At 50.5% G+C, this 70,097-nt stretch overlaps 1 protein-coding gene across 1 annotated transcript; it reads left to right on the top strand.

The window, feature by feature from the left end:
* Window positions 1-14,602: 14,602 nt before the first annotated feature.
* Window positions 14,603-66,234, top strand: Foxk1 (forkhead box K1). The gene is made up of 9 exons (XM_090329830.1): window positions 14,603-15,225; window positions 47,069-47,254; window positions 57,808-57,964; window positions 58,300-58,446; window positions 59,430-59,623; window positions 60,514-60,680; window positions 60,815-61,099; window positions 62,790-63,014; window positions 63,475-66,234. The coding sequence occupies exons 1-9, from the start codon at window positions 14,603-14,605 to the stop codon at window positions 63,756-63,758; spliced, it is 2,268 nt and encodes a 755-aa protein (XP_090185956.1). The 3' UTR covers window positions 63,759-66,234.
* The last annotated feature ends 3,863 nt before the right edge of the window (window positions 66,235-70,097 follow it).

Below are 70,097 nucleotides of genomic sequence, written 5' to 3'. Positions count from 1 at the left end.
TTCAATTAAGAACCCAAAATCCAGCAGTGGAGCTATAGCTAAAGTGGTAGTGTACCAACTTAGAGCAAAAAAGCAAGCAAGAGTGTGAGGCATACACACACACACACACAGATCAGATGAAGGGAGAAACAACAGTTTATTGTAAAGACATTGTCCTTGGTCTACTGAATGCAGGAGTAGAAATTTAAGAATGACTGGGCATGGCTGGGATGGAGCACTGGTCTTGTAAATCCCAAATGGAGCTGGTATAGATAGGAGGGAGGATGGGCCACATGGAGCAAAAGTGTATCCTTTAAAGAGATTGTCCCCCATGGAAGAGTGGCACTGATTGTATTGCCAGTCCTGGGGCTTGAACTCAAAACATATGTGCTTTCCCTTGAGTTTTTGTGCTCAAGGCTAGCACTCTACCAACTTGAGCCACAGCTCCGCTTCCAGTGAGGTGTGTGTGTATGTATGTTAGTTATGGGGCTTGAACTCTGGGCCGGGGCTCTGTCCCTGAGTATTTCAGCTCTAGGCTACCGCCCTCCTCCTTGAGCCACAGCTTCCATTTCCGGTTTTCTAGTGGTTAATTGGAGATAAGAATCTTATAGACTTTAGTGCCCCGACTGGCTTTGAACCTCGATCCTCAGATCTGAACCACCGGAGTAGCTAAGATTACAGGTGTGAGCCACCACGCCCAGTCCAGTGAGGTTTTTTGTTTGTTTTTTGTTTTGTTTTGTTTTGTTATGTTTATTTTTGCTAGTCCTGGGGCTTGAACTCAGGGTCTGGGCACTGAGTTCCTTGGGCTTTCCCAAGGCTAGTGCTGTATCACTTAAGCCACAGCACCACTACCAGCTTTTTCTGAGTATGTAAAACCAAAGAATTGAACTCAGGGCTTCATGCATGCTAGGCAAGCACTCTACCACTAGGCTGTACTCTCCCAGCCCCTGTTTTTTTTTTTTTTTTTGTTTTGTTTTGTCTTGTTTTATCATTAATTACAAATAAGAGTCTCACACACTTTCCTACCCAGGCTGGCTTTCAACTGCAATCCTCAGATCTCAGGCTTCTAAGTGGTTCGGAGTACAGGAGTGAGTCACTGACATCAGGTGTAGGTTCATAGTTTGATGGCTTTATTAGGAGGTGCTAGAAGTTAGGAGGGGAGGCCTACTTGGAAGGAGTTTGCTGGAGGTGTGTCTTGGGAAGATATACCTTATTCGGTGCCCTTTCTGTGTCTCCCTCCTTCTGCTTCCTAGCTGCCAGGAGGTAAGCAGGCTCCCCCCTCCTGCCTGCTCTTCTCTTACCTCAGGCTCAGAGCAATGGAGCCAGCTGACCTAACCATGTGCCAAAATAAATCCTTCCTCTTTTTTTCTTTTTGTCCATTTCCAGAGCTGGAACTCAGGGCCTCAGCATTGTCCTTGGGCTCTTTCCTCAAGACTAGCGCTCTACCACTTGAGCCACAGCACCATTTCCGGCTTTTTCTGTGTATGTAGTACTGAGAAATCGAACCCAGGTCTTTGTGCATGTGAGGTGAGCCCTCTACCACTAGGCCAAACTCCGGGCCCCCTTCCTCCCTTAAGTTGGGTCAGATATCTGGTAACAAAAGTAAGAAGTTGAATGAGGTGCCATCTTTTGCATGACTCCTAGGAGATCAGGGGGTTTGGATAACATCTTTCCCACAGGCTTGGAGACTAGTTGTGTATACTGTTTTGTCCAGTGACTAGAAATAAAAGATCCCACTGTACTGGTTCCAAAGTGAGGCATTGTGAAGCCTAACACATTTCTGTTAAGGAACGAAGAGTCTCATTGGGGAAACTTACTCCCTACCAGTCACCTGCAGCCATGCCTAATAGAGTCTGGAGTTAACTGGAGATAAGAGTCTCCCAGTCTTTAGTGCCCAGGCTGGCTTTGAACGTTGATCCTCAGATCTTAGCCTCCTGAGTAGCTAAGATTACAGGCGTGAGTCACCCTGCCCAGAAGAGTGGACCTGCTTTACTCATTGTAGTGACTAATCTTTCCCAGAGACACCCTCCTAAAATACTTCTGGAATCAAGATAATACAGAAGATTAGTATGTCTCTTCTGTCTATTTTTCTGATTTTCAGCTGTGAACATAGATTGTGGTCTTAACTGGTGGAAGTGGGGTTTTGAAAAATGAAGTTGAAGATAAATTGGAACATCTCTCTAATACTCTGTCTCTCCCATATGCTCCCTCTTTTTAATGATCAACATTTGTGGTCCGTTGATGTTCCTTTAGTTCAGCTGTTGCTTAGTAACACTTGTCTTTAACGAGGCCTTTATCTTGCTGGTACACTTAAATCTGCATCTCAGAGCAATCTGGTGTGAAATGATTTCTGGCCAGAGCAATAATGAAACTATCTAACTTACTGAATTACTACATGAGATGTGGGTATTGCTGCCAACTTCCCAAAACATTACATTTAACAAATGGACCAGAAAGAACAACAGCTTAAGGATCCCAGGTTCCTGGCTGTTATCGCTAAACTCACCCAGGAAAATCCTCTGTCCACCCTTCTCTCACATACTGCTTGGCCCAAGACTTAGCACATCACCCTATCATAGCAAATGACTGCCAGTTCTGGAAGCTCATGCCTATAATCTTGACTACTTAGGAGGCTGAGATCTGAGGATCATGGATGGAAGCTGGCCTGGTCACCAAGGGGACCATGGTGATTATGGGTAATTTCCATTTTTCTGTTTCTATGCCAGCATGCTTCTTTCCAAATGGGAGACCAATGGTCAACCTTATGGCTTTTTTGTTTTTTGGGTTTTTTGGTTTTGTTTTGTTTTTGCTAGTCCTGGGGACTGAACTCAGGGTCTGAGCACTGTCCTTGGGCTTTCTCAAGGCTCATGCTCTACCACTTGAGCCACAGCACCACTTCTGGCTTTTCTATATATGTGGCACTGAGGAATACAAGCTGGGTGTTGTGCATGTTAGACAACTCTGCTACCACTAAGCCAAACTCCCAGCCCAGGCTTATGTTTATTTTTTAATTTTATTAACACTGATTTTTTAAATCCTATTTCAGATGTCAAGTTTAACAAGTATTCAAGAATGGAATTTCTATATGCAATCACTAGCCAAGCTTATGGTTTTGAGAGAACTTTGGGAATCCTGTATGCTGTATCTGCTCTTTATTTTGTATGTTGATGCTTTGCTTTTTGTACTTAGTGTTTTTCTCAGACAGTAATTATTCTATCCTAATTTCCTTTGGTACCTGGAATTTCTGTGATTGACAGGATAGGAAAATGTTTTCAAGGAGCCTAAGTCCTGGTGGCTCACTCCTGTAATCACAGCTACTTGAGCGTCTGAGAATGGGAAGACTGAAGTTCAAGGCCAACCCAAGGTAGGAAACTGTGAGATTCCATCTCCACAAAGAGATTACAGATTCACTTGGTTGGAAGTGGTGATGTGGCTTAAGTAGTAGAATGCCAGCCTTGAGTGAGTGGGAAAAGCTAAGTGAGAGTGTTAGGTCTTTTTTTTTTTTTTTTTTTTTTTGCCAGTCCTGGGCCTTGAACTCAGGGCCTGAACACTGTCCTTGGGTTTTCTCAAGGCTCTACCACTGGAGCCACAGCACCACTTCCAGCTTTTTTCTACATATGTGGTGCCAAGGAATCTAACCCGGGTCTTTGTGCATGCTAGGCAAGCACTCTTACCATTAGGCCAAACTCCCATCCCAAGCTTTAGGTCTTGAGTCATGCCCCAGTTCACACACACACACACACACAGTGGGTTGATCCCATGAATGAAAAGAGCCTATAAGTTGGTGGATCTAGGCTCAAGTGTACTTGTGTGAGAAGTAAGACACTACCCTAAAATTAGCCAGGGCTGGTGGCATGACCCAACAGTATGGTGCCAGTCTAGCAAGCATGAAGCCCTATAAGTTCCAATCCTAAGTACTCTGCCCCCAAATAAAATGCTTACCATGGAAGGTTTAAACCCCATAATTCCAGGATCATTTCAGCAGCTAGTTAAACAGCATCTCATCTGTTCACAATTACCCCAGAGCCAGATGTGTTTAGTGTTATGAAGGGTACCAGGAAGCAGGCAGCTCAGATTCCATTTCTTCCTCTAGGGCATGTATGTCTTCCCTGTCCCCAGAAATTGCTCATGCTTTTCTTTTGGGCTTCTCCTCAAATCAGGGAAAATTTCCGTATTCATTAATTAATTCATTCATTTATTATACTGGTAGTAGGACTTGAACTCGGGCCTAGATGCTGTCCCTTAGCTTTGTCACTCAAGGCTGGTCTCCTTTTCTCTATGTAATTTCTTTCTTTCTTTCTTTTTTCCTACTTCATTGCTCTGAGGATCTCTTGTTGAATTGCTACATTTGGGTGCCTTTGGTTTTCATGGAAACTTTGATTATAAGTGACTATAATTTGATTATGATTTTAGTTGAATTATATGATATAAATTGATCACATTTGGCCTTTAATTTTTTTTTGCCAGTCCTGGGCTTGAGCTCAGGGCCTGAGCACTGTCCTTGGACTTTCTCAAGGCTAGAGCTCTACCACTTGAGCCTCAGCACCACTTCCAGCTTTTTTCTATGTATGTGGTACCAAGGAATCGAACCTGGGTCTTCATGCACGCTAGGCAAGCACTTTAACCACTAGGCCAAACTCCCAGCCCTTGGCATTTAATTTTTTATTTTACATTTTTGAGGCAGAGTATCTGAAATGTACCCCAGACTGGCTCTGAACTCATGATCCTACTATCTCAGCCTCCCGAGTTGAGATGACAGGGGTGTGTTACCATACCTGGATTTACTTGACCATTTTTGGACAAACAACTGCATCTCATTTAACCTATATATTGGGAATTTGGGGGTATTTTAGGTGGGAGGGCAGTACTGAGATTTGAATTCTGAGCGTTGTCCTTACTAGGCATGCACTCTATGCTTGAGCCATATCTCCCAGTCTTTTTGATTTTGGCTTATTTTTCAGATAGGATCTTGCATTTTGCCTAGGCTAGCTAGCTTCATACAAAGATCCTCCTGGAGCCACGTGGCTAGAGGATAAAGAGGCTAAAGATGTAAGAAGTCAGATGCTGGTGGCTCACACCTGTAATCCTAGCTAATCAGGGTTGAGGACAGTGGTTCAAAGCCAGCCTTGACAGGAAAGTTCCATGAGATTCTTATCTCCAATGAACCACCAGAAAAGTGGAAATGATGTTGTGGCTCAAAGTGGTAGAGTGCTAGCGTGCTAGCCTAGAGTAGAAAAACCCCAGGGATAGTCACCAGGCCCCAAGTTCAAGCAAAAAAGAAAGAAACAAAAAAAATCCCCCAGTATTACAGATGTGTATCACTATTCCCAGCCCCATAGATTGGGATGCTGCTTACATGCTGGATTCCACACTTGACCATCATTTAATCTGGAGATTTGCGCCAAGTGAGGAAACTGTGGCACATGAAGAGATTAAGTAATTTGCTCCGGGTCATGTGGTTAGTGTCAGCTGAGCAGTTAGAATTTGAGGGCTCTGGCTTGGAACAGAGCAGTTCTACTGACTCAAGAGTGACTCAAGGGTCACTCTGACTCTTCAGAGTGATACCTTGTTTCAAACATTTGTTATTCTCTTTATAGGTTACAAAGTATTTCCTAGAAAAGGCATTATGTAGGAAGTGGGCTGTAACTCAAAGTGGTAGTGATCTAGCCTTGAGCACAAAAGCTCAGAAACAGCTTCAGGACTCAGAGTTCAAGCCCCACCACCTACAGTGTGTGTGTGTGTGTGTGTGTGTGTGTGTGTGTGTGTGTGTGTGTGTGTGTGTGTGTGTGTGTGTGTGTGTGTGTGTGTGTGTTGGGTCTTGAACTCACGGCCTGGATGTTACGTCCATTAGTTTTTTTTGCTCAAGGCTGATATTCCACCACGTCAGCCACAACACTTCACTTCTGGCTTTTTGGGGATTCATTGGAAGTAAGAGCTTCACGTACTTCCTGCCCAAGCTGGTTTTTAGCGGAGACCCTCAGATCTCAGTCTCCTGCATAGTTGGGATTAACAGGTGTGAGTCACCAGCCCTTGCCACCACGTGAGGCCCCACCATCAACCCTTCTTCTTACCCTGGGCTAGCTTCTGAGTAAGGCCTGGAGATGATTCTGGAGCCCATTAAGGAGGCCACCACACTGCTCTACAGTGAAGAATGGCCTCCACACTCTCAAACGGTGTGGGATGGGAATTTGCAGGCTGAGAGCCCAGAGCCAAGCCCCATCTCGGAACCACGCCCACCGGCCTGAGCCACGCCCACCACCTCAGAGCCTCATCTCCAGCTGTTTTTTGTTTTGTTTTAAATTGTATTGTATTCCAAGACATGTGAAAGGGTATCAATGTATGTGAATTAATCTGGCAAATATCATGTAACCCTTTTATTAATTACAATAAAAAATTAAAATAAATAAATAAATACATTGTATTGTATTGCCGGGGTAATGTATAGAGGGGTTACAGTTACATTGTAGTTGCTTTCTTAGACTTGGAATCTGTGGTCTGGCTTTTTATTTTATGTCATCACATCCCAAAGAATCTTCCGCCATCTGCTGCTGAAGTCCACTTTGTGCTCCAGCCTGTGATACTCCTCCCATATCTGTGGCCATAGCCATAAGAAGTAGACTAGATGTGACTCATGCCTGTAATCCCAGCTCCTCGGGAGGCTGATATACCCTGTGGATCACAGTGTGAAGCCAGCCTGGGGAGATAATCACAGAAACTGATCTCCAAGAAGTAGAAAGCTGGAAATGGAGGTGTGGCTCAAGTGGCAGAATGCCAGCTGTGAGCAAAAGAGCCAAGTGAGAGTGTGAAGCACTGAGTTCAAATACTGGGCAGCGCGCGAGCACGTGCACACGCACACACACACACACACACACAGACTAGTCTGTGAGGGCTCATTGCAATAGCCTTACTCATAAAGCCAAGAAACTGGAAACAAGCCACACATCCATCAAATTAGTGGGGTGATTGTCTTTTTACAAGTACGGTATATTTATCCAATAAAGTACTAACAGCAATATAAAAGGATGGATTGCTGATAAAACATAAATGAACCCCAGCACCTTGGGCTTAAGAGACTAATAGACACAAATGGTCAATGTGTTGTTTGATTTTGTGAATGAGGAATCATAAGAAAAGGAAAACTGGACAGAAGAAAGCCAATCAGGGCTTTCAGGGTGTGAGGGGTGACTGAAAAAGGGTAGAAGGAACTTTTGTGTGCTGACAGATATTTTTTTTTTTTTTTGCTAGTCCAGGAGCTTGAACTCAGGGCCCAGGCAGTAGCTTTAGCTCAAGGCTAGTGCTCTAGCATTTGAGCCATAGTGCCATGTCCAGCTTTTTCTGTGTATGTGGTGCCAAGAAATCGAACCCAGGACTTCCTCCATGCTAGGCAAGAACTCTACCACTAGGCCACACTCCTGGCCCTGATGAAGATATTTAAAAGTTGGATTATGAGGCAAAAATCAAGAGGATTGTGTTTGAGGCCAGTCCAAAAGAAAAAATGTTACAGGGATCTTGCCAGGCAAGTAGCCACTGGTGCCTGGCAAAGTTACTTTAAAAAACATAAATTTGGCTGCGAGCGTAGCCTAGTGTTAGAGTGCTGGCTTAGAATGCATGAAGCACTGAGTTCAGTTCCTCAGTACCACTAGCACAGAAAAAGCCATAAGTGACACTGTGGCTCAAGTGGCAGAGCACTAGCCTTGAGCAAAAAGAAGCTCAGGGACAGGGCCCAGGGCTGGCAACAACAACAACACAAATTTAGGGCTGGGAGTTTGGTGCAGTGGTAGAGTGCTTGCCTAGGATGCATGACGGTCCAGGTTCAATTCCTTGGTACCACATACATAGAAAAAACCCAAAGTGGTGCTGTGATTCAAGTGGTAGAGCTCTAGCCTTAAGAAAGCCCAAGGACAGTGATCAGGCCCTGCGTTCAAGCACCAGGACTGGCAAAAACAAACACCCTCCCCCACACAAATGTAGAGGTTCACATTGAATTCTACAAAATAATATGTCTGAGATTTTTTTTTCAAAATAACATGAGACAAAGGCAGAATGAAGGCAGCAGTGGTACTCACTGGACATCAAGTTGAAAATGAACTATACAACTTATGGGTGGGATGGGAGGGAAAAACTTGAAGAGCTAGGGAAGGGAGAACATTGTTCAAAAAGAAATGTATTTATTATCTGATTTATGTAACTGTAACTCCTCTGCACATCACCTTTATAGTTGTATGTTGTTTGGTGTGGGTCATGGGGCTTGAACTCTGGGCCTGGGCACTGTCCCTGAGCTCTTCAGCTCAAGACTACCACTTGAAACATAGCACCACTTCTGGTTTTTTGGTTGTTAATTAGAAGTAAGAGTCTCATGGATTTTAGTGCCTGGGCTGGCTTTGAACCTGCATTCTCAGACCTCAGCCTCCTGAGTAGCTAGGATTACAGACTTGAGCCGCTGGTGCCTGGCACCTTTATAGTAACAATAAAAATTAAATAAAAATAAATAAAAGACAAAAATAATATCAGTGGCCTTGGGTAAGTCAATTTCAAACAAAATTAATCTTATGAAGCTGAGTGATGAGCTATGTGTCTACTTTCATTAGTGTATCATTTTTGTGTGTTTTCAATATTCCCATAATTCAGAGTTAAAAAGAATGAACTTTGGGTAGGGAATTTGGCCTACATGTAGAGTGCTTGCCTAGCTTGCACGAAGACATGGGCTTGATTCCTCACTACCACATATACAGAAAAAGCCAGAAGTGGTGCTGTGGCTCAACTGGTGGAGCTTTAGCCTTGAGAAAGCCCAAGGACAGTGCTCAGGCCCTTAGTTTAAGTCCCAGGACCAGCAAAACAATGAGAAATAAACAACAACAAAACCCAACATACAAACAACAGATGGCCCAGCTCTGCACAGGTCACTGATGAAATGTAGGTAGACAAAGGCCATGACCAGGTATTGTTCTTACCTGCCTCTGCCTCTGCCTCTGCCCAGCTTTTGCTGAGAGCAAGTGGAGTGGCAGTGTGCTCCAGAAGTACTTACAGGGTGCCCGATGGGCTGGCAGGGTACAGAACCTCCACTAAAGTCAAGTAGTGTCTCTCCTCTGGGAAGTCTGATGTAAGAAATGGAAAGGTTGGAGTGGATTCCCTCCAGAGACACATCCCCAGGGGTCAACCTTGGGATTTTGTTACTAAAATCTCCTTGGTCACCCTGGGTTCTTCTACCCTTTCCAGAACCTAGATCTGACTCTGATTGTACAAAGCTCCCTAACATTGTTTAAGCTGCTTCAAAACCAATGAATCTTGTGGACATCAACTATTGGGTGTGGTTTCTTTCCTATTCTCCACTTTGCTTAGGTTGATGCGGCATTAACCCCTAGTCTAGCCTGGCACTGGTGGCTCACATGTATAATCCTAGCTACTCAGGAGGCTGAGATTTGAGGATCACAGTTCAAAGCCAGTCTGGGTAGGAGAGTCCTTAAGACATTTTTTTTTTCTTTTTTGCCAGTCCTGGGGCTTGAACTCAGAGGTTAGGCATTGTCCTTGAACTTTCTCAAGTCTAGCACTCAATCACTTGAGCCACAACACTTTTTCTGGGTTTTTCTTTGTTATGTGGTACTAAGGAATTGAACCAAGGGCTTCACGCATGGTAGGCAAGCACTCTAGCATTAGGCTGAACTCCCAGTCTATAAGGTTTGTATGTTCAATTAACCACCAGAAAACTGGAAGTGGTGCTGTGGCTCAAAATGGTAGTGTTAGCCTTGAGAAAAAAGATAAATAAATAAAAGCTGGACAGTGTCCAGGCCTGAGTTCAAACCCCATAACTAACAAAAAGCAAAACAAAACACCTCAGTCCAACGGAACCAGGTGCTGTGGCTCCCATTTATAATCCTAGCTACTCAGGAGAAGACTGAGATCTGACCAACCTGGAGAGGAAATTTCTATGAGATTCTTATATCCAATTAACCAGCAAAAAGCTAGAAATGGAGAAGTTCAAGTGGTAGAACGCCAACCTTGAACAAGAGTTCAACAATAGCGCCCAGGCCCTGACTTCAAGTCCCAGTAGCGCCACTTTTTTTTCCTCTGAAGTCATGCATCACATAGCAACAATACTATCTCTTGGTAAGTCTCAACCTGAATATATTCTGTCAAGAGTATTTCCCTGCCATGCTTTGGTTGGAACACATTTCTGTGGTCTGTAACTCAGATGTATCTCTTCTTGAATTGGTGCTTAAAATCATGTACGAGTTCTAAATCACAGGGCATCTGTAAAAGCAAAGCATTTGCCTGTTGGAAGCAAACTGAGAACAAGTCCTTCCTTCCTTCCTTCCTTCTTTCCTTCCTTCCTTCCTTCTTTCCTTCCTTCCTTCTTTGTTGGTTATGGGGCTTAAACTAAGGGCCTAAATGCTGTTCTTTGTGCTTAAGGCTAGTGCTCTATTACTTGAGCTACAGTGCCACTTCTGATTTTTGTTTGTCTGTTTGCTTGAGTAGTTAATTGGAGGGTAGCATAGAAAGCCAGGTGCTGGTGGCTCATGTCTGTAATCCTAGCTGCTGAGGAGGCTGAAATCTGAAGTTCAAAGCCAGCTGGGGCACAAAAAGGCCATGAGACTCTTATCTCCAATTAACCACTGGAAAACCAGAAATGGTGCTGTGGTAGAGCACTAGCCTTGAGCTGCAGAGTTCAGGGACAACATGCAAGCCCAGAGTTCAAGTCCTACTACCAACCCCCCTCCTCCCCCCAAAAAATTGTCACAGGGAGTTTTCTGTGTGGGCTGGTTTTGAATTGCAATCCTCAGGTCTCAGCCCCTGAGTAGCTAGGATGACAGGCGTGAGCCACCAGTACCTGCTTCTTTCTCAGATCTTTAGCCTCTGGTCTCTACTGTGCTTCCATGGGTTTATTGTGCCTCACACAGGTGTACATATACACACAGACACAATTTTGGTTTGTCCCTTTTGTACTGATATACAAATGCATATAGTTCTTCTGCCCACTCCCCTCAGAACTGGGGTTTGAACTCATGGCTTCGTGCTTGCTGGGTGCTTTTGCTGTAGCTGTTTGTCAGGTACCATGTAGAGCTTCTATCCTGGGGGGGGGCTTGGTCCGTGATTGCCCTACCTTCACTCCATGCAGCTGGGATTACAGCAATACCACAGCAAGCTCAGCTGGAAGGCAAAGTTCTCCCCTGGAATGATTGACGTGCTCACCACTGTGTGATATGAAATCCTGGGGACTCATCACAGGCAGAAGTGATATTCAAGATACAAGAAGGACTCGAGAATGATCTAAGGCAGCAGGATGTGCCACTCAGCTGACAGGAACAGGAAGAGGTCAAGGAACAGATGGAAGAATGACTGGTGTTCCCTATCATACACCAAATACTTACAGAGCTCTGTGCCCTCTAAGATATGATCTCTCTCTCTCCCTCCCTCTCCCCCCTCCCTCCCTCTCTCTACCTCCCTTTACTTTGTGAGACAATATATCCTTCAGGGAGAGGTGAAACACTTTCTAATATTTTGACGGTCGTGGGACTTGAACTCTGGGCCTGGGCACTGTCCCTGAGCTCTTCAGTTCAAGACTGCCTCCCTACTCCTTGAGTAACAGCACCACTTTCTGGTTTTTTTTTTGCTTTTGGCTTTTGTGTGTGTTAGTGCCATTATTGGGTCTTGAACTCAGAGCCTCACAGCTTTCCCTTGGCTTTTTCATGCAATGCTGTCATTCTTTTACTGAACCACCACTCTAAGTCTGGCTTTTTGGTGGTTAGTTGAAGATAGAGACTCACAGATTGTCCTGCCCAGGCTGTTTTATATTTTTTTTAATTTTTGGTTGTGGGACTTGAACTCTGGGCCTGGGTGCTGTCCCTGAGCTTTTCAGCTCAAGGCTACTGCCCTACCCTTGAGCTTCAGCACCACTTCCATTTTTCTGGTGATTAATTGCAATTAGTTGCAATGGCTTTTCATTGTTCTTTTTCTTACCCACTCTATAGCAGCTGTCAACATATGTAATGTCTTAATAAGGAGAAAGCAATTGCAAACACTAAGCTTGTCAAGGCCATATGAGCTGACCCTGGAAGCTATAGGTATTTTTCTATAGTATGATTTTCTTTTTCAGTTGTGGGGCTTGAACTCAGAGACTGGGCACTGTCCTTAGACACTTTTTGCTCAAGGCTAGCACTCAGCCACTTGAGCCACAGGGCCACTTCCAGCTTTTTCTGTGTATGTGGTACCGAGGAATGGAAGCCAGGGCTTTGTACATGTGAGGTGAGCACTTTACCACTAGGCTACACTCCTGGCCTATTATAGTAGGATTTTGTCACTTGAAGGCTTAAATTCAGGGCATGGCACTGTCCTTTAGCTCTTTTGTTCAAGGCTAGTGCTCTACCACTTTGGGACACAGCTCCATATCTGTTTCTTTGATGGATTCTTAGAGATAAGAGTCTCATGGGCTTTCTTGCCCTGGCTGGCTTTGAACCTCAGATCTCAGCCTCCTGAGTAGCTAGGATTACAGGCATGAGTCACTGGTACCTGACATTTTTTTTTTTTTGCCAGTCCTGGGCTTGAGCTCAGGGCCTGAGCACTGTCCTTGGACTTTCTCAAGGCTAGAGCTCTACCACTTGAGCCTCAGCACCACTTCTGGCTTTTTTCTATGTATGTGGTACCGAGGAATCGGACCCAGGTCTTCATGCATGCTAGGCAAGCAAATTAACCACTAGGCCAAACTCCCGGCCCCAGGTATCTGACTTTTAATTAGGAATTATTTTTTGGTACTGGGGTTTCAGTGTTCTACCACCTGGGTCATATCCTAATCCCCCCACCCCATTTTTTTTTTCTTTCTGCTGTCACCTCCAGGCAGGTTCTTGTTTTTCTTGCTTGGACTAATTTAGCACTTCAGTCCTCCTACCTCTGCCTCCCCAGGAACTGGAATTACAGGAATGTATCACCATGCCTGGCTAGTGATGAAAATTTCTTGAATCCTCTGGCTTCTCTCCATCTTCCTCCATAATCCTGTCTTGCATGCGCTAACAGCTTCCTAACTAGACTTCTGGTCATTCCGACCTGTCTCCTGGCTGGGAACCATGGCACCAGTGCCACTAGATTCAGATATGTGGATCTGTGTGTTCTACCCACGGCCCCAATCCCTTCCCCAGCTTCCCTTTGCCCCAGGGCTCAGACCTAAATCTATATTAGGACTCATCAGCCTCTCTCTCCTCCTTAGCCTCGCCAAGCCTCAGCTGAATTTGAACTCAGGGCCTCATGATTGTTAGGCAGGTGCTCTCACCCCTTGAGTCACAGCCCTAGTCCTTGATTTGGGACCATTGCTTCATACACAGTGGTCTTGTGTCCATACCTCCAGGGGATTGCTTCTCAAGCTCCTATTTACCCTGTTGGCATTGTATATTCAATAAAAGATTGCTCAGAACAATGCTTATTTCTGCTCAGAAGCAGGGAAGTTCTTGCCTTCAAGAGGCCAAATCTCCTTTCTATACCCCGAGTCACCCCATGGTCTACCTGAGCGTTAGGGACTTCACCACTGTTGTAACTGTTCATTTATTAGTATGTGTCTTTGAGTGATGTCATTATCTCTGACTGGGAATAGCTTACTTTCTCTCTTGGTGATGGCTGGGGTGTGGCTCAAGTGGTAGAGCACTATGCCTAGTAAGTAGAAGGCCCCAAGTTCAAACCCTAGTTAACCACAAAAGAAAAGTATCAAAGGGGTAGGGGGGTTATCCCCACAATAAAAAAGAAAACTATCATCAAATGAGAGGTATTTTATTATTTGTTCATTTACTTATTTTTTGGCTGAGATAGCAATGTAGGACCAGGAGACTGAAATATCCCCCCCCCCCCCTAAGTATCTCATATGATCAGAGGCACGGAGGACACTGAAATCTTAAGGGGATTAAAAAAATTGATAAACAAATTTGCCCATCTGAATTTTTAGCTCTGACCTTGGGTGTGTGTGGGTGGGGGGGAGACCAGCAGTCCTGCACCCAGTAAATTCATTCACTTCGTTAAAGGAAAGGAATAGAAAGGGTTAGAGATGGGGCTCCAGGGGCTCGCGCCTGTCATCCTAGCTCCTCGGGAGGGTGAGATGTGAGGATCAGCGTTCAAAGCCAGACCAGGCAGGGAGGTCCATGAGAGTCGACTCTCCAGTTAAGAAAGAAAAATTTAAAAAAAGCTGAAAATGGTGCTGTGGCTCCGGTGGTAGAGCACCTGCCTGGAGGGGAAAAAACTCAGGGACAGTGCCCGGAGCCCCGAGTTCAAGTCCCGGACATGCACCCCCTCAAAGGAAGGATGGGGATGGGGCTCCAGGCATCCTTAGGCGGGAGCACCAGTGGGGTCCTAAAGCAAGGCTCACTTCTAGGGAGGTGGGCGGGAGCGCGTCACCAGGTCTTTCGCTCCAGTCGGCAACTCGCCGGGAGGCCGGGTGTGCGCCGGGAGGGCCGCGGGAGGAGGAGGCGGCCGCGCCGACCCCGTCCCCCGCTCCGGGCCGTTCCGCGGCTCCGGCGCCGGCTCCGCTCCGGCCGCGATCCGCTCCGGGTTTCCGCGCGCCCCGCGCCGCCCCGCCCCGCGCCGCCTCGCCGCCGCCGCCGCCGCCGCCGCCGCCGGAGCCGCCGCCGGAGCCGCTCGGAGCTGCGCGAACATGGCCGAAGTCGGCGAGGACAGCGGCGCCCGCGCCCTGCTGGCGCTGCGCTCGGCGCCCTGCAGCCCCGTGCTGTGCGCCGCGGCGGCCGCCGCCGCCTTCCCCGCCGCCGCGCCGCCGCCGCCGCCGCCGCCGCCCGGGCCCGCCGCGTCCCCGCCGCCGCCGCCCGCCCAGCCCCCGCCCGGGCCTCCGCCGCCGCTGCCGCCCGGCGCGGCCCCCGGCGCGGCCCCGGCCCCCGGCGCGGCCCCCGGCGCGGCCCCGGCCCCGGCCCCCGCCCCGGCCCCCGCTCCGGCCCCGGCTCCGGCTCCCGGCGCGGGCGCGGCGCCGGCGCTGGTGGCCGCGGCCGCCGCCTCGGTGCGGCAGAGCCCCGGGCCGGCGCTGGCGCGCCTCGAGGGCCGCGAGTTCGAGTTCCTCATGCGGCAGCCCAGCGTCACCATCGGCCGCAACTCGTCGCAGGGCTCGGTGGACCTGAGCATGGGGCTGTCGAGCTTCATCTCGCGGCGCCACCTGCAGCTCAGCTTCCAGGAGCCGCACTTCTACCTGCGCTGCCTCGGCAAGAACGGCGTCTTCGTGGACGGGGCCTTCCAGCGGCGCGGCGCGCCCGCCCTGCAGCTGCCCCCGCAGTGAGTGTCCGGGTCACCCCAGCCCCTCTGGGGCCTGAACCCTGGGGTCACCCCAGGCCCTGGCGGCCTGACCCTCCGGGCCGCCCCGGGCCCCTGCTGGCCTGAAACCCTGGGGTCACCTCTTATCCTGATCCCTCCAGTTTGGACTCTCAGGGTTACTTGTGACCCCCCCCCCTCCAGCCGGAACTCCCCCGAGTCACTCCTACCGCAACTGCACTGAGCCTGACCCTTCTTCCTACTCACCTTCCATCTCTCCCAGCCCAGACCCGAGAGTCCGCCTCATGCCCCATGCCACTCCTTCTGGACCCCGGAGTCATTCCTGTATGACTCTAGATGGCTCAAGTGTCTTCCCTCCCCTTACCCATATACCTGGTGGCTTGAACCAAGAGGTACACTCCTGAAGGGTGTACCTGACTCTGCCCCCACCCTGGACCCCCAGGTTTGGACCTGGTGGTCATCCCCACCAGCCTGGACCAGTGGGCCACTCCACCCCCGTGTCCCATCTAGGGGTTGCTATGGAGGGTACAAGCAGGCCCCATAGTAGTCCAGCCTTAGGGGCACATCTGAAGATTTACAGCAGGGAGGGGTCAGGACAGGAAGTGCCCTGCCTTAATGTCCCCGCAGGATGCCTGCCTGGGGCATTACCTCTTGGGTACAGATCTGCTCCACAGCTCCATTAGAGCCCCAGGCCTGTGTCCAAAGAGTCTCCAGCATCTCTACCCTAGTCCTCCCCTGCCTCTCCCGTCCTCCTTACCACCCCTAGAGGTCCCAACCTCAGGGTTTGTAGGCCAAGAGAAAGCCTGTTTAATTACTCACTTCCTCTGTGGCACTTTCTTTTTCTACTCAGTAATTGCTGGTAACCCTTACTAGTATTTGTGTTTCTCAAGTGCCTTCACGTTTAAGAGTGTCTGACTGTCTCATTACCTGCTTTTATGAGCACCTGGAGTCCAGGGAGTTTCTGCTCCCAGGCCTCAAGCTCCTTTCTGTAAATGTCCCCAGTTCCTAAGGTCTGGGTAGGGTTGTTATGTGCACTTCTTTGAATAAAATTCAACCCCAACAGTGACTCATCCTAGTAGGGTGTGAGAAGGAAGGTGTACTTCTGTTTTGCCAAACCTGAAAAGCGGGCACTTGTAAAGTCAGGACTCAGTAGTTGTCTGTGCCCAGGTTGTTTTTTTGTCTTCCATAAGCTCTACAATCTTTCCCACACTCCCTTGCCTTTTGTGTTGGATGAATTCCTGGGCTGATGTCTTTCAGGAAGAAAATGACAGGTGAACACTCTCCTGGGCTTCCCCGGACTCCCACAGCCTGTCTCTGCTCCTTCATATAATGAACATTTGAGATGTGCTCCATTGCACACTCATGTTCAGGGGCTCCATCCCACCACCCCACCCCAGCTTACTGGATCTTGAATGAAGCATCTATGCCCCCCCCCCAGGTTTTTTTCCCCTCAGGATGCTTAGCATCTGAATAGGGCAACGCCCAGCATGGTAGGTAGAAAATGTTAGTGGTATGCAGAGCGTCTGGCAGTTGGCATGGTTTCCTGGAGCTTTGGGGGGCATTGGTTTAGCTGGCAGAGAGGCATTTGCTTGCCCCTGAGTTGGTGCTTTTGATGTGTGCAGATGTCTTTGCCTTCCCTCATTGTCTGAACTTAACAGGGCTATGCTTTGGAGTGTCAGCCCTGTCACCAGAGATGTCACCTGTGGAGGACATAAGCTGTATGCCTAAGCAAACCAGCAGGAGGTGTGGCATCTGCCCTCCTGGGGACAAAAAGGAGTAGTTCTAGTTGTTTTGCTTTCTTTGCTTTGGAAAGCTAACTTACGCATTTACATATACAGAACCTAGTGTAAACTTCTCTTTTAGCCTGTGTCATTGAAAACAGTCAAGCCATTTCATTGAATGCAGAGCTAGGAAGTTAGATGAGTACACATTTGTCACTCTGAAATGAGAAATTCATTATTGACTTTATAGATAATAGCAGTATTGTGTGTCTGTTCTCAGGCTTCAGTATCCAGTTTGTTGTTTTGTTTTGTTTGGCTCTGTTTCCTTTTGAGACAAGGTCTTGCTCCTTACTCAGGACAAGCTGGCATCAAACACTTGCTATGGAGTCCACATTATTCTTTGAACTCATTATCTGTCTGCTTTGTCTCTTCAGCATCGGGATTATAAGTGAACATCACTAAGCCTGGCTGACACCTAGTTTTAATGTTTGGAGTTACAGATTCCTTTACTGTAAGCTGCCAGCTCTCATGTTGTGTAGGGATTTTGTTGACTATGTTTGGGTTTAGTCAGCTGCAGGCCTGGTTTTGCTCACATGGATTCCCAAAGCAGTCCTATCCCCTCAGCCACCTTCTTCCTTGTCATAAGGATGGTGACAGCCATGTGGATATTTGCACATATCTCTCTCTCTGTGTGGCTTCCATTCTACCTGCCTCTGTCACTATTATCCTATATTTTCAATTTGGTTGTTTTATTTATTTATTTTTGGTGATGGTACTGGAATTTAAATTGAGGGCCTTGTACTTGCTGGCCAGGTACTCTACTACTTGAGTCATGCCCACAGTCCTGGCTAGTTTTTCAGGGGGTCCCACAGTTATGTTCAGGCTGGCTTGGGCCACCTTCTTCCTATTTGGTGCTTTCTGTATAGTTACCACACCCAGCTTTTTTATTGGTTACAATTTGATCTCCTGAACTTTTTGCCCAGGTTGGGCAAAAAGTAGTCCTTGTAATCTCTGCCTCCTGAGTAGCTAGTATCATTACCTGCTAGGGTCACTGGCTGTTAGAATTCCCCGGTGGCTTCCTTGTTCAGCTCAGATCTTCAGTATTTTTTATGACTCTTGAAACAGCTTGGAGCTGATGTTGTTGCTGTTAGTGTTGCTGTTGGTATTGGTGCTGTTGGTCATGGAGCTTGAACTCAGGTCTGGGCACATCCCTGAGCTCTTTTGCTCAAGGCTAGCTCTGTACCACTTTGAGCCACAGTACCACTGAAAACCACAGTTTTCTGGTGGTTCACTGGAGTTAAGAGTTTGCAGACTTTCCTTCCCAGGCTGGCTTTGAACTATGATCCTCAGATCTCAGCTTCCTGGGTAGGTAGGGTCACAGGTGTGGGTGACTAGCACCTGGTAGAGCTGATCTTAAACTGCCATGTGTGACCCAGTGGCCCACAATCACCTGGACCTGAATGCACTTGGTCTTTTCTGATCTAGAAGCTAAGCAGGGTTGAGCGTGGTTAGTACTTGCATAGGAGAATCACTGAGAACTGCCAGGTGGCTGGAGGGAGTGTGCGTAGGTAAACCTGGCAAACTCAGGTACTGTAGTACCACATTTCTTGTGGACTTCAGGCACTTGACTAGGGCAGACTCTGTGCCAGGCTGGCCATAGGTGACTGTGACAGTGTTTTGTTTGTTGAATTGGCAGATTCACACATAAACATGCTTGTGCTTCTGTAGAAGAAACACATGTTTGAAATGTTGCTTGATTTCTCAGGATGTAGCTGCCTTTGGCTTGTGCACACGTGCATGTGTGTATGTATATAGATCTTCAAACCATTTAATTCAGAAGATGAATGGAACATGATTGGCCAATTTTAAAGGGCTTTCTTAGCTCCTTTTTTGGTCTTCCTCCTTATCGTATCTTTTGTTGTTGAGATACTAGAGATTTGAACCCAGGACCCCACATACTGATCAAGCATCCTACTGTCTGAGCCATGCACCCCTGCCCCATTCTTCCTCCTCTGCAGCCTGTCCCAGCACCCTTGTAGGAAGGCTGGGTTCTTCCAGAAACAGCCAACTTTCCTGGCCATAGCTTCAGGGACTAAGAGTAACTAAGTCTTTTAAGTCTTTTCTTTTCTACTTCTAGTCTGTTTTCAGTGAGCACAGATTTTTTTTTTTTTTTTTTTTCCAGCCCTAGGGCTTGAAATCAAGGTCTGGGCTCTGTGCCTGACCCTCTTTGTGCTCAAGGCTAGCATTCTACTACTTGAGCCACAGTACCACTTCTGGCCTTCTGGCCTTTTCTGTTTATGTGGCACTGAGGAATTGAACCCAGAGCTTCATGCTAGGCAAGCATTCTACCACTAAGCCATTAAGCCACATTTCCAGCTCCAGAAAATTCTTTTTTTGGGGGGGTGGTCCTGGAGGGCCTGGGCACCATCCTTGAGCTTTCTCAAGTTAAGTGCTCTACCACTTGAGTCACAGCACCACTTTTGGCTTTTTCTGTGTATGTGGTACCCAAGAATCGGACCCAGAGTGCTAGGCAAGCACTCTACCAGTAGGCCTCACTCCCAACCCCCAGATATTTCTTTTAAACATTTCAAAATAGAAACAGTAACAAAATCCCAGGTCAAAAAAAAATGACATATTCCCTTTGCCCAGCAACTTAGTTGCTGTCACAGCTGTCCCATCATCAGCCAGGCTTGTTCCTAATCTGTTTTGGCCTTGACTACAAAAAGCAAAATGAATCCTGGGTGTCATATCAGGCTCTGAAAGATAAGGGTCCTTAAAAAGCCTCACCCCCAGTGTCCTTATCACCCGGCAGACTGGTCCCCAGCACTGCACTCAGGCTCCCTTGTAGTCTGTGACTTCTCTATCTCATGGTATTTATTTGGATCAGGATCCAAGGAAGAGCCCTGCACAGCTGCTTCATGTGCTCCTTGTGTCTCTTAATCTGAGTTTATTTATTAAAGGAGCAGGGTCACTTGTCCTGTTCCCCTGTCACTTACAGATTGCATTCCCTTGGCAGTGATTAGCATGTCCCTCTCCCCTCCTTGCTGTAAATGGGCTGTTGGTCCCAGAGATTTGATCAAAGTCCAGGGTGAGTTTCTCCCCCAGAACTGCTCAGGGTGCGTGTGTGTGCGTGCATGTGTGTGCGTGCGTGTGTGTGCGTGCGTGTGTGTGTGTATGTATCTGAAGTATCTGCTTTAATGTTTCCCTTTTTGTATCATGAGGGGCTTGCCTGGAGACCCACTCTTTCTGCTGGTCATTTTTGTGGCTTGCTTGCTGCTGCTGCTGCTTTGGTGTCAGGGATTTACCAGTGGAAAGTGACTGGATGAATGACTAGTCTGTCACCATTCACCAGTGTGGGAAGTGGAAAGGTAAGGAGTTGTTACTAAGGAATGATTGGTAGACATGCAGATGTAACATAGTTTCTCATGATGTTTCCATTTGGTCAGAGTTGCGAGATGGTTATACAGGAACCAGTAACTAGCCACTGCTCAGTTAGACATCATTTTGAAATTAATGGGAAAGTGCCCTGGTCTTAAAAAAGACAGCGAGTTGGTCTGAGTGCCCACTGTGGACCTCCATCTTCTCCTGGCATCCTCAACACCACTTTCCCAGTCTTGAGGGGCACTGGTCAGGCATAGAGGTCTGTGGAGCCCTGTTTTGCACTTGGCATGGAGGTAGGTGTCTGGTAGGGCTTTTTCCGAGGGAACTAGGGTTTGTCTGTTCCTAACTCCCCCATAGGGAGGGAACCCAGGCTGAGCCAGAGGTGGGCAGAACTGTAATGGGGAGGGCTCCAGGATGGGTGGGTTTGTTGTAGCTGGGGTGGCTGTAGAAGCCACCTGAGAGAGGGGAGAAGGGAAAGAGGATGGCCTTGGGCCTAGGCTCTGGTGGCCTTGGGGTTGTGGAAGACTCCAGCAAGAAAGTCCTGTGGGGCTTTATTTGTGAGGAGGGCTGATCAGAGAATGTAGCCTTGAGGATCCAGGCTGGGAGCACTGAAGTAGGCTGCCTGAGGCATGGAGGGAGGCTGGGGACAGGAAATCGAGCCTGGTCTCGAAGCTGTTTCTTGCTAGCTGGCTCTTACATGGATTAGCTGTGTTTGTTTAGTCGCTGGGGTCCAGTTCAGGTTACCTTGTGGAGTCAAGGAGCTGCTGCATCAAATTAGCTGCATATAGATGCACCCACTCCACATCAGGAGATGCTCTGAAAGTTTGTTTTGTTTTTTGTTTTTGTTTTTTTGTCTCTTGTGGGGCTTGAACTCTGGGCCTGGATGCTGTTCTTGAGTTAGGTCTTCAGCTCAAGGCTACTGCCCTACCTCTAGGCCTGGGCAGTGTCCCTGAGTTCTTCAGCTCAAGACTACTGACCTACCCTTGAGCCGCAGCACCATTTCTGGTTTTCTAGTGGTTGATTAGAGACATTTCAGTGCCTGGGCTGGCTTTGAACTGCAATCCTCAGATCTCAGCCTCCTAAGTAGCTTGGATTACAGGCGTGAGCCATCGTGCCCTGCTCTGAAACAGTTTTTATAGAATTTCCAGACAGCCTGTGTGTGGAAATGAATCCCTGCTACCAGTGAGGGGGCCTTCGTTACAGGCTTGAGGGAGTGAGTTTGTGGGGTTTGTATTTCATACTTGTGAAAAGACAAAGCTATGTTTAAAAGTATGTACCTAAATGAAACATGCATCTGATTTGCACACAGGGTAATTTACTGCTGGTGGTTTTGCGTCTTGTGAAGGTCAGGGGAAAACCTTGCTAAATTAATGACAGGTCAGATTGCTCTGTGCCTTACTTGCATGATCGCCTCACCTTGCAGCACTTGGTGAGAGCCAGGCTTTTGTGAAGCCCTTTTACTTTCGCTTCCTGGAAAGGACCCCAGTGTGGACTCGCTGTAGCCCTGCAGCTGCTTTCCCTGTGAGTGGCTTCTCCCAGGCTCCAGGTTTCCTGTACAGCAGTGCTGCCTAATTGAGAAGGAGGAATGCACGTGGGAGCAGTCTGTGGGTCTATAAAGGGAAACCCAGAAGGCATGCTGTGTGTTGCTAGGAGTCTGGGGCTGGGCCAGGCAAGCACAAGCACTGGCCTGGAGTGGCTGTTTCTAGACTGTTGTTGACAGTTCCTGCCTCTCTGCTTCCCTTGAACACAATGAAGAAGCTTGATGCAGGCTTTATTTATGTAGATCAGTTCCTAGTGCTTGCCCCGTGTACCTGGCTCTTCTAGGAGTGGCTTCTCCTAGGTAGCCAAGGCTGGTCCTTAGTTGAACATTTCATGTGTGTCAGGAAGGGTGGAAACGGTCTTTTGTTTCTTCTGTCTTCCCCAGGACCATGAAGCTGAGCCCAGGTATGCTCCTGGTTCTTCAGTATCCTGGGGGTCTGCCTCATGTGCTAAACTTTCTTCTCTGACACCTAGCTGTCAAAGGGGGGCAAAATTGCTCCGGACTTATTTTTTTTTTTTTCGCTGTCCTGGGGCTTGTACTCAGCCTGGGCTCCTGATGCCCAATGCTAGCCTAGCACTCTCCCGCTTGAGCCATAGCACACTTTGGGATTTTTGTTCATTTGTTTTTTCTGTGCTTAATTGGAGAGAAGAGTCTCACAGACTTTCTAGCTCAGGCTGGCTTTGAACGTGATCCTCAGTTCTCATCAGCCTCTCCTGAGTAGTAGGATTATACGCATGAGCCATTGGCACCCAACTTCTGGACTTTTTTGGCTTTTTGTTGTTGTTGTTGTGTTGCTTGGGGTTTTTTTTTTTGTTGTGTGTGTGTGTGTGTGTGTGTGTGTGTGTCATGGGTCTTGAACTGGGCCTGGGCGCCATCCCTGAGCTCTTTAGCTCAAGACTACCGCCCTAACCTTGAGCTAAGCCCCACTTCCCGTTTTCTAGAGGTTAATTGGAGATAATAGTCTCAGCTCCTTTTGTACCCAGGCTGGCTTTGAACCTTGATCCTCAAATCTCAGCCTCCTGAGTAGCTAGGATTCCAGGCGTGAGCCACCACACCCAGCCTTGGTGGGATTTTTAACTTCATTGTTTGGTAGTAGAGGTTTGGAATCAGGATCCTGTGCAATCTAGGCAGGTGCTTTACTGCTTGAACCATTCCCTCTTTTGCATTGGTTATTTTCTAGGTAGGGTCTTGATTTATTTCTACTCAAGCTGGCCTGGACTGTGATCCTCCCTTTGTGCTTCTACCTCACAGTCATAGCAATTCTCAGATATTTTGGTCTCTGTATCTTGATCCCCTTCCAGTGGACCCCAACGCATTTTGTTTATGTTGTGTACTATGTTTATCACAGAAGTTAAAAATTGAGAAGTTACTCTCAAAATGTAAGCAATAATAAACCTACTTCAAAAGTAACTTATCTGGTAAAAATACCCTAGACTTGGCTGGTGTGGAAGCACAGCTAGACTCCCAGATACTCAGGAGATGGGGCAGGAAGGTTGTGGTTTGAGGCCAGCCAGGGCTGCACAGGAAGATCCTGTCCAGAAGGAAAACAAACAAGCCCCCTATATTTTCTAAAACAAAATAAAAATTAGAGTAAGGTTTTGTATTGTAATTCTCAGTGTCTCCTGACAGCTAGAATTACAAGAGTGAGCCACTGCACCAGACTAGATTTAGCATTAGCATGTATTCACACCTTGGTTCTTCCAGATTGTCATTTCCCACAAGCAGGTGGGGCTCCTGCTCCCTCTCTGCTCTCAGGTGACCCCTGGTCTTTTTGTGGCAGGTTAGGGCCCCTGGAAGAATATGGGCAGAGGGACTGTGGGCAGATTGGACACGGCAAGCAGGTGCCCTGCATGTAGACAAGCCACATGCTGGGTTTTTAGGGCACAGTGGCTGTTTGGAACCCTTCATGAAACAGCATGCCCACTTTTAAAAACATTGCCATTTTGTGACGGTGCTGAGTGCCAGTTCTGCACGCTGCATTTTCTCATCCCCACTAGACACACACCCCATGGGATGCTTCTGCCTGCCCTCCCCTCAGCACAGGAAGTCAAATGGAGAAGGCCTGGCCTTCCTGCGCGTGAGCAGGGTCTTCTGTTTGGTGGCGTCAGGATTCCCGAGCCTTGGATTTGTGCATACGACAGTGTGTCTACCTGTCTGGTGATTGTGCCTGTGGTGTGGGGTGTCCACAGAGATCTGCAGCTACATGCTGGTGCCGCCTTCCTGCAGGCCCAAGACAGGGCGGGGCCAGGCTCTGAGTGCCTAAGCCTCTCAGAAGGCCCACCTCCGTCACATCAGTCACGGTCATGTTACGTGGTCGGAACAGCCTCCTTGGGTTACTGAGAAGCCTGTGTACTGGCAGGCCTCGAGCCCAAGAGGAAAGTTCCTCACTGCCCTGGACACACGTCTGCCTGGCAGATCTGGCCCTGCAGTTGAGAACCAGTGGTGACTCACCACCATCACCGTAGCTTAGGGAAAACACCTCCTCCTTCTCCAGAACAGTAGCTCCCTGTCACTGTCATGTCAGCCTGGGAACTGGGGAGCCCTTGGGGGAGACTGGCCAGTGCACTGCTCCCTTTGCAGTTTTCTCTGAAACTGGGCACGAGGAGTTTTCTGGCCTGTCTTCTCAGGTTGGATGGCTAGGGATGCTCTGTTCTTCAGCTGAACCCTTGCTGTGTGGCAGCCATGAGCAGCTGGCAAGTGCTGTTGGGATCTTTGGATATGGTGGCATGACTGAGGAGCCATGGTTTATTGTAGTTTAGTTTTTTAGCCAAGGTGGAATAGTTCCAGGTGCTGCTGCTGGCTTAAGGCCCTCCAGGATCCCCCGTGACTGGGCATCGCTGCCACCCCCACTTCACCTGATCACCTCAGAGCAGGGGGAGGTGAAAATCATCCACAGGCCTGGTCCAGGCTCCCCAAGACTCTCCACACAAAGCTGCAAAGGGAGACACCTGCCAGCCAGCCCTTGCTGAAGGCCTCTGGAATACCCTCCACTTGCCATGGATTGGGTGGTCAGTCACTGCCCTCTGTCAGCTTGCAGTTCGGGTAGGGCTGGTGGGCTAGGTGTGTCTGCTGTTGCCGTCCCGGCAGCCCACCTTCATCCCTAACAAGCTTTACCGTGCCCGTGCCCTTAGCTCATGGGACCTGCCATGGCAGGTCACTTCGTGTTGCGATGAATATTGCGTGTTGCCTAATGTGTTGTCCCATGAGGGCAGTGTGCTGTCTGAAGTCTGCAGGAGCATCTGTGCTAACGGCCTGCCTGGCTGCTGGCAGGAAGGGCAAGAGTAAGCTCCAGGGAGATGAGCCAGTGAGGCCTGTTCTCACACAAGTGAACAGAGCTCAGACCCCTAATTTCAGAGAAAGGCAGGCTATCAGGGTAAGAGGGGACAGTGGTTTCCTGAATAGCTGACCAGTCCATTACATCAGAGTACCCAGCTCAGCTTGTGTCCCAAACCTGTTAGTGTCTGTGTTTGTGAATAAAGGTTTTTTTGTTTGTTTTGTTTTTGATTTTCCCCAGTCCTGGAGACTGAACTCGGCGTTTGATCACAGTCCTTGGGCTTTCCTCAAGGCTAGAGCTCTACCACTTGAGTCATAGCACCACTTCCAGGTTTTTCTATGTATGTGGTACCAAGTTTTGTGCATGCTAGGCAAGCACTCTACTACTAGACTAAACTCTTGGCTCTGAATAAAAGTTTTATTGTCACACACCATGCCTGTGGATTTCTGAGCTGTCTCTGACTGCTTACCCAAGCCAGGCCAGTGGTCTTTGAGGCCTGTGCTGTTTACTGTCTGTGCTGGATAGTGGCAGAGCTCATGTCAGCATATTTTACCAAGGGATGTTTTGGAAGAGATAGGAGTGGTGTCTTTCTCTCTCTGTCTCTGTCTCTGTCTCTCTCTGTCTCTGTCTCTCTCTGTCTCTGTCTCTCTCTGTCTCTCTCTGTCTCTCTCTCTCTCTCTCTCTGTCTGTCTCTCTCTCTGTCTCTCTCTCTGTCTCTCTCTCTCTGTCTCTCTCTCTGTCTCTTTCTGTCTCTTTCTGTCTCTCTCTTTCTCTCTCTCTCTCTGCCTGCCAGTCCTGGGGCTTGAATGCAGGGCTTGGACACTGTCCTTGAGCTCTGACTCAAGGCAAGCAATCTATCATTTGAGCCATAATACCACCACTTCAGGCTTTTTCTGCTTATGTGGTACTGAGGAATCAAATCAAGGCTGCATGCATGGTAGGCAAGCACTACCACTAAGCCACATGTCTAGCCCCAGATTATTTTTTCTTAATGCCAGTCTTGCTGTGTAGTGCCCTTATATTTTCAATCGTCCTTCCTCAGCCTCACAAATATTTGTACAGTGGCAATGGTGTGTACTACCACACTGTCTCCAGTGATACCTGTCAGAGCACCCTGTCCCCAGTAGAAGTATGAGGGGTCCTTGGTGTGGGACCCAGCCCCAGACTGTCATGTTATTGTCATGTCTGCCTGCCTGTCTGCTTGCCTGCCTTTCTTTCTTTTTCTTTCTTTCCTTCCTTCCTTCCTTCCTTCCTTCCTTCCTTCCTTCCTTCCTTCCTTCTTTCTTTCTTTCTTTCTTTCTTTCTTTCTTTCTTTCTTTCTTTCTTTCTTTCTTTCTTTCTTTCTTGCCAGTCCTGGGACTTGAACTCAGGGCCTGGGCACTGGCCTTGGGCTTTCTCAAGGCTAGAGCTATACTATTTGAGCCACAGCACCACTTCCGGCCTTTTCTATATATGTAGTGCTGAAGAATCGAACCCGGGTCTTCATGCATGCTACGCAAGTACTCTTACTTTACCACTAGGCCAAACTCCCGTCCCTTTCATGTCTCTTTCTAGGCTCCTTCACCCAGAGCAATTCTTCAGTCTTTCTTAGGCTTTATTTTGGTAGCACTGGGCTTCAAGCTTTGCTGGGCAGGTGCTGTACCATTTGAGCCATGTCCTCGTCCTTTTGCTGTTTAATTTCTTAGTTAGGGTCCTGTACATATGCTGGACCCATTCTCAGATTACAACCCTCCTTGTAACTGCCTCCTGAGTAGCTGTGATGACAAGCGTGTACCACCACATTCAACTCTTTTGTGTCTGTAGTGCTTGTAGTGGGACATGGGGCTTCATGCATGTTAGGCAAGCATTCTACCACTAAGCCACATTCTCAGCCTTTCAACTTGATTCTTGAGATAGGGTCTTATAGACTTGGTTACACTGGCCTCAAACTGTAATCCTACAAACTTCCACTCCACCTCCACCCAGTGACTGGGATTATAAGATTTTACTATTTAATTTTTTTTTTTTTTTGCCAGTCCTGGGCTTGAGCTCAGGGCCTGAGCACTGTCCTTGGACTTTCTCAAGGCTAGAGCTCTACCACTTGAGCCTCAGCACCACTTCTGGCTTTTTTCTATGTATGTGGTACCGAGGAATTGAACCCGGGTCTTCATGCATGCTAGGCAAGCACTTTACCACTAGGCCAAACTCCCGGCCACTATTTAACATTTTTAAAGAAAATAGGCCAGATATTTTGTAGTCTCTCTCAACTTAGAGCCATCTGATTAGAATCAGATTGCTCTGCTTTAACATTGTAGAAGGGGACATGTGCCTTTTCTGGGTATCCCTGAGAACATTCATTTCTATCACCTCCCTTTCCTGGTAAGTAGTTCCTTTGTCTTTCTTTGCAGTTAATAAGTAACATTTGTAACGTTTGGATTCAGCACTGGTGTAAATGTTTGGCAGTTGGTGCTGGCATCTATCAGCAGTGATTGTTTTGTCTTGCTTTACTCTTCTATCTCCTTTCTCTTTGTTGTCTTCAGTTGGCTAGAACCTCTAAATAAGATAAATCAACACTGTAAGGCCTTCCTTCCCTCCTTTGTTTTCTTTGAAGGTACAGGGGCTTGAACTCAGGGCCTTGTACTTGATGGGCAGGAGCCCCACCACTTGAGCCACACCTCCAGGGATTTTTGCCTGTAGTTTTTTTTGTTGTTTTTTTTAACTCCAGTTAGAATCTTTTGTTTTAGTTGGCCTTGGAGGGTTATCTGTATACTACTTCCTGTGTCGCTGGGATTACAGGCTTGTAGTACCATGCTGGGCCTATTTTTTGTTTGTTTTGATTACCAGGCTGGGCCTTTTTTTTGTTTGTTTTGGCAGGGGTTTGGACCTAGGGCTTTTCCTAAGCAGGCACTCTTCTACTTGGGCCATGTCCCCAGTTATTTTTTATTTTTTAATTTTTTACAGAGATGGTCTTGTACTTTTTGTTTAAACTGAGTTTTAGAAACCAAGATCTTTGAACCTCTTCTTCCTGAGTGGCTATTATGATTATAACGTGTCACTGAACTGAGCTCCAAGGGCTTCATTCTTGCCATTGCCTGGATGAGAAATGCTTAGGAAGTGTTTCATAGTGACTATAGCTCCCTAGGCTGGGAGTGTGACCTAGTGGTAAGCTCGAAGCCCTGGGTTCCATTCCTCAGTACCACATACATAGAAAAAAGCCGGAAGTGGTGCTGAGGCCCAAGGGGTAGAGCTCTAGCCTTGAGAAAGCTCAAAGACAGGGCCCAGGCCCTGAGTTCAAGCCCCATGACTGGCAAAAACAAAACAAAACAAAAAATACCTCCTCAGCAGGTGGGAGCAGAGTTCCCGCCACTGCAGCTGGAGGATCACATGAGCAGAGGCAACAAAGTGAAACAGTAGCTCAAAATGTGAAACCAAAGCACCTTCCTTCAGGAGGCCCTGGGTTATGAACCCACACCCACAAAGCCCTGTGATTATTGTGGTCTTTTGTAGTTACATTTTTCTGGTATGCTTTTAATTTTTAGAGAGCAGGACCACACTTCCTGTTGATTTCTGTAATGCCAGTATATATGCCAGTTTGCTGGGCATGTAGTTGGTACTCTGTAGGTAACTTTTTTCCTTTGGTTGTGGGGCCTGGACACTGTTCCTGAGCTCTTCAGCTCAAGGCTAGAGCTCTGCCACTTTGAGCCACAGCACTTCTTCTGGTTTTCTGGTGGTTATTTGGGGATAAGAGTCTCACAGACTTTCATACCCAAGCTAACTTTGAACCACAGTCCTCACATCTCAGCCTCCTAGCTATTGGTAATTGTTGACAGAAGGAAAAAGAAAAACTGAATAGTTCCGAAGGTAGGAATCACCTTGAATCTGGTGAGGTTGTGAGGATTAATTCATTTAGCTTTGTGGGGGGGGGGCGGGAGTGGTCTTGGGTTTGATATTAGGGCCTCAGTGCTGTTCCTGAGCTTTTATGCTCAATGCCTGTGCTCTACCACTCGAGCCACAGCTCCACTTCTGGCCTTTTGGTGATTGATCGGAATGTCTTACAGACTTTCCTGCCTGGGCTAGCTTCAAACTGCAATCCGTAGATCTTAGTCTTCTGAGTAGCTAGGATTGCAGGCATGAGCCTCTGAGCCCAGCAATTCATCTTAAAAGATGAATCTTGGTTAAGTGAGTTGCATTTTGCCGAGTAAGGAAGGGGCCTAACCTGAGGTCTCAGCCTCCTGGGTCAAGCAGGAGCACTCTCCGCTGAGTCACTAGAATGTAAGGAACATGTTAGATGGTCTCACCTCAGAACTGGCATGGAGGTAATGCCTGTGGCCCACACACATCTCCATCCCACCAACTTCTAGTGTCACTGCATGTACCCTGGAAGTGCCTGTGTGGGAAGTGCCAGTGTTCATTGCTGTGCCCAGGGTTGCCCCTGTGGAGCTTGCCAGCCCCTCTGCCCTGTCTGCCCCAACAGAGGGGCTCATCAGTTGACAAGGTACACTAGGTCTGGTCACATTCTTGCATGGGCTGCAGGGTCAGCCAAGTGTCTCTTCAGACTCTAGAGCTTATATGATCTGAGCAAACAGTGGCTTTTATCTTCTCCTGTGTTGTCATGTAGCTGTCTAGAAAACAGGAGCTCAAAGTACAGGCCATGTGAAAAGACAAGCAAGTTTCACCTTGAATTTGTTTAACCTTTGAAAGGGCCAAGGGTGTGGCCTAAGTGGTGGAGCACTTACCTAGCAAGTACAAGTCCCTGAATTCAGTCCCCACAAGTTCTGTGTAACCACTGAGAATCATTGGAATTTTGCTATATTTTTTGTATTCCCCCTCTTTGGGTGACATTGGGCTTTGAACTCAGGCCCTGAGACTTGCAAGGTAGGTACACTATCACTTGAGACAGCCCTGAGCCATGTTTGTTTCAGTTACTTTCACCTGTGGTCTGACACTTTTACCCAGGCTGGTGTAGATCATCAGTCCCCCCTATCTTGTTCTCTGCATGGTTGGGGTAACAGGTGTGCACTATTGCAGACAGCCTCATACTCTTAGGGACAGGGCTGAGGCACTGTCCCTAAGCTTCTTTTGCTCAAGGATAACACTCTACTACTAGAACCACGGCACCACTTGTGGCTTTTTTTTGTTGATGTAGTACTGAGGAATTGAACTGACCAGGGCTTCATGCATGTTAGCCTAGCGTTCTGTCACTAAGCCACATTCCTAACCTAGCCTCATGCTTTTCTTTTTTTGGGGTGGGGGTCTTGGGGCTTGAACTCTGGGGGCTTGAACTCTAGGTCTGGGTGCTGTCCCTAAACTCTTTAGCTTAAAGTTATCACCTACTCCTTGAGCCACTGCCCCACTTTGAGTTTTCTAGTGACTAATTGGAGATAAGACTCTCACGTTCAGTGCCCAGGCTGGCTTTGAACTGTAATCCTCAGATCTCATCCTCCTGAGTAGCTAGGATTCTAGGCGTGAGCCACTGCGCCTGGCTTCCCTCATACCTTTTTAAGTAAGAGAAACAATGCACTGCTGTGAACAGAAGCCCCCAGCATCCCCTTCCTTCCTGCACTGTTCCGCATCATGAGCAGACACCCTGTGGTTAGGTTAATTGCCCTGCCCCTAACTTACTTGTTTTTATTTTTGCCAGTCCTGGGGCTTGAACTCAGGGCCTGAGCACAGTCCTTGGGCTTTCTCAAGGCTAGCGCTCTACCACTTGGGCCACAGTACCACTTCTGGCTTTTTCTGTGTGGTACTGAGGAATCGAACCCAGGGCTTTGTGCATGCTAGGCAAGCATTCTAACACTAGGCCACGCTCCCGGCCCTGTCCTAGACTTTTAAGCACAGAAATATCTAAGAGTAATATAGCTCAGTTTTATGTGGGTTCCTAATTTACATCAGTGGGTTTGGGTTTTTTTGTTTTGTTTTGTTTTTTGTTTCTTTTTCTTTTGGTGGTGGGGGCGGGGATTGGTTGCGGGGCTCAAACTCTGGACTTGGGCACTGTCCCTGAGCATTTTAGCTCACTGCTAGTGATCTACCACTTGAGCCACAGCACCACTTCTGTTTTTCTGGTGGCTAATTAGAGATAAGAGTCTCACAGACTTTTGTGCCAGGCTGGCTTTGAACCTTGATCCTCAGATCTCAGCCTCCTAAGTAGCTAGGATTATAGGCGTGAGGCACCATTTTTCAGTTCATCAGTGGTTTTTGTACATTTGTCTTCAGTAGTCGATTTCTGTTTGCTTTGCTGTGGTACCATCATTACTCACACCCAGGAAAGAGTTCCTGCTTTCCTCAGTCTTCAGACACAATGGTCCTAGCCATGGCCACCACCCTTCTTTTGTTTTCTGAGAGTGGCAGTGTGACTTCCTGTTCCTAGATGGCCTGACCAACCTCTGCCTTGGGCAGAGATGGTCTCCGGGGTCAGACATGGCCAGCATCTGGAAGTCGGTGTGCCTTTGGAGCTAGCTGTCCACCAACTTTTCTGGTCATACCCAGCATGCTTTGTTCCTAGGGTTGTCTTTCCCCTGTCCAGGCCCCATTACTTTCACCCTATCCTGGGCTCCCAGAACCCCTTCGAGTTCAGAGCACCGTGGGCTGCTCCTGAACACTTTTCTGCTAAACTGGACAGATTGGAAAATGTCTCAGTCCCTTTCCACTCTCCTCTCCGTACTTCCCCTTCCACAGACAGAGGGTGCCAGGGCTCCTTTCTTACCTTGACTGGTGAAAGGTGGAGCTCTTGGCATGTCTCACTGGCTGGAGCTGCCAGGTGCAGTGAGATGGGCAGAGGGACACAGCCCAGAGTGAGGTGTTCTTGAGGTCTGCAGAAGGCTTGGAAGATAGGAGGAATTAATTCAGCCAATTCAACCTTGGTGGTTGGTGAGGCCTGAGTATCTAACCAGGGTGGCAGTAGGTTCCCAGGGCATCCTGACTGGATCTCCCAGGTGTTTGTACATGAGATGGAGGGCAGCTTGGTAGAGGAATGCTCCTCCGGAGCAGTGGGCCTCTGTGTAGAAGGAGAGTTCTAGGCCTGGCGTGGAGGGTGGAGAAAGGGGTGCCAGGACTCAAAGCCGGTAAGGTGGGGATCTGCGCATTTTAGACTTGAGGACGGAATTTTCTTCAGAATTGCTTTTATTATCTATGGCAAAGTGAGAAGCTTAAAAATTAAAACCAACAAGTTATGCCTGGTATGGTTTAGTGTACACCACTAAATTCTAAACCTAATCCCAGCACTAGAGTCTGTGGTAGACTCTAGTCTGCAAGTTTAAGGCCAGTCTGGGATACATAGTGAAACTGTCTCTATGAAGGAAACCAAACCACAAACCCCCAAGCTATCTCCAGAAAGCTGAGGCATTGGGGTACACAGCATGTTCAGGAACCTAGGCAGAAGACTGGGACTCTCTGACACTTCACTCCAGAAACATCCAGAAGCTCTCAGAATACTGCAGCCATGTCAAAGTGACAGCAGAACCTCAGCCCACTGGCAGCTGTCCAGGACTTGGGGAATAAGGGCTTCATCCAGGTGGGGGGTGGGGGTGGCACAGAGAACCCAAGGCTGCAGTGAAGCATGCAGAGCCCCAGTTAGGAAATGGACTGCGCCTCCTGTTACAGGTAAAGCTCAGACCCTGTGTGCGGCTATCTCCCTCCTTCAGGAGCCAGCCCCACCCTGGCTGCTGATGCACCCTAGTGCCAGGTGGAGGTTGGTGCTGTGCAGAGCACACAGACTGGAAGAATGTTTCTGAGTTGGGGGTGCCTGTGCCAGCCCGTCCCTGACACCACAGAGCTGCTGTGTGACCACCATCTTCTAGGAAAGACAGGTGTGGTCTCTGGGGTGGTCACCTTGGGGGGGGGGTGAAGACCAACAGAGGGCAGTGTATAGCGTGCTGGGAGTGTCTCAGAAAGAGGGACCCTTGCCAGGCGCTCTCAGGGTGACAGGCTGGACAAAAATAAAGAACAGTAGTGTGACCTGTGGGGTCGAGGAACTCAGGGGATGATGGTAGGGCAGCTAGGAGCCTTGGTGACCTCTCTGCCATTTACCCACTCCCACCCCACCGCCCAGCCACTCCTCTTCATGTCAGCTGCTGCCACTGCCTTCTGTTGTCATCATTGTGGTGGTATGGTGGAAATGAGCTGCCTTTCTGAGTAGCCATCACTGCTGCCCACTTCCAGAACTTTCCATCTTTCTACACTGGAGTTGTGAACCACTAGACGTTGAGAGCCTACCAATGCCCAGCCATCTGCTCTGCCCCTGTGGCCTTGTAGCCAGATGCCAGCCAGCACTCACCCCTGACAAATGCATGCAGAGAGCCCATGGATACTCCCTCAGATCCCTGTGTGGGGTTCCAGTATAGTTTGTCTTTCATTTCTGTGTGCTCCTCCCTCTCCCATCTTCAGCTTTCAGGATTTACTTGGTCCTTGCCTCTACCAGGTAGCAGGGAGGAGGCAAGGCCACCTATGGCCAGGCATTCTGGCAGCTCCCACGGGGCATAGAGGCCCCCAGCCTGGCCAGGAGGGCCTGGAGTCTGCTGTCTGCTTTGGTGGTGTCTCATTGCCTCTCACTGTCACCTACAGACACACATATGGCTGCCAGCACTCACCTGGTCCCCTACCTTCCTAGGGCACTGTGATCCTTGCACCACTGTCAGCTTCTTCCAGCTTTTTGTTTGTTAGCTTGTTCTTTTTTTTTTTTTTTTTTGCCAGTAGTGGGGCTTGAACTCAGGATTTCTCACTTTTTTTGGGGGGGGGGTCATGGAGCTTGAACTAGGCCTGGACACTGTCCCTGAGCTCTTCAGCTCAAGGCTACCACCCTACCCTTGAGCCAAGCCCCACTAGAGGTTAATTGGAGATAAGAGTCTCAGGTCCTTTTTGTGCCAACACTGGCTTTGAACCTTGATCCTCAGATCTCATCCTCCTGAGAGGGAGCCCCAGCCCCAGGCCAGGTCCAGTGCCATCCTGCTGGGCTGTGTCCGTCATCCCTGTTCCTTGAGGAGCCCAGGAGGATCAGTGATGGATCAGATGCCCTTCAAAGAGCAGAGCAGAAGGTGATTCCTGGTTCTTTCTGTGTGTCATCTTGGTGGAGAGATGTCTACGGTCAGCAGACATCTTGATAGAGATCTGCCACTGTTATTTCCTTTCCTAAGGTATGGGGTAAATCACCTTCAACCCCTTCCTGGCCTGGACAGTGCTCATTTGTTACCTTGCCCTTGCCTTGTCTCCCCTGAGAGTCCCTTCTACAGGTCTAGCTGGGCCTGCCGTGGGCTTGCTCTGCTCCCACCATACTTCAGTGGTTGTGCAAAAATTCCTGCAGAAACTAATTTGTCCGCTTCCCAGGCAAATTGAGTTCTGCTGCCCCTTCTGCTTCAAGACTGAACACCAGGGGAAGAAGAGCATGACATGGAGCCGGGGTGTGTGGTAGACCCTGGCTGAAGGTGGGGGTGGGGTGGGGCTGGACAGCCCTGGTGGTGCAGAGAGATGTGCACTCCGGGAAGACGGTGGGTGACACTGGCAGCATCTGGCTCATTTTTCATTCCAGAGAAAACTGTGCTGATGAATCGGCCATCAGGGATGAATTGATGGGAAGAAGATGTAATTTACATAACAATTAAACTAGTTTAGTGTGTCCTGACTAATAGTGCTGGAAGAGGGCTTCTCCCTGGGTGATTTTCAGTGTTGTTAATCTGCTTTATGATCCAGTTTCCCCAACTGGGTAATTGCTCCTTCGTAGCATTAAATCTGTTTAGAGATTTGGGATTCTTCCATAGCAGGAAGTGGCATGGGAGGAGTCCATGGAGTTTTCTTCCCTGCTCCCCAACTCTCCCCCCCCTCTAATTCTGGGGCTTGAACTCAGGACATAGGCACTGTCACTGAGCTGCTTTTTCTCAAGGTCAGAACTCTTTTTTTTTTTTTAAGGTCAGAACTCTTACCACTTGAGCCATACTACCTCTTCCAGCTTGTTCTGTTACCTGGTACTAAGGAATGGAACTCAGGACTTCATGCATGTTAGGCAAACACTCTACCACTAAGCCACATTCCCAGCCTCTTCTTTTTGTTTCTTTGCTCGTCCTGGGGCTTGAACTCAGGACCTGGGCACTGTCCTTGAGCCTCTTTGTGCTCAAGGCTAGTGCTCTACCACTTGAGCTACAGCACTATTTCCATTTTTTCTGAGTAGTTTATTGGAGATAAGAGGCTCACGAACTTTGCTGCCTGAGCTGGATTTGAACCATTAGCCTCAGATCTCAGCCTTCTGAGTAGCTAGGCTTATAGGTATGAACCACAAGTGCACAGGGGTAGGGCGGTAGTCTTGAGCTGAAGAGTTTAGGGACAGTGCCCAGACCCAGAGTTCAAGCACCATGACCCCCACACACAAAAAAACCTAGAACAAAAAACAGGGTCTTGATGTGTACTCTGGGCTTTGAACTCTCAATCTTCCTTCCTAATTCTGGAAGCTGGGGTTATAGGTATGAACCACCACACCCAGCCACTGAGTTATTCCTGGTGTTTCCTCATGCTCTTTGCCTTGCTTGGCCTTCAGGTGGTGTGCCCTGAGTGACAGCCTGTCCTTCTGACTTAGTTACACACACTGAAATTTGGGTAATTGTGGAGGTGGTCCCATAGACAATGGGGTGACTAGACACCTGGGGTGTCTGGTCCCAACTCTACCTGTTGGGCTTCCAGGAGTCTGTAGAATGGAATGTATTCTTGAAGGGGGGATGGGCATCCACATAATAGAGGTCCCTTCATGTTCTCTTTGGAGCTGTAGCCTGGGCCCTTTGTTTGGGTTTTGATCTGGCTGGCAGGGAGGTCCCAGAGCTGTTCTGTGCCCCAAGATAGTTGCAGCTGCCTGGCCACCAAGGCATCCATGGTCTTGGACACATTTCACCAGTGGCTGCTGGTGCGTAGTCCATCTGAGAGGCTCTGGGAAAGAGCAGACCCCCCAAGCCAGAACCACAAAACAATCATGTGGAACCACTTCACAGTATCCAAAGATACTTCCCTACATGGCGGCAGCACGAAGGTGGCCAGTATGAGAAACTGCTGTCGTGAGAATGGCTGCTGGTTCTCAAGGTAAACTTGGATTTTTGTGAGCCTGGGAAGGAATGCCACTGTGGTTCTGGTTGATGCTGGATGCATTGGCCTAGAGGCCAGGCACTACCCAGCCTGTTGGTAGTCCCCACCCCCAGCTTTTTGTTCTAAGGCTGGCTGGGCAGGGCTGGCTGCACACGTCATGTCATAAGGGCTGCTGGGAGCATCTCCGGCTTGTGGGCTCCCTGCTCCTTGCCTGTCTTGATCGGTCCACTCTGGCCCTGTCTCCTGGACAGTGCCACCCAACCCTCTAGTCTGTGGGGTCCTTCACCAGGTTTCTTATGTCTCCTAGTGGATCCAGGGCCTCACTGGCTAGATATCTGCCCTGCCTTTCCAGGGTCCCTTCCTTCTCTTTCCTTCTTTAGAGGCTCAGTGCTTGGTGTAGGAAGTAAAGGCTTGCCGTACAGTCCATGGAGGACTCATGCTGCCATCTATACCCACTGCATGAGGCCTTCCCTTCCACCCAGCGGGCAGGTGTGGTCTCTGGGGAAAAGGAGCTCACTTTTAACTAGTAAAAGTGGTCAGGTCTTGTGCTCGTCCAATGCTTTGAACGTCTGCGTGGTAAACCCGCAGGGCAGTGGGGATTCTGGTGCTGGTCACGTGGTGCTGGCCTCCACAGCCCTCATCTGGAGAGTGGGTCTGCCCCTGGTCAGCCTGTGGAGAGGACTGTGTGCAGGAGTGCTCATGTTGGCTGTGAGCTTCTTGTAATGTGTTGGGATGGAACAACAGGCAAACCACGTGACTTTTAGTAATTAAACTATGTTGTTGACAGTTCAGCAGCACTTTCTGTGGTTTTAATTATATCATCCAACAAATGCTGAAGAAAATCCAGTTTATTGATTTCCTCATTGCCATTTGATGGAGTTGAGTGTGATCTGTCACTGATGATTGAGGCACTCTCCTGCCCTGGGGGCATCTGTGTCCCGAGACACACAGTGTAGCTGATCTGTCTTCTTTCTTGGGCTTGAACTCAGGGCCTGAGCACTGTCCTTGGGCTTTCTCAAGGCTAGCACTCTACCACTTGAGCCACAGCACCACTTCTAGATGTATATGTGGTACTGAGGAATTGAATTCAGGGCTTCTTGCATGCTAGGCAGGTATTCTCACTAGGCCATGCTTCCTGCCCAGGTGGCCCGCCTTCTGTGGTAGGAGGCACATTGCAGGTGGGTTGCTTTCTGTAGTGGGAGGTGCAGAGACTGGATTCATTCCTGGACCTGGCTGCTCGCCTGGCAAGACCAGAGCCACACACACTCCTCTAATATGGCACTTTGTCTGTCTTTGCAAACCTTTTTCCTTTTTTATTTTTTTCCAGTACTGGGGTTTGAACTCAAGACCTTGTGTTTGCTAGGCAGGTGCTATACTACTTGAACCACACTCAGAGCCCTTCAAAACTGCTTTTGACTTGTTTTTTTTTTGGATTTTCACAGCTAACTAAATTTGCCTTTGTTCAAGGAGCCTGACTAAAGAATCTGAGCTAGAATCCTACTACAAATAATAAACAGGCCAAGCGTGATAGCTCATGCCTATAATCCTGGCTACTCAGAAAGTGGCAACTGGAAGTATTGAGGAAGGATTGAGGTCAGTCCAAGCAAATAGTTATCAAAACCCCATCATAGGGCCAGGAGTTCAGCCTAGTGGTAGAGTGCTTGACTAGCATGCATGAAGACCCAGGTTTAATTCCTCAGTACCACATATGTAGAAAAAGCTGGAGGTGGTACTGTGGTAGAGCTCTAGTCTAAGCTCAAGGCCAGTCCTCAGGCCCTGAGCTCAAGGCCAGGACTGGCCAAACAAAACAAAAACAAACCATCATACCAAAAACCTGGCTTATCTGAAAAAGCAGAAAGGGCTGGTAAGCTGAGGCTCCAGCACTGCAGGTGAGATGCTATTAGTAGTCGTGATAGCAACAGTGAACAGCAGTGCCCTGGTGCCTCTCTGGCCTACTCATGCCCTGGAGAGCCCTGCCTCCCCTTGTGGTGCAGGATGCACTGTGAGGACCTGTCAAGTGTTTCAGGCCCATGTTGAGAGTCAGTGGCCTTGTGGGAACTCATGTATGGGGGCCTCATTCTGTGCTTAGTGGACTCCTGGCCCCTGGCAGTGGCTGCCTGCCCCACTGGCTCCCCCTGGGTGACCCTTGTTTTTCTTTGGTATATAGCTCAGGCTTTTCCTTTCTATCACCAAGCAGTTTTGGTTTGCCAAAATGTTGGAAGGATAAGATTTTGTGCCTGGTGTGCAGATGTGGTGTGGTGTAACCACCTCTCTGTGGGCCAGCGCAGGCACAGCAGACACCAGCTGCTCCCACCTGCCAGTTCACCAGTACACTAATCTACCAGGGCAGGCTTGCAGGCAGCAGGTAGCCTCTGCCCAGGGTGGTTGCTGGTGCACAGACCCTGCATTTCCATTTGCGATAAGGAGTGGGTGAAAGGGCTAATGGGCACTAGTCCTCTCCTAGAGGCCTCTATGAGGGTTGCCTCCCTGGCTCTGCTCACTTCCACCAGGTGACCCCACTTAAGAAGTGGCTGTGTAGTGTGTTGCCAGTCATGGACACTGAAAGGTCAGTGGGGACTAGTGGATGTTCCACCCTCCTGCCCTGCCCTCTGCCTCAGCTGGAACATGGCTATTCACTCCTTGCGTATTGTGCCCCACTGTCAACTCTACTACAGAATCCTGGCCTGTATTCCTCATTCACTGCCTTTCTCTGGTTTTGTTCCCTCTCGGTCACTGTTTCCCTCTGCTGCTGGGATGTAGGGGCATGTGTCCTCTCTGACTCAGTTTCCCTCTGCTGCTAGAATGTTTTATCCTTTTGTCCTTGGATTTTTCTCAAGGCTAATACTCTATCACTTGAGCCACAGCACCACTTCTGGCTTTTTCTATGTATGTGGTACTGAGGAATCGAATCGGGTCTTTGTGTATGCTAGGCAAGTACTCTACCGCTAGGCCAAACTCCGGCCTATTCTGCTGCTGGAATGTAAGGACATATGTCTGCTGGGTAATTCCGTTTTCCTCGGTGGAAGCACCCAGGATCCTCTTCCCCCTATCCTGCCCTCTTCAATGAAGCAAGAAACAAAGGGTAGCTGCTTTTTGGGACATGCCAGGGCAGCCTCTACAGATGGAGGGATGGGGTGATCCTGTGTCCAGTTCACTGGTAGCTCACAGCAAAGGCCAGGGCTGCAGACATCTACTCCTTTTCCATTCCCAGCACTCAGAACTCACTTTCCTCTGTACCACAGTCTTGGCTGTCTGTGCCCACTGACACCCATGTAGGCTAAACCTGGGTGTATGGAGAGCAGAGACCACCAGACCTGGCACCTCCATGCCCCATGCCAGTATCCTGTCCTGGACCCCTTGGGAGCTCAGGTGCTGTGTGCTGCTTCTGTCCTGGCTGGGACGTCCATATTAGGAAGACTGGCAGCTTTGCTACACTAGACGGGGTCCTTGCTATCAGGACAGATAGAGCTCTTCTTTAAAGCACCAGAGCCTTGCTCCTCACGAGGCACAACTGAGTGTGGTAGGCTCCCAGCATGGCAACTGGCTCTCAGGAGAGCAGATGGGAAGTGTTAATGCTAATGAGGGTTTGGATGGGAATGTCTGCCAGGCCAGACCAGGCAAGCCAGCATCTGTTATTGGCCCACCTAGAACATTCCTGTTCTGGTGAGACTGGCTGTCTTTCCAGAAGATGAGACTGCTGTAAGCCAAGCCACCCTGCAGGCTGTTTGTGGTGAGGACCCGGAAACTTTCCAAGCTTTCCTCAGCTTCTCAGAGTTTTCTGGGCTGTGTTAGACAACTTGGGCAGGTAATTGGAATGGAGAAAATACACAGATTGCCTGGGCCCCTCCTTCATCCATTTGCTGTTTCATCCTGGCTCTCTGCCCCTTCCCCCCCTGGAGCAGGGACACCAAGCCCCTTTTGTGAGACATGGGGCACTCCAGGAGTTAATACACTCATACTTGTTGTGCATGCATACATACTTGTGTCTGCTGTGCATGAATACATACCTGTATATATACATGTGTGTATATGCAAAATGGAGCAGATGGTGTGTGTGCACATGCTGGTTCTAGAGCTTGAACTCAGGATTGAACACTGTTCCTGAGGTCTTTGTCAGTCATGGGACTTGAACTCTGGGTCTGGGTGCTGTCCCTGAACTTTTCAGCTGAAGGCTACCACCCTACCCCTTGAGCCAGAGCACCACTTCCAGTTTTCTGATGGTTAGTTGGAAATAAGAGTCTCACAGTCTTTAGTGCCATGCTGGCTTTGATCCTCGAGATCGTCAGATCTTAGCCTCCTGAGTAGTTAGGATTTCAGGCGTGAGCCACCAAACCTGGCTCTCTCTTTTTTTTTTTTTTTGGCTTGAGGCTAGAGTTCTACCATTTGAGCCACAGCTCTACTTCCAGCTTTACTGGTAGTTTATTGGAGTTAAGAGTCTCACAGTCTTCGGTGCCCGGGCTGGCATTGACCCACGACCCTCAGATCTCTGTTTCCTGAGTAGTTAGGATGACAGTGTGAGTCTCTGGCTAGATGTCTTTTTAGCTATTATTAGTTCATGTTGACAAGGCACATTATTTTGTAACTTCTGATTAATTGTGAGGCTCCTACCGTGCTGTAGAAGCTGACTACTGGTTCCAGCTGCCAGTCTGCTGCCCACAGGGACTTGGCCAGAGCTTTCTGGGCTAGACACATGTGAAATGAGGTTCGGAGCCAGCCAGTGCCTGTGGGTGCAGTTGCTTCCTGGCTCTTGGGCCTCTCTGGGTCTTGGAAAGCACCCAGGCTCTTCCTTGCCTGCCACATGTTCTCTGCACTGTGTGTCCTCACTGTGCTGTGTGCCCTCCCTGTACCACGAATGCCCTCCCTGGACCACAGAGGAGGGGAACTGCCACTGGCTGTGGGAAGCCAGCAGGCCAACAGAAAGGGATTTTGAGGAGAGTGGCTTGACCTGCATAGAGAAGGGAGTTCTTGTAGTCTCTTTCCTTCTTTTCCCTCCCTCCCTCCCTTCCTCCCTCCCTCCCTCCCTCCCTCCCTCCCTCCCTCCCTCCCTCCCTCCCTTCCTTCCTTCCTTCCTTCCTTCCTTCCTTCCTTCCTTTCTTCCTTCTTTTATGGGTCATAGGGCTTGAACTCAGCCTGGGCACTGTCCCTGAGCTCTTCAGTTCAAGGCTACCGCCCTACCCTTTGAGCCACAGCCCCACTTCCTGTTTTCTAGTAGATAATTGGACATAAACTTCTCTCATTCTTTAGTGGAAGAGCTGGCTTTGAACTGTGATCCTCAGACCTCAGCTTCCTAAATAGCTAGGATTATAGGCATGAGCCACCGTGCCCGGCACCCCCCCCTTCCTTTTTTTTTGGTACTGGTGAGACTCAGGACCTTGCACTTGCACTACCACCTGAGCCATTCGACCAGCCTTCTTGCTTTCAGTGTTTTGGGTAGGAGCTCTCCTTTTTGCCCAAGGTCAGCTTTGGACTGTGATCTCCCCGTCTCCACCCCCATGGCACTGCGATTTCAGGTGCATGCTGGTTTGCTGGAGGGCAGGTGGAAGTTGGGCTGAGCCAGTGTCTTGTTTAGCATCCATTGGACCCAGGGAATATTGCTTAAGCCACTCACTCAGGCTTTGTACATGCCGTGTTCAAGTGAACAAACTCAGTCCCATGGCTGCTGAGTCTGGGCTCGGCACCTGCCCAGTTTCTCTGCAAGTGCTCACCTGTGCAGAGCGAGACATCTGCTAGTGCACTGTTCCATTTGAGGCTGAATGTTAGGAAGTCAGGACTTAGAGGTCCACTATTCACCTACCTGGCTGTGTAGGAGAAGACCTGTCAAGGAATCTGTCTGTGTAGGTAGGTGGTCTGTTCTGCCCCATCACTGTCACCCTCTCCACCCAGTAAAGCGTGGGCCTCCCCTCACTCCCAGCAGTGAGCTTTACATCTCACAAGTCCCTCGGGAAGGATGAGATTCTCCCTGGGAAGGGCAGACTGAGAGTCTCTGACTCATCCATCTTAGGTGGCCCACTGCACTGTGCCGGGCGACCCTTCCTCATGGTTTCTCTGATCCCCAGATGCAGTGTTTAGTTCCTGTCAGCTCTGCAGACTTGCTGAAGCCCCAGCTCACAAGAAGAGTCCCTCACAGAGGCCTGCTGAAAATGTGGGTACCTGGGGCGGCCCAGGCTGGCTGCATCCCAGTCACCCTGGTATCCCTTGGCACGCAATGTCACCTGAGGTCACAGGGTTCATGAGAGCCCCGGTCTCCCCCCTTCTTCTCGAGAGTGTTCTGGCAAAAGTGTGTGTGTGTGTGTGTGTGTGCTTGGCTGTATTAAGGTTTAAACTTTGAGTTTGTTAGGTAGGCACTTTACCGCTTGAGCCATACCTCCACTCCTAAATGCACTGACTTTTTGGAAGAAGATATTTAGGGTTGTCATGATGCATTCTTTTGGGATTTGATATGAGGTCACATTTCACACTAAGTTTTTTTTGTCATTGTAAGTTCACAGAGGCAGTGCCTCTAGGTCAAGCTCAGTTCATCCTTGCCAGACTTAGATTTGTGCAGAACATAGGGGCTGCCTGGAGGAGGGGAGGAAACAAGGGAGGGAGGATTCCTGAACTGTGCTTGCTGCATGAAGCACCCTGCAGCATCCCAGTGGCCTGGTGGTTCCCCCACACCCCCTGCTCCTAGTGGCAGTTCTTCCCCTCCCCCCTGGCTCCCAGTGCCCTGGCAGTTCCTGGCAGGCTTACCGTTCCCTGGTGCCTGCCTCCCCCCACTCCCCCCCGAACTGGGCCCTCTCAGTATGGTGCGGGGCCCAGGAGCCACAGGGTACCAACACCTGAGAGTCCCTTTTCCAAGTTTCTAACAGCTTTCCCAACCCTAAGTCTTTCTTGCTTTACTGGAAGAACATTTAAGTCCTCCTATTGTGACTTTTAGTGGTTCAGAGATTCCCAGAGCTCTGTAGCTATCCATGAACACAGTTAGTGCCAGTAGGCATTCTACCACTTGAGTCACGCCTCTATCTTTTTTTGCTTTCATTATTTTTCCAATAGAGTCTCATATTTATACCCAGGCCAGCCTGGACCATGATCCTCCTATTTATGCTTCCTGGGTAGCTGGGATGATAGGGAGCACCGTCTCATTCACTTTCTTATTGACTGAGACAGAATCTTGCAAACTTTTTGCCTGGACTGGCCTCAAATATCTGTTCTCCCAATCTCTGCATCCCTTAAGTAGCTAGGATTACATGTATGAGTCACTACCCCTGACTGTTAGAACATTCCATACCTGCTACCAGCCATTTTCCTCTGTCCAACCCAGGCAGCTGTGGGTCTGCTTTCTGTCCATGCTGAGCAGGAGTTCAGGAGGGGATTCCTTCTCAGGAACACCTGCTTGCACCCTTCCCTGCCAGGCAGGTGGCTGGTCCCGGTCTTCACAGCAAAGACTTGCAGCATGTGCCATCCAGACAGGGTAACCTTTCAGGAGAGATATTAATTACAACCAACTCAGTAAAATTCCACCTAGGAGTCAGGGGAGCTGGTGCCAGCAGGTACTTGAGGCAGGTGGACCGAGCCTGAGGACAGCCTGGGGTATCAAGCAAGAATCTGTATTAAAAAATGAAGATTCAGGGGCCAGGAGTTTGGCCTAGTGGTAGAGTGCTTGCCTAGCATGCATGAAGACCCGGGTTCGATTCCTCAGTACCCCACATACATAGCAAAAAGCCAGAAGTGGTGCTGAGGCTCAAGTGGTAGAGTGCTAGCCTTGAGAAAGTCCAAGGACAGTGCTCAAGCCCTGAGCTCAAGCCCAGGACTGGCAAAAGTAAGTAAGTAAGTAAGTAAGTAAGTAAATAATGAAGATTCAGCTAGGATCCCAAACTAAAGAAAAGCATGGCAGGGAGAGATGAGATGTGACCCGCAGGGAGAGATGAGATGTGACCCGCAGAGGCCGCAAGCACCCTGCACGCCCAGGTAAGCAAGGCTGAGGGGCAGGCCAGGCTTCCTGGGGTGATGGAGGTCCTGCCTCTCTCTCCCTTCCCCCTTCATTGTCCTCCTCTTCCTCCCTCCTTTTCTCCTTGTAACAGGATGTCTGCCGGGCTCACTGTGCGATTTGGGAGAGTGAGTCAGGAGCAGGTCTTAAAATAGCTATCACCACAGTTACTAGGACCATGCATATGGTTAGGACTTTGTTGGGAAGTAGTTACAGGAGGTTGTGCTGGGGCTGGTTAGGCTTTACTGACGCCTCAGGCAGGATGGGGTTCTGGGCAGTCAGTGGCACAGGGCCTGCTTGTTTAGTGTGCATCACTCCCTCATGGCCAGGGAGCCAGTTAAAGTGTGGAGGAAGGGTTGTGATTCACCCGGGGCCGAGGCAGGCCCGGGTCCAAAGCCCTGCGAAACCAAGTCCTCTCCCCCCCCCCCCCTCTTCTCTCCCGATTTCCACTTACTGGGGTGACTGGTGTGATGGGATCTTGTGCTGACTCAGGGCCTCTGTGGTGTAGGCACTCAGCCACCCCCACTAGACTGTCCTTCTGGCAGACTAAGGTGAGGTGCAGTGACATGGAGAAACTGCCACCACGAGGGCCCTCCTCTGGAACATGGAGCAGCAGGTGTGTGTCAGGTCACGCATGCTCATACTCCCCTTTCTTTCCTAAGCCAGCCCCCAGCCAGGCTCTTGGCTACTACTTCTCTTTTTCTTTTTTTCTGTTTTTTTTTTTTTTTTAATTTTTTTTGGGGGGGTGGTTCATGGGCTTAAATCTGAGGGCCTGGGCACTGTCCCTGAGCTCTTGAGCCCAAGGCTACCCCCGTGCCCCAAGAGCCACAGCCCCACTTCCTGTTTTCTGGAGGTTAATTGGGAATAAGAGTCTCGAGATCTTTAGTGCCTGGGCTGACTTTGAACCTTGATCCTCAGATCTTAACCTCCTGAATAGCTAGGATTACAGGCGTGAGCCACCCTGCCCAGCTTTTTTTTTTTTTCTTTTAACAAACACTTCCTTTAGGTCTCCATCTTGAGTGGGTAGATATGGGCTGTATGACCTAGAAAGGCAGAGTGGCCCTCAGGACTAAGGAGCTACTGTTTAGGAGAGGGCTGTTGGCTCTTTCTAGAGAAAGTAGAAATGACTCTGTGCTCCCCAACTTGTAACATCTCAAGGTTCCCTGCAAATGGAACTCTAGAAGGAATGCCAACTCAACACCACAGACCCCCCACCCCATCTGTAGCATTGGGGCACCCAGCCAGTATTCTAGAATGTGTATCATCCCTGGTTTTACATATAGGAATATAAATATGCCGTCCACATTTTTATGGAATGGCTGAAGTCTGGCTGGGTGCTATGGGGCCCCTCTGCCGGCTGTGTACAGGTGGCTTCTGAGTAGGTGAGGGCAAGAGCTCCCTGCTTCTTCAGTGTGTCCCTCAATAAAGAGCCCCCGCCTCTGCAGTGGGTCCCCTAGTAAAGATGCTAGTTTTTCTTTTTTTTTTTTTGCCAGTCCTGGGCTTGAGCTCAGGGCCTGAGCACTGTCCTTGGACTTTCTCAAGGCTAGAGCTCTACCACTTGAGCCTCAGCACCACGTCCGGCTTTTTTCTATGTATGTGGGACCAAGGAATCGAACCCGGGTCTTCATGCATGCTAGGCAAGCACTTTAACCACTAGGCCAAACTCCCGGCCCAAGATGCTAGTTTTTTACTAGATCTCACTGTTGTGGGCCACTGACCTGTTCTGAAGTCTTATTCATGAAATGTTTGACTCAGTGTGAAGAAGCTGGAATGAGAGCTATGCATGTGAATGTATCCACAGGGCTGGTGGCTCCGCCTTCTGCACAATGCTATAGAGAAGCATGAAGGTTCCCAGGTGGCCATTCCTGCTCAGGTCCAGGGGCAGTAGGCCAGTGCATTTCTTTCCTTCCCTTCCTCCCTTCCCTCCCTTCCTCCCTTCCCTCCCTCCCTCTCCCCCCACCTTTTTTTTTTTTTTGCCAGCCTGGCTTGAACTCAGGGCCTGAGCATTGTCCTTGGGTTTTCCTCAGGGCTAATGCTCTACCACTTGAGCCACAGCACCACTTACAACTTTTTCCATGTATGTGCTACTGGGGAATTGAACCTGGGTCTTTGTTCATGCTAGGCAAGCACTCTACCACTAGACCACACTTCTGGCTGCAGGCCAGCACATTTTTTGCCAGCCCCCAGTGTGCTAGCCACCTCTGCTGTGTGGAGGGGATGCCAGCAGGGTTGGTGCAGTGTGCCCCATGTGTGCAGCCAGCTTGGCGGTTTTTGATGTGATGCTCTCAAGCTCCCAACACTAGTAGGTGATACTTTCTCTGTTTGGAAATTAAGGTGTCCTAGGTGAACTGCCCAGACCATGACAGGCTGTTGCTTCTTAGAAAATAGGACCCTGCCTGTCTGAGCCCTGTGGCATGGTCTTGGTGCTTTTTCAGGCCAAATGTGTTGGCATGCTGCCTTGACTAGGAAAACCACAGGCTGGAGGCTGGGAAGCCCAGAGAGCATCTACCAGGCATTGCTTGCTTCAGCCCTTCCTCAGCTGGCGGGGAAGGACTGGCATTTCTACCTTTTCTGTTGTTCTCCCAGTGAATCCCACATGAACCACACCAGGCATCACCACAGCTCCTGGCAGGCTGATGTGGCCATGTCTGCTGAGAGTTCTGTGCAAGGCCTTGTGGCATAGGCTGGGCTACTTGAGTCTCTTCTGTTCCTGTGCACTGGCAGGGGCTAGCTGATGCCTCGGTGACCCCAGCCATGTGTCTATAGGTATTGAAAAGAGAGCATGGGAAGTGCTATCTCTACACCAGCCCTGTGAGTGTGAGGGCTGTGTTGGTGCGGCCATGTGAGCAGTCTGGACTCATGTGATTGGGCCCCCCGGACCGCAGCTGCCTCTTTCCGGGGCCTGACCGGCTGCTCTCCTCCCGTTGCAGGTGTACCTTCCGGTTCCCCAGCACAGCCATCAAGATCCAGTTCACATCCCTGTACCATAAAGAAGAGGCTCCAGCTTCTCCACTACGGCCGCTCTACCCTCAGATCTCCCCGCTGAAGATTCACATTCCGGAGCCGGATCTCCGCAGCTTGGTCAGTCCCATCCCCTCCCCGACAGGCACCATCAGGTAAGCCACCTTGCTAGAGCCCCAACTCTTCTCCCCAGCCTGGAGGACCTGGCTGCGAGAGCGGGCTCTCCTGGAAGGCCTGTCCCCACCCTGCCCCTTTCAACACAGCACTCGCATGGCAACAGATAACAGAAAATGTTTAAAAGTCATGTTTACGTACAAGGGTTTGTTGAACTTTGCTTCTGTAACCTTTATCTAGTTAGATTCTATTCTGTGAAGGATAGCTTCAGGGGAGACTGGAATAGCCAAAGCTCCACACAGTCTCTACACAGGCTTCTGGGGCCTCCTGCCCCTGCTCCAGCACAGGTGTGGACCCCCGTACCCTCATCTAAGGCAGAGGTAGAGAAACAAGAGTGACTTCATCTTGAGGTGTCCAGCTGTTTTATTTCTGAAGCCCTGGGAGTGGTATGTGGCCCTCAAGGCGCAGTGCCCCGTGCAGGTGGCGTGGAGGCTGTGGCTGCTGCGACCTCTGTGACCTAACAGCTTCCACCTGGGCTTCTGACTTACCTACCAGGAAAGCTCACTGGTGGGGAAGGAGCATGGTGGCTTCATGGTGTGAAGAGGCCTGGCCTAGCCCTGTAGGGCTCAGAGCTCTCAGCTGCCTACCAGCTGTACTCTGAAAACCACTCTCCAGTGGAACAGGGTTGTGCTGTGCTGTCCATGGGAATCAGGTATGGGACCCTCCTATAGCCAGCCTCACTTGTATCTCCTACCTCACCAGGTTCAGTCAAATCTCTCTTTCCCTCCTCTTCTCCCTCTGTCCTGAAGATGGAACCCAGGACCTTGTCCATGCTAGCTAGGCAAGAGAGCTCCAGTCTAGACTTGCACTCCAGGGCCTTGGCTTTTTTGAGATATAGGGTCTTTCCTTTGTAGCCCACGCTGGCCTGGACCTCAAGCTCTTCCTAGCTCTGTCTCCTACATGCCAGTAGATGCCAGCACACCAGGCTGGACTGGTCTCTTGAATCACTGTGCTATGCAAAGACCAGATTGGCTTCCGGCACTAGTTTGCCATTGTTGGCTTTGTTTTCCGGTGGTGACATGTGCTCCCTGGGGAATCATTTGTGTTGGAGTCAATATCCTCTTTCCCAGAGCCAGAGCAGGGTTGTCCTCCTCTGAGGGGCAGGCTGAGCTCAAGTCCTGGCCTTGAAGCTGGCATCAACTTCATAGATGATGGTGGTATGGTACCACCTAGTGTCTGTGTCTTTATGAGTGATTGTTTTTTTCTTGGCCTCCTGTTCTAATTCTCAAATTCCGTATGTAACCTTGTTCTCCGAATGTCCAGCTCAGCTGTGATCCCACTCACAAGGCTCTGCAGGTCTCACTATCCTCAGCGCCATTGTGACATGCTCTCATTCCCTGTGGTGTGTGTAAGTTATATGCTGATAAGTGCTCAGTGGTAGCATGATGCATCTGCCGTGGAATAGTTTGGGGTTCCCCCAAAAGGCTACCCAGAGGGCCCCCATGACCCACTGTTACGTAGCCTTAGCCTGGTGTCATGGCCATCCTGCCCACAATGGCCCCTGAGTGGGACCCTGCAGCCATACACCTAGAGAAAGCTTGTCTGTAAGATCAGAAATCAGCAGGCCACAAGAGGGGACTGGACCTGCATACCAAGTCTCAGAGGATTTGTCTCTGAGACCTGCTGCCAGGTGAGAAGTGCCAGTCACAAGGGGTCACATAGGACGTGGTCACATGAATGTCTGGTGTGGTTGTGTGGATGTATTGCATGGTCCCATGGATGTATTATGTGGTGGCATGGGTGTGGTCCCGAGGATGTATTATGCAGGCACATGAGTGTATTATGTGGTCTCATGGATGTGTTGAGCAGTACCACTGACTCAGTGCATGGCACCATTCACATGAGGCAGCCAGGACGGGCCTTGGCTACAGGAGGAAGCAGGGCGTGATCTCCCAGGTTTGAAGTGCAGCAGGTAGCCTAGTGATGATGTTTTAAACCAAATACAGTAAAGGCTCTGCAGCTTTGTGAACACACTAAAACCCACTGAATAGTGTGTTATGGCGGGTGACGTGGACAGCGTGTGATATGCCTTAGGCTGTTAAAGCCTCAGGTGTCCTTAAACTTCCTTCCAGTGTCACCTTAACCAGCCACTGGACAAAGCTAAGCCATGCCCGGCTTCAGGGGCTCAGGTGTCTGTGCTCTGTCTTCTTGTGGCCTGGGAACTCAAGCCAGGTGGCCACTAAGTGTTTCTGGTGCAGCATGTAGGAGCTGTTTCTGGCAGAGCCGAGCATTGGGATCCTCAGAGGCCTAGTCTGTGAGCATGTTCCCATGGCAGATGGTAGCCGCTCTGCTGTCTCAGTCCAGCAGCACAGATACTCAGCTGAGTGCTCCCTTCCCTTCCTTTCCCTTCCCTTCTTTTCCCTTCCCTCCCCTCCTCCCCTCCCCTCTTCCCCTCCCTTCCCATCTGGATGTGCATGCAACCTGCCTGCTCTTCTCCATCCTTGTCCCCCTGGAGCTTCCTGACTCACCTTGGGTTCCTGGTCACCTCCTAAGGACTAAGGGACCTGCTCTCTGGCTTGTGGGCCTTTAATTAAGCCTAAGCCTCACAGCAATGGACCTCAGTAGACATCTGATTATCTTAGCATACAGAATTCTGCTGGGGGTTAGAAACCTCAGAGTTTTGGAGGTTTTGCTGGCCTAGAGATTTTTCCCTTGGAGTTTCTTCCTGGGTTGGTGCTACTTTGTTTACAAACATATCCTGCCCTTCCTCCCCAGATTCTGGGAGGAGGAGAGGGTGGGGGCTGGCTGTGTGATTTCCTAATTTGGTGTGCCTGTATTTGTCCGTCCCCATTGGCCACTGACACAGAGCTTGGGGATCTGGCTCCTCCCTAAAGCAGCAGGGCACTGCCCTCCTTCCTGAGGCCCCTGATGGGCGGTGGCCCAGCCTAAACCCCACCTCTACCCACCCTGGTTTCGATTTGCTGCTGGAGGCTCCAAGTTTCCCCGGGGTGGGGGGTGGGGCGTGTGTGTGTGTGTGTGTGTGTGTGTGTGTTCCACTGTGGTTTTCTGTGTGTACTCTGGGTGGATTTTTTTTTTTTCTGCCTTGAAGTACTCCACCCAGCAAATGAATGAGCTCTTTGAACTAAATTCTGTGACCTTTAGCAGCTTTATGACCTTTCTCTTGCTGTAAAGGAAACACGTTTTTTGGGAAAAAAGGGACTCAGTTAATCATTTTCTAGGTCTTGCTGAAACCCAGACCAGTCTGAGCTTCATTCTTAGAGCTATAGAGTTTAAAGAAAACTGCTCAAGTTGTGCCAAGAGGAGAGGCTGAGAGAGAAAAGTCGGGGGGGGGGGTTTGCGGGGCGGGGGCAGGGGGGAGTGATAGAGGGAAAATAGGGGCTATGCTTGCTTCTAAGGGCAGGATTTTTTTTTTTTTTTTTTGGCCAGTCCTGGGCTTGGGCTCAGCCCTGTCCTTGGACTTTGTCAAGGCTTAGCACTCTACCACTTGAGCCTCAGCACCACTTCCAGCTTTTTTCTATGTATGTGGTGCCAAGGAATTGAACCCAGGTCTTCGTGCATGCTAGGCAAGCACTCAACCACTAGGCCAAACTCCCTGCTCCTAAGGGCAGGATTTTTGAAGTTACTTCTATAAAGCTTTGCTTGGTGGCTTATGAAATCAAGTAAAGGTTAAGCTGTATATCCTATAAAATAAATAGTAGGCCACTGGCTTCAGAGTCCTGGCCATTAATCAGGGTCTTTATTTTTATTTTTTATTAATTTTATTTTTGCCAGTGCTGGGCCCTAAACTGAGGACCTGAGCACTGTCCTTGGGCTTTCACAAGGCTAGCGCTCTACCACTTGAGCCTCAGTACCACTTCTAGCTTTTTCTATGTATTATGGTACCAAGGAATTGAACCCAGATCTTTGTGCATGCTAGGCAAGCACTCTGACACCAGGCCAAACTCCCAGCCCAAAGCAAGGTCTTTTTTTTTAATAGAAAAAAAAATTTTATTAAAGAATTTATTAATGTTGATTTTTACATCATTTTTTTAAATGACGAGTTTAGCAAACAAGTGTTCAAGAAGGGAATCTCTGCAATCACTGGGACTTAGTATTTAGAACTTAATCAAAATTAGGCTAAGGCTTTGTATGTCATAGAAACATTAATTTATGAAATAAAACATTGTCTATAGAGTCATAGGTTTTTATGTCTATATAGTTATGTTTATATTTCCATTACCATGTCCATAGCATTGGGTATGCAGATATTGAGTCCTTGCTCTTGTATTCTTTGGATCTAATAGCCACATATTAAGGATACCATGCGCCTTTTGTTCCTTAGGTCTTGACTTGTCTCACTCAACACGATTCTCTCTAGATTCATCCACTTCCCTGCGAATGCCATTATTTTATCTTGTCTGTTGGCTATGTAGAATTCCGTTTGTGTGTGTGTGTGTGTGTGTGTGTGTGTGTGTGTGTGTGTGTGTATCACATTTTCTGTATCCATTCATCTGCAGTAGGGCATCTGGATTGTTTCCATGGCCTGTATTGTGAATAGTGCAGAGATGAACATAGCTGAGCAGGTGTCCTTATCATATCTTGGGTTATGCTGTTCAGGATGGATGCCCAGGAGTGGTATGGTGGATTGTAGGGAAGGTCTATTTTCAGTTCTTTAAGAAACCTCCACACTGCTTTCCAGAGTGGCAAAGCAAGGTCTTTTGAGTTTGTAGATCATGGGGTTTGTATGTACCATATTCAGCAGTGGGATGATTCTACTGTCCCCCCCTCCCCCCCCACTGTGTGCACTGCCCCACCCTGAGTCCCTTTGTAGCAGGCTGGGTCATCCAGTCTGTCCTGAGATCCTGGACAAGTGATTGAAAGCAATTCCTGTTTTATTTAACAGCACCACAGAGAGAGCACTGGAGTCCCAAGCTGCAGGGATTTAAATATGCCGAAGCCAAGCCACAAAGTGCTTCCTTAGGTGAAAGGTGAACGTTGCCATTACCAGAGGTGCCTGCACCAGGGCCTGGGAGTCTTGTACCATCTGAGGCTTCATTCTTCCCCTGGGAGGCTTGAATTCCACCATGGATAAAGGCTTCCTAGACTCTTGATTTTCTGGCAAAATCTGGGTCCTTCAGGATGGTGTTTTCATGGTGGCTTCAGGAAGAATGTGTAGAAATGCTCATGTCTGGAGTGTGTGGGTCACTGGGGTTCTGAGTTAAGTTTCCTGCTTGATTTGCAGCTCCTCCAGCCCGCCTTACCCTTTTCTCCATCTGAGCACTCTGGCTCTCCTGTCATAGGAGATGGGAGCCTGTGTGTTCCTTTTATCTGCCTGGGGTGTCTATGTGGACCAGTGAGGCAGGGTGGGGCCTTCCCACTCGTAGTCACAGTGGGAGGCTGCACTGTTTCTCAGGTGAACCTGTGTGGTCCGCCTGGCCTGACCTTTTGACAGGACTGCTGTGTGCTTGTGTGGGGCCCAGTCCTTCCCAGCTGGCTTGCTGGGCTCCAGCCTCTGGATCTGGTCTGTGGAACCCCCTCCCACCGTCAGCCTGTCCCAGAGCTCCCATTCAGGCTTCCAGTGTTTCAGAAACTAGTTCATCTAAAGTAGCTCCCAGATTTTTCTGTTTTTGTTTTTTGGTCATTTCTGGGGATTGAATCAGGTCCTCACGTTTGCTAAGTTGTCTGTCACTCTTCACCTGAGCCCCACCCTCAGCCATTTTGTCTTAGTACTTTTCACTCAGGGTTTTGCCAACTCCCAGGCCAGCATGAGCTCATGATCTTGCTACTGAGACCAGGTTTTCAGACTCTAGTCTCAACCCTTCCGGAGCCTCTCTTAGTCCTGCTACTTGCCCCCATATGCCAAAAAAGCAAATTTCTGAAGGGCTGAGAAAGGAGATTAATTGCATGGTAGGCACAGGAAGCCAGCACTTCGGTGCATCGTCAGCGTCTTCAGGGTGTCGTCAGGGGTATCAGGGAAGAATTAAGGAGAATTGGGACAGTGGGTGAGGAAGGTCACGGGTGTTGAGCATTATTATTAGTTCAGTCTTTGTCTCTGGAGGAATTCTGGAGAATTCGCCTTCTGGAATGAAACTGGGACAAGTTGCCTGGTCCCCTGGGCTTTATGATACAACCATGGCATTACTTGTTTGAGGAGCAGTTTTGCCCTCTTACCATGTGTCACTGGATACTGTGAATCCTGTTCTTCCTGGAGCCCAAGGTGACTGCAACAGGGAAGCTCAGATCAAAGGGCACAGGATGCTGTGGGGGGGGGGGGGGGGGAGACAGAGGTGAGAGAGAATCTACATTTTAATTAATTTATAGGCTTAGGAAAAAAGAACATCTTTTAGGTTCCTCTTATACTACCCCTGACTCCCAAGGAGCTGGGATTACAAATGTGCCCCCAAATTTTATAATATTGAACTTGTGTTAAGAGGATCACAACCATCCTTCAAGACTAGATCTAGAAGAAAAAAAAATTCCTCTGAAAATAGGCTGGTTATATTCTTTTTCTCAAATTTAGAGCTTCTGTGTACTCACCCTGTGATGCAGACCTTGAGATAAAAACCCAGTGGGGTGCTGCATGGAGGGCCTCGCTTCCCACTGCCTCTTCCGGCCTTGACTGGTTGGCTTCTGAGCTGAGCCACAGGGCCTGGCCCTTTGGTTTTCCACAGTACACTTGGATTTCCTCCATGGACACGAAGGAAGCTTTCCCTCCCCACCCCATCCTCCCGTTAAAGTCATATGGCTTTTGGTTCACTTAGCATCAGCATTTTCTTTATTGTAACTGTGTCATAATTGTTGGGCCCAGCTATTTCCTTCCTTGTCCTTTGTTTTGTTTTCTCTCCTTAAAGTATGGAATTCCTCTTTTCAGTCAGTAAGCTCTGCCAGTGGCCAGGAATCTCCCTGGGAAGGCATTCTCTGTAGCCAGCCAGAGACAGGGTCTGCCCTTTCTTACCCTGGACTTTCTCCACCACCCTGGGAAGACCCAGCTAGGAGGGGCCTTTCTTGACTTGAGGCGAGGCTTCCTTTCTTGATTTGGTTTTTTTTGTTTATTTGTCTGTTTAAGGCGCATCCTTGATTCTCTTCCTAGAAAAGGACATAAGAATAAAAGAAGGATGCATTAAAAATGTCTTCCAGCCGGGGTGATGGTGCATGCCTGTAATCCTAGCAACTAGTCTTAAGGCAGGAGGAAGGAGAGTGTGAGGCTTTCCAGGGTAAAGTTATCAAGGTCAGACAGTGGGGTTTGGGCCCCAGGATTGTTGAAGGGAGGAGGAGGGAAGGAAGCGCGAGCAGGTCTTCAGTCTACAGTGGTTTTGCTGCAGCATTAGCCCTGTCTTGCTTTCATTTGGTGTTTTGTCTTTTCCCCAGCGCATGGCAGCTCACTGTGTGTCCTGTGCCCTTGTTTGGTTCCTACCTGGGAGAGCTGTGTCTAGGTTGGCCGTTACATGTGAGAATGGAGTGGCCAGGGTCCTGAGCAGCCTCTGCATGAGGGTAGCCCCCTTGAGGACGCTGCTTGAGCTGAGCCAGCCCAGAGCTCTCTGCTAGCCTCTGAGCCCACAGCAGGTGAACGTTGACTTCCCTTTACCAGGGCAGTAGTCTCACCTGAGCCTGGTCTGAGGGTCCCCAGATCTGACCTACTCTGCAGACTGTAGCCCTCTATTTGTCCATCAACATGAGCTTCCTGCGTTGGATTATTTCAGGAGCTCCACCTGCACTGCAGGGACTGGCGCTGGAGGATGAGCATGGGAGTCCCCAGCGAGCAAGATGTGGAGGGCTGTGAGGAGGAACTGCTGTTGGTGGCTTCGGGGGCAGTGAGGGCCTCTGCTCATCAGTTCTCAGTGAGAGGGAGCAGCGTGTGTGCCCAGGGGAGGCTGCCATGCCTGTGCGTGCCCTGGCTGTGCTGGGCAGGGGCAGATGGCCAGGCACACTATACTCACCTGATACAGAAGCAGCTTCTGGGCCCAGCACCACAGGCCACCGTGGGCTTGGCCAGGCCAGGCCGGACCCAAGGAGCCCACTACTCCAGTGAGTAGTATCATGGCTGCATTTAGTCACCCTCAAGGGAGAAGTTAATCCATGAAACAAAGGTGGCTCTCATGGTTCAGCTCGGCCTGTACTGGGACCCTGAATACAGGTATCCCAAACATGGGGGCTCACGAAGGGGCCTGAGGCTTGGGGCTCTTTCCCTCTGTGGGCCGTCAGCCCTTCCTGTGATGATACCTGAAGTCTTCACAGTCAGAGCAATCAGTAGGGTTTCTTCCGTGAAAGTTACTGGCCTTTTTTGCCTTTTTATTTATGTATTTTTTTGGCTGGTTGTGGGCCTGCGTGCTGTCCTTGAGTTCTTCAGCTCAAGGCTAGCACTCTGCCACAGCTCCACTTTTGGCCTTGTGTTGACTAATTGGAGATAAGTCTCAGACTTTCCTGCCTGGGCTGGCTTTGAAGCTCAGTTCTCAGCCTGCTGAGTAGCTGAAATTACTAGAGCCCAGCTCCTGCACACTTTATTTATTTATTTATTTGCCAATCCTGGGGCTCGAACTCTGGGCTTGGGCACTGTCCCTGGACACATTTTGCTCAAGGCTAGCACTCTGCCACTTGAGCTTCAGTGTCACTTCCAGTTTTTTCTTAGTATGTGATGCTGAGGAATGAAACCCAGGGCTTCGTGCAAGCTAGCTGAACACTCTACCGCTAGGCTATGCTCCTGGCCGTCCTGCACACATTTTATCAGCTCAGGTTTCACAGGGCCATCTCAAAGGTTGTAGCAGTTTTTTTTAATGCTGGTAATGAGACTTGAACTCAGTAGCTTTTTTCTACTTAAGACTGGTCTTTTACAAGTTAATGGGAGTTAAGAATCTTTCTGGCTCGGTGGTCTACTGACAGAGTGCTTGCCTGGCATGGGTTCAGTTCCTGGGTACCACATACACAAAAAAAAGCCAGAAGTGGTGCTGTGGTTCAAGTGGTAGAGTGCAGCCTTGAGAAGGCTCAAGGCCTGAGTTGAAGTCCCAGGCCTGAGTTAAGCCCCAGGACTGGCCAAAAATAAATAAATAAAAATTTCTCAGATTTGCCTGTTGCCTTCAAACTATGATCTTACACTACTGAGCACCAGAGTTTACAGTATGAGCCACCAGTGCCACTGGCAGGAAAACTACTTTATTTTTGCCTTCTCCCACTCACAAGCTAGTTTATAGGTATTGATTCAACTTTCTTTCTGTGAGAGGAACCTTAGTTGGGTATAAGCAGCTAGGCTTACAGGCATGAGCCACCAGTACCTGAGTCCTGTACACTCTTTTTCCTCCCTTCCCCTTTCCTTTTTTTTTTTTTTTTGGTCAGTCACGGGACTTGAACTTAGTCTGGGCACTGTCCCTGAGCTCCTCAGCTCAAGACTTCCGACCTACCCCTGAGCCATAACCCCACTTTCCATTTCTTAGTGATAAATTGGAGACAAGGTTCTCATGGAGTTTAGTGTCTGGTCTGGCTTTGAACCTTGATCCTCATCTCAGCCTTCTGAGTAGCTAGGATTACAGGCATGAGCCACTGCGCTCTGCTTTGTACACTCCTTTTCAAAGCTGGTCTCTAACCACAACCCTTCTGATCTTAGACTGAACGTAGCCCAACAAGACCACTTCTGATCTGAGTAATTTCAGTAGCATACATTTTCAGAATCTAGATTTGCTGAGGCTTGATGATCAAAGCTAGTTCTCACTCGTCAGGGACAACGGGCCAAAACTCGAGACCAGCACAGCCTTCTCTTTAATGTGTGTGGCTGGAGACTTCTGTTTCAGGACTGGGCAGGATGTGGAGACCGCAGCTGAGCTGAGGGGGAGCCAGCGTCCCTCTGCTTCTGCTCTTGATCAGAAGTACCAGCACTGCTCTGCCCCAGTCTCTTGTATCTAACTGGCTCTTCTCCATCCCAGGGCGCCAGTTCTTGGGGTGCCATCTTGTGGACACCTTGACACTGTCGACTGAGGCCTCTGCCAGGTGGAGGCTGTAGCCCTTCAGGTTCTGCCTTGGTTGGTTGTGGGGCTTGAACTCTGGGCCTGGGTGCTATCCCTGACTGCTTCACCTCAAGGCTAGTGCTCTACCACTTTAGCCACAGCACCATTTCTGGTTTTCTGGTGGTTAATTGGTGATGAGTCTCATGGGTTTTAGTGCCCAGGCTGGCTTTGAACCATGACCCTCGGATCTCAGCCTCCTGAGTAGCTAGGATGACAGGCGTGAGCCTCCAGCCACCTGGCCCACTTCTGGCTTTTGGGTGGTTAGAGATAAGAGTCTCTTAGGGACTTTTTCTGCTCCAAGTTGTCTTTGAACAGAGATCCTCAGGCCTCAGCTTCCTGAGTAGCTAGAATGACAGGCGTGAGCCGCTTACACCCGGCCACACAGAGGCTCTCGCGGGGAGCTGCCCGGGTGCTGCCTCGGTGCTGGCTGGAGAGGTTTGGTGCTGCCACCTGTGCACTGGGGCTGAGGCAGCTCTGCACTGGACAGAGTTTGCTTGCTGTCCCTAGTCCTGCACCGAGGTGCACGTGGAGAGAAATGAGCCCTTGTCATCCAGGAGCCCTTCTCTCAGGAGAACTCACCATGTGTCCTTCCCTCTCTTCAGTGTCCCCAACTCCTGTCCGGCCAGCCCTCGAGGAGCTGGGTCCTCCGGCTACCGCTTCGTCCAGAACGTGACCTCAGACCTGCAGCTGGCTGCCGAGTTTGCTGCAAAGGCTGCCTCAGAGCAGCAGGCAGACACGTCGGGCGGGGACAGCCCCAAGGTAGAGGCACCGGGGAGACCACTCAGGGTGGGGGGAGGGGCCCGGGGGCAGAGAGACATGGCAGCCCCTTTCCTGCCCCATCTCCTGCCAAGTGTGTGGGGCTTCTTAGGTGTGAGAAGGAATCCCTGTGCTGAGGAGGTACGGAATTTCAGGATTAAATTATGATTAAAGCCTGATTTTTTTTTTCCTTTCCCCGAGTCAAAACAGCTAATAGGAGTTTCATTAGAGTGGATGGGGCAGGGATGGTGGGGGTGGGTTTTGCCTGGGAACAGGGGGTGTAGGTAGTGGCGCCATCCCTTGTCTCCCTCCCATCCCCATACTCCACCTCTCCCCAGGACGAGTCGAAGCCACCGTACTCGTATGCGCAGCTCATCGTGCAGGCCATCTCCTCCGCCCACGACCGGCAGCTAACACTAAGTGGCATCTACGCCCACATCACCAAGCATTACCCATACTACAGGACGGCCGACAAGGGCTGGCAGGTGAGGCCACGTAGCAAACAGAGAGACATGGGTGCTTCCCATAGAGGGTGACTGCTGCTCCTCTTAGTGCACGCAGCCTAAGATGGGTTCCTGGTGCAGCCTCCTGCTTCCTGCCGGCTCTGTAAATCCCCGGCACGGCCCACACAGCACTGGGTGGGGGTCCCACTGTGTCGCTGCAGCACCACCAGCCCTGGCGTGTTCTCTCATGTTTTCCCATAGTTACAGTTTGCCCTTGCTAGCTTATTCAGGTAGGATGAGTTGTGAGTGCTGTGGGACTCATTCTTTGCATTTGTTTGTTTATTTATTTATTTTTATTTTTTGATGGGAGGAGGCAGCATTTACTATGTAGCTTGGGCTGGCCTCAAACTCATGAGCCTCCTGCCTCAGCCTACTGAGGGCAGGTATTACAGATGAGTGCCACCACACCCAGCAATATGTAGGTGGGTATTTCTAGATCCTTTCTTCCCTGCCCTCCTCTCCTGGGTCCTGGAGATCAAATCCAAAGCCTGGTAAGTGATCATTCAAACATTGAGCCACATTGCTAGCTCTTTTTTGCTGTGGGTCTTGCAGTACTGAGGATTGAACTTCAGGCACAACCACTGGAGCCATGCCCCTACCCCATGAGTCACACCTCTAGCTAAGCATTTTCTTTGTTCCTGAAATGCTTGATGGTCTGTTTTGTACCATAAAGGTGGTGATGGAGGGCTGGGGATGTGGCTCAGTAGTAGAGCTGCTACCTTGCAAGGCCCTGAGTTCAAACCCCAGTACCACAAAAAGAAAAGAAAACAAAAGAACAGTGGTAGGTGTCACTACGGGATCCAGGGAGGAAAGCTTTCTGCCATGCCTGGGCCTTGCACATGAGGTGCAGCACCCATGCAGCCACATGCACCCCTGTTGCTGCACTTGGCCACGGGCCTGAGGCAGCAGGGTCCATGGTCTGTGTTCCGCTGGCTGTGCTGGTGACCATCCCTCCCTTCCTGCAGAACTCTATCCGACACAACCTCTCTCTGAACCGCTACTTCATCAAAGTCCCGCGCTCCCAGGAGGAGCCCGGGAAGGGCTCTTTTTGGCGCATAGACCCGGCCTCAGAAGCCAAGCTTGTGGAACAGGCATTCCGCAAACGGAGGCAGAGGGGCGTCTCCTGCTTCCGCACCCCCTTCGGGCCTCTGTCCTCACGGTAAGCCCCAATGCTGTCCTCATGCCCTCAGGAAGATGAGGTCCCAGGGCTGGTATTGGCACGTCAGACTACCCCAGGAGGGCATGGCAGGCTGCCCCAGAACCGGCGCATAGCTTCCGCACTCCAGGTGTCAGAACTCCAGTGTGTGCTGCCATGGCTCAGGGTCTCTGCTAGGGGAAAAGGGGTGGAAGGTTCAGTGGATCCACTCTTTGCTGGGCATGAGGAGACTCTGGGAAGCAGCAGCAGGCCCCTCCCTCCCTGGCACAGTGCAGAACCTTTGAGACAGGCATTGTCCAGAGCCACCTCTGCTGTCTGGTGATGAAGCGAGGGTTGGGGATGCAGCTCAGCGCTGGTGGGCATAGTCACCAGCAGGCCGAGCCCTCGGCCTCCGACTACTGAATGCCTGGCCATGCCTTTCCTGCTTGCCCCCTCCAGGCCACACCCAGTCCAGAGGAGCGGGATACAATGGCCATGTGGTTCTCTTCTCATTTTGTGATCAGAGGAATGGCTGCTGGCATGGGAAGGGGGGGGGGCACTTGGGAATTCCTCCATGCTGCAGCCACCCAGCCTGTGAGAGACAGGCCCGAAGGTCATCTGGCCTGGGCTCTTCTCAGAAGAGTTGGTCCCAGTGACACAGCACAGGTGGACACCACTGCATTTCCTTAATGGAGCCCCCACTGCCTCCCTATGCACAGCATGGGCACGGCCCGCAGTAACACAGTGATAGAGAAGCACCTGGAATGGGAGATTTGGTAAAACCTCAAGGAGACAAAGGAGCCAGGAAGGCGGATGGGGATGAGGGCTGGACGCCGGGGTCACATCCTGTCTGAGGAACTCTTGTCTGTGGCACACTTAGCACATGGTCCCTTCTGGCTCTTTGTCCTCTGTAGGAGCGCCCCAGCTTCACCCACTCACCCTGGGCTGATGTCCCCTCGTTCCAGCGGCCTGCAGACTCCTGAGTGCCTGTCTCGAGAGGGCTCCCCCATTCCACATGACTCAGACCTAGGGTCAAAGTTAGCCTCCGTTCCCGAGTACCGGTATTCCCAGAGCGCCCCTGGTAAGGCTTGCTTCCAGCCATTTCTTGGAGATGACAGAGTTCACCCAGCACCTGGAGTGAATTCTGGGTGGGGCCTGTCCAGGTGACGGCCAAGTGACACCTCCCTCCCCCCACCCTCTCTCTCCTCCCTCCAGGCTCCCCCGTCAGCGCCCAGCCTGTGATCATGGCTGTACCTCCCCGACCTTCTAACTTAGTGGCTAAGCCTGTGGCCTATATGCCGGCCTCCATCGTGACCTCGCAGCAGCCCTCGGGCCATGCCATCCATGTGGTACAGCAAGCACCGACTGTCACCATGGTCAGGGTGGTCACCACCTCTGCCAACTCAGCCAACGGCTACATCCTTGCCAGCCAGGGTCCGGCAGCTGGTGCTCATGACACAACGGGCGCAGCTGTGCTGGACCTGGGCAGTGAAGCAAGAGGTAATAGTGCTACTGCTGGCTTGTCTACAGGGTATGGTGCAGCTGTCTAGCCTGGCACTGCAGGCTTGAACCTCAGGTTCAGAGCCTTCCAGTTGGGCAGCTCCTGGCCCCTGCCACAGGGCCTTGAGACTTGGCAGCGTGATTGCTTCCTCTCCAGGCAATGCTCAGTTAGGGTGTGCAGCCTCTTGCCTCCTCTTTTGCCTCTCTCTCCTCTTTCCCCTCTCTCCTCTTTCCCTTCCCTTTCATTCCCTTGCACTCCCTTTCCCTCCCCTCCCTGTATCTCCTCTCTCCATTTGAGACTGGATTCTACTGCAGCCCAGGTTATCATTGTATTTCTGATCTTCCCTCTTCAGCCTCCTGAGTGTCGGGGTGACAGGTATGCCTACCGCACGGACCTGGAGTTTAGTGGGGCTTTTGTTTTTTTATTTTTGCTTTGTTTTGTTTTTTCCAATCAGTCCTGGGGCTTGAACTTAGGGCCTGAGCTTCTTTTACTCAAGGCTAGCGCTCTACCACTTGAGCCATAGCACCATTTCTGCCTTTTTCTGTATATGTGGTACTGAGGAACGAAACCCTGGGCTTCATGCATGCAAGGCAAGCAATCACTCTACTACTAAACCACATTCCCAGCCCAGGAATCCAGGAATCTAGTGTGTTTTTTTTTTCTCCCTGTTGGTCATGGGGTTTATACTCTGGGCCTGGGTGCTGTTCCTGAGCTCTTCATCTCAAGGCTGCCACCTACCTCTTGAGCCACAGCGCCACTTCCAGTTTTCTAGTGTAAATTGGAGATAAGAGTCTCATGGTCTTTAGTGCCCAGGCTGGTCCTCAGATCTCAGCCTCCTGAGTAGCTAGGATTACAGGCAAGAGCCACTGTGCCTGGCGAATTTAGTGTTTTTGAAGGGAGGGAGCACACACTGAGGGAGACTCCTTGGCACCAGAGCCTCTGGTGCCAAGTCTTTGGGAGGCATTAAAACTGAGAAGAACTCTAGTTTCCTAGGATAATTCTGATCCTGGAGACTTCGGGGTGGGGGTGGGGGAGACAGATGGTTTACCCAATTTTGGAACACATGATCCTTGGGTTGACTCAGTCTCCACTCATTTTATTTCCAAGTTCTAATGGGAACTGTCTCAGTGAACAAGACTGAGTCGGCTCTAGGAGCCAATCTTCGCGTTTCCAAAGGATGTTTTCCCTCCCGGAGTAAAATTTGAGCCAAGCGGGGTACTCATACCTGTAACTGCAACTACTCAAGAGGCAGATTGGGAGCGTTGTGGCTTGTGGTCCGCCTGGGCAGGAAAGTTAGTGCCCCATCAAGCTGGGGTACATGCCACTCATTCTGTCTATCTAGAGGAGAACCAGACCCAGGCTGGTCCCTGCGGAAATGACCTTATTCCCCAAATATCGAAAGCAAGGAGGCTGCATGTATGGCTTAAGTGCTAGAGCATCTATGTAGCAAGCTTGAGGCTCTGAGTTCAAACACCAGTACACAGAGAGAGAGAGGGGGCGGGGGGGGAGGGAGGGAGGGAAGGAGGAAGGAGGGAAGGAGTTGCTCTTTTGAAAGTCTCCTTTTGGAGACTTTCCCATGGTGACATCTCCTTGGAGCCACTCTGTCCCCATCCAGACCCTCTGCCAAGGCTGCATGGGAGCTGATGGCCCCTGGGCCCGGAGTGTTTCTCATCTACTGCCGCCCTACAGGTTTGGAAGAGAAACCCACCATTGCCTTCGCCACAATCCCTGCAGCCAGCCGTGTCATCCAGACAGTAGCCAGCCAGATGGCCCCAGGGGGGCCTGGGCACACAGTCGCCATCCTGCAGCCAGCCACACCAGTGACCATCGGGCAGCACCACCTCCCGGTCAGGGCCGTCACGCAGAACGGGAAGCACACTGTGCCCACAAACAGCTTAGCTGGCAATGCTTACGGTGAGGCCTGGCCCGTCCTCCAGCCCCGCCTGGCCAGCTGCACGGCCTCCCACTCCACACAGCGCCTCGTGCCAGGCCCCACCAGAGCTCCAGGGAAGACCCTGAGGGAACTCGGTGACCCGCCTGCCATTGGGCGGCTGCTTCTCCCTTGACTGACTGGGGAGAGGCCCGTGGTCAGCAAAGGCCAGTGCAGGGCAGGGTGGGGAGCTGGGGGTGAGGGGGAGCTCCAAGATGTCTCAGGTCTGGGCAGAAACAGAGATGTGGGGGCCTGAGGCCAGGATCCGACCAGTTGGTGGGCTGGGGGCTGAGGGCGTCCTCAGCAGGCGGAGAGGATTCCCTGCACCGCAGGGGTGGGGGTGCCGTGGGGGGACCTGCCGAGGCCACTGAGCATTCCATGTTGGACACACTAGGGTGCTCCTCCCAGACCCCCCCGTGTGACCTCCTCTCCCTCCACTCCCAGCCCTCACCAGTCCCCTGCAGCTCCTGGCGGCCCAGGCAAGTTCGTCCACGCCAGTGGTGGTCACCCGGGTGTGCGAGGTGGGGCCCGAGGAGCCAGCAGCAGTTGTTGCCGCCGCCACGGCCAGTACCACACCGACCCCAGCCACCTCCGCTGCTGCCCCCAGCTCTTCCAGCGGGGAGCCTGAGGTCAAGAGGTCCCGGGTGGAGGAGCCCAGTGGGACATCCGCTGCACAGGCCACGGTGATGGCAGCCACCGGCTCCCAGGGCCCTAGTACCGGGGAGTGAAGCCACCTGCAGGAAGGTAGAATGGGCCTCACATACAGAAGCCCGAGAGGGCCGCATGGTGGACCGAGACGAGACGCGCGCAGCCGCCGCTGCACCCAGATGCTTTGCATTCTATCTCCTGTCCTCCCGTGGTTTGAAACAAAACATAAATCCGTTCAGACAACTGATTGTATGTTCTGGGGGTTCTGTGTGCTTATTTCCCTCTTCCTCGCACCACCTACCACCACCACCACCACCACCACCATCACCACCTCCAGCCCCTGGGGTCCGGAGAAGGGCATCCAGAGAAGGTTCTAGCCCAGAGCCGCAGCAACCACCACGGCCCCAGCCTGCAAGGAGGATGGTGTCCTGGCTTCAGGTCTGTGACATTGGCGCAGGGCTGGACGAAGCACAGCGAGGTCGCATCGAGGCCACCTCCCATGGGACTGGCATGAACACCTGCTTGTGGTCATTGGGAATGGTCAAGAGAAAGGCAGGACTGCCAGGCTGCACACTGCTTTGTGGAGTCCCCCCCGCCAAAGCCACAGAAGACATCGGCATTAACTGGGGTGTGAGCATCAGCTTCAGCTTTGGACCCCGAGCACCTCTTGCTGCGTTTAACCCTGGAAGCAGGGCTCCTTGCATAGAAGGGGGCACAGGCCCAGGCACGTGTGCATCCGCCCCTGCAAGGCCGCCCCGCCGCTCTGCCCGCTAACTTCAAGAAGGATCAGCGGCTCCACGCTCAGCCCCAGCACCAGCCGACCTGACCCCAGGCGCTCAGGTGGACAAGACTCACTAGGTCAGAAGGGACAGCCTTGCGGGCCTGCCACTCCACTCCTCTCCACATTCCAGCTTCCTCGAGTCCAAAAGCCGCCCATTGTTAGAAATTGGGACCATCTCTCTGCCACCGCCCAGGCCCAGGTCAGTGAGTGGAAAGGAGGCAACCGCATGGCACTGGCCCTGCTCACCAGCCCAGGAGGCTCTGAGCTCCTGTCCCAGTCGCTGGACGTTCATGTCGCCCCTGAATGAGACCGAAGAGCCCCTGTGGTGAAGTAGCCAGGCGAAAGTTGGCTCTGTGGCATTCTGCCAGGGTGGACCTCAAGGGACAACAGCACACTGGACAGAGTTCCCGGAGGTGGCACCTGAGCTGGGCACAGTGCCCCCCTGCTTGGAATGTTTCCCAGGCAGCACTGGAGGCCCTGCAGCCAGGCCCAGCAGGGCCCCCTGCCTTCTGGTGGAGGGACCCCGCCTGGAGGCTGAGCCAGAGTCCCACTGGGCTCTGTTCCCAGAAAGCAGGTAGGCAGTGGGGAACAGTCCCTTGTCAGTCACCACCAAAGTCACCGGCCCTACCGAGACCAGTGCCAAGTGTCTGAGGTGAGATGCTGCAGCCTGGGCCAGTGTGTGCCTGCACTTTCCATGTGGCGTGTGTGGTGTGTCCAGAGAGCAAGAATGGGCAGCTGGGTCAGAGAGTAAGTTGGTTCTGTGGGCTGAGGCCACCACAGTCAGAGTAGGAGTCCTGCCAGACAAGGATAAGGTCGTCTTGGCACTCTGTTCTCTTCCTTAGTCTCTATCTCTCCTCAGACTGCACATGGTCTCTGAGGCAGACTCCACGTTTGTGGATTGTCACTGTGTGATAGCCCCACGCGGAACTGTGGGTCACTTCATGCCACAGCTGTGCAAGGTCTTGGCAGTTTGGGACTATTTACTGTCTTGGCTGATAGTTACTCTGGAAGATGGGGTTTGCAGCTTGATTGGGGTGAGGCAAGCATGTCGACACTAGGGTGCACACCTGACTTGTGTCAGAATCTGGCCTGGAACCAGTAACCAGGGGCCGTCCAGCAGAAGCTTCCCCACAAGCTGTGGGGTCACAGGTAGAATGCAGCAGGCTCTGCCAGGGTAGCCTGAGGCCCCAGCGTGGACATGGGCCTAGTGAAGGTGGGCTGGCCCAGCTGGGGGGCTGTGAGAGGCTCCAGCTGGCGGTATAGCCGTTGGACCCCTCAGCAACTCCTTCTTCCCTTGCTGTCGCCTGGGTGCCCTCGCCAGCCAGCGGTACCCACTTTGTGCTGCCTGCTGCCTGTAGCCCCCACACGGCAGTGGAGAAAGTATGTCGTGGCTAGGCAGGGAATTCCAAGTAACAGGCTTGACCATGGAGCATGTCCCGTGCAGGCCAGCTGCGTGAGAGGTGTGGTGTGCATAGAGGTGAGAATCCCCCTACACGTACACACACACACACACACACGCACGCACGCACGCTGCTGGCCCCAGCCTGGCATCCCAGGCACAGTTTGTGTTTTTGTCAGCTGTTGTGGCACTTTGCCTGTGTCTCTGTGGCTCCTCCCCTTCTTCTTACCCCTAAAGAACTCAAGGCTGATCACAGCACCTTGCAGGTGTCACCCTGGGCGTGTTGCCTGGGGCTGGCAAGGGTCCTTCTGCTGGAAAACTGAGTAAGCTGCAGGGAGCTGTAGCCTGGAGTGCAGTGCTCTGCCTCCCCTCCCCTCCCACCTTACCCTTCACTTCATCCCTCTCCTCCCCTTACCTCTCTCCCCTCACTTCTCACTTTTCACCTTACCTCACCCCACCCCTCACCCCTCTCCTCCCTCTTCACCCCCTCAGCTCACCACCCTTGACTCTTGACTGGCAGCGGCCTGCTCTGGACTCCCTGAGGCTCCTCCGTGTGCTTAGGATGGCAGAGCACTCACCCAAAGCCCAGCACCTCGACCCCGGCCACCTTTAGAATACCTCTGCCTAGAAGCAATATTACCAGAGAGCAACTCCAGTTGTTCAGCTGCTGCTATGAAGACAGGGCTGCTATGGACAGCACTCGGCTCGAGGCCCTCAGAGGTGAGGGCTGAGCATGAGTGGCCACAGCGCTTTCCTGCCTGGTTTCCACTTGTCATTTTCACATCTGTCCCCACCCTGGCCCTCCTGTTTCCCTTTCTAAGTCCCCTGCTCTGGGCCCTGTTCTCACGGTCGTGTTTGAAGTGCTCAGGACATGGTTCTCATCGGGGCCCGGGGCAAGACATCAGAACCAGAAGCTGCTGTGTTGGCCTAGGACGGTGTCGTCCTGCTGCTGGCCTCTGCTGCCGAGACTGCAGGCGGCATGCTGGGCCCCACACCTTGCAAGGGGCCCACAGCCTGTGGTGTGGGCAGTTAGATGAATGTCCCACTCAGAACTGCTTCCCTTCCTCTGTCCTGCCTGCCTCCAGCCCCAGGCCACTGCCACTTGGTGAGTAACCATTTCCTCTGAACAGACGCTGAAACTTGGCCATTTCCACTGACTTAGTTTAGAGAAAGTATTTTTATTTCATGTTGAAAAAACAAAGAGTCACTGATTGTGCCGGAGTGCTGGCGGCTGCAGGCTGTGTAGCCTAGCTGCTCTGTGGACTTCCGTTGGAGGGAATATTCTAGGATCACACCCCAGGTGCTGCAGCCAAAGCAGTGCTGCCCAGAGGCCTGGTTAGCCAGAAGTGCCACTTGGGGGAGGGATCCCCTAGAAGTGGTGTACAGAGTGGGGGTGTGGAGGGCAGCTGGGAAGAGCTGAGGGGAAGGCTGCCAGCAGTACTTTGTAACCTCTTTCTTACCCTGATGCCCCAGGGCTGCTAAGTGTGGTCCACAGGACAGCGGGCCCTTTGTTGTATTTTTAGGCATTCCCCTCGTGTCCCCCCTCCCGCCCCAGCCTCACTCCCAGGGCGAGTCTCTGTACCTGCCTGGTGTTCCAGCATTACCGGGACAATGCATGGCTTTCCACGTGCATTCATTGCTGCCCTTGGGTCAGGAGCTCAGCATTGCTGAGCATTGCTGTGTAGGACCCCAGGAGCCCCGTCACCCCAAGCCCCCGTACCCAAGGTGTCTGACTGTATAAGAGAAGATGAGAGGAGAATCAAAGGAGCACTGCTTTTTATTCTTACCCTGGTTTGGGTGTCTGGAAAAAATGCAATACTGTTTGGATGCGTTTGCCAGGATGTGAGGCGCTCGGGGGACAGCGGGCAGGCGGCTGTCCTGGTGGGATGTCCAGGGTCTGGCTGCTCTAGGGACGTTCTCCCCTCCCCATAGCCAAGGCACTTGCCCACAGCACTGTCCTAAATTCCTGGATGCCGTGGCTCTCCTGCGTGGTGTCCTCACCAAGCCCGCAGCTTCTGAGATCCTGGCTTAGCGGGATCAATAAAATGAAATATTTGAAATTCGCCCTTCTCCCCTTCTTCAGAGAGGCATGGTGAACCCCTCCAGACCATGGCTTGATTCCTGTTTCAGGAAAGGGTGGTGGAGTAGAAAGGAGACACCAAAGCTAGGGTCCAGATCTTTAGTGGCTCTGCAGGAAGGGTTAAAGCCAATACTGAGATTGTTCTTCTTACCTGAATGATAATTTTCCTGTAAAAAAAAAAAGAATGGGGGGCGGGTGATGTTTGGGAAGTGTGTGTGAGTGTGTGTGAGTGTGTGTGTGTGCGCGTGCGCTTTATTTTTACATTGGCTGTCTAAAGTATTTTCACAATATGTTTAATTATCAATGCTTTTAAAAAGCAGTGGTATCCGTGGAATTCCGTGGGAATTCTGGTTCCAGAGCTTAGGTGTACCCCACTAGTGGGTGACACTCCACCCAGGGGCAGCCGTACCCCAGCTCCCGGGGATCAGGAAAATCAACCAGCCCACGTGGCACGCAGCCCACCCACCTGGGTTTTCATTTCAAATGGGATACAGTATTTTTTTATTACGGAGCCATACATTTTTTTTTAAAGTTTGAGATCTGAATGTGATTTCTAATTGTATCAGACATTAATGTTTTAAAGGTATAACAAAGGTTTAAAATTTCTACTTTTTGTTTTTCATTTAACTGTTCTTTTATCTATTAAATTGTTGTATGTGGATGGGGAAGTTTTGTTTCTCCTCTTAGCATTTGTTTCTATAACCAGAAATAAAATTATATATTAAAGAAACAGCAGCAAGGCTGTGTGGGTCCTTGTAAGTGGGTGGCTGTGGACCCCCTAAGGGATGGACAGAGGAGGGGACACAGCCGGTCTCTCCCTACCCCTCCTCCTACTCCCTCTCCCCACACCACCCCCTCCTTCACACTCCATGCCTGGTGCCCATAAGGGTTTCCCATGATCATGGACTTGGGATCGGAGGAGTGGAAGTGGTTCGGGTTCAGAGAGCCTCTGGGTACTATATGGAAATCAGTCCTGGCTAGAAAAGAGCAAACTGTAGTCCTCCATGTATAATACCAGTTCAACACTCCTTGTTTGGGGCTGCACACAGCTGGAAGGGGGGGGCGGGTAAGAGCACTTACTTGCCTAGCATGCTCAAGCACCAATCAACAAAACAAAACAGACTTTTCAATTTACCACTGATATAGGGGCATGCAAAAGGCTCTAATTATTTGAGTCCATTTAAGATTTGTGCATCACATGGTATTTTACCTTCCCTCACAGGAAACTTGAGCATATGTAAGACTTCTCAGACTGCCTACTTCCCTTCCCCCAGCCTTCTCCCAGTCCCCTGCCCCACTCCAACCTGTCTCTCCACTTGGGGACTCCCATCTCTCCATTGTCAGCATCAGCTCTTCAAAACCCTCTACCAGACTTGTCTGTCCCTTTCCACGCCATCCTGGCGCCAGTGCTAACCCTGGGTCATCTCCACGCTTAGTTCTGTTTCTGAAACCTTAACGTTGTGCAGCCTGGGTGAGGACACCGTTTGCTTGCTTACTGAGTCCTTTCTTTCCCCAGTACCACGTGCAAAGTACCAGCCAGAGCACAAGTCCAGATGCTCTTCCTCCTGTGCCTCCAGCCAGCCAGCAGCCCTACAGTCCCCACCAAAACCAGTTGTGTGAGCTCAGGGCCTGGACACTGTTCCTGAGTCTCTTTCCGCTCAAGGCTAGCACTCTAGCACTTGAGCCACAGTACCTCTTCCGGTTTTTTTTCTGTGTATGTGATAGGAATCAAACCCAGGAATTCATAAATGCTAGGCAAGCACTCTACCACTAGGCCACATTCCCACCCTGAAACCAGGTTTTTAGACCCCAGGCTGGAAAATCCAGGAGAAGTCAAATTAGGTGTGACTACTCACTCCCATATGCCAAATAGACATGTGATGAAGGGCAGAGAGAGGAGATTTATTCTATGAACAGCCTTGCTAAGATAGCACTTCAGAAACTGCGCAGGGTCCCAGGGTAAATGGGGAACTGAGGCAGGGGTGAGGAAGGTGTGTATAGTTAAAACAGCCCCAGTCTTTGTCCTTGGAGGAGTGTCTTAGACGTTCCCATTTATTACTGGGACAATCGGTAAGATACTGCTTGTTTGAGAGGCAGTCTGCCTTCCACACAAGGTGTGGAATCGGTGAATCTGGTCTTTGGAGCCATGGTGATGAGCC

Source organism: Megascapheus bottae, chromosome 3 (assembly GCF_031878675.1).
Source record: "Megascapheus bottae isolate mThoBot1 chromosome 3, mThoBot2.hap1, whole genome shotgun sequence".
NCBI lineage: Eukaryota > Metazoa > Chordata > Mammalia > Rodentia > Geomyidae > Megascapheus > Megascapheus bottae.
Note: the sequence above shows the minus strand (reverse complement) of the source record. Positions and strands in the feature narration are given on the sequence as shown.

Bases quoted from the DNA above. Each gene is read 5' to 3' on its own strand.
- Foxk1 (XM_090329830.1), top strand. From the start codon at position 14,603: ATGGCCGAAGTCGGCGAGGACAGCGGCGCCCGCGCCCTGCTGGCGCTG. The intron at 47,255-57,807 runs GTAAGCCACCTT...CCCTCTCTTCAG, and splicing joins TCCCCGACAGGCACCATCAG to TGTCCCCAACTCCTGTCCGG. The intron at 61,100-62,789 runs GTAATAGTGCTA...GCCGCCCTACAG, and splicing joins CCTGGGCAGTGAAGCAAGAG to GTTTGGAAGAGAAACCCACC.